Here is a 72,089-nt window from a genome sequence, read left to right on the forward strand (position 1 = left end):
GGTAAGTGTGTATATGAGTGTATGTTTGTGTGCATATAAATTCTAAATGATTGTCTATTGTTTTCGCAAAACCAGAACTCCTAAAAACATTAACTCCAAATGTTTTCTCATATAGTTTTACTTTGATTTTATACATTAATTTCTTCTTGCCTCTAGTGGATTTTTTTTGACTTACAGAAAATATGAATCCTCCATATCAATATATGGAAATAACTTTGATAAAACAAATATTTGTTTTAATATAAGCCATAGATTTGCTAGATATGTGAGCTGTCTGAAAAATTAGGGTGAAGATAGTGTACAAGAATGAGGTAGAGACCAGTGAGGTTGCATAGGGAAATAAGGGAGGGTCTTCCTCAGTTCAAATCTGTCCTCAGACACTTACAAGCTGTGTGATCTGGGCAAGTCACTTAATTCTGTTTCCTTCAGTTGCCACATCTGCACGATGAGCTGAAGAAGGAAATGGCAAACCACTCCAGTATCTTTGACACAGAAATCACAAATGGGGTAAAAAAGGATCTTCACTACTGAAAAATGTCTAAAATAATGTCTAAGCAATAACTGAGCAGGAAAGCACAATACAGTTAAATTTTTTAGAGTTTAATTTTTAAAGTTAAATGATTAGAATTGATCTCTATCAATGTGCTGACATTTCTAGCCTTTCAATTTGACTCAGTTCCATGATTTATCTGGATTGGAAATATTCAACAATTACATAAGGGCAAATGATGACAAGGTTTTCACATACAAAAAAAAGATAATACAAAGCATGGACCAGTGAACATGATGAATTCCTCATAAAATATGAAACAGTATCATTAAAAGGATGTTTTAGAGCATAAATTTTAAAATTTGTTATTCAAAAGCCAACATGTCTTCATGAAGAATGGGTAATCACAATTTAATCTGTTAGAAATGACCAATACATAAGTAAATCAGAGGAATGCTGTTGAGAAAGTTTGCCTAGATTTCAGCAAAGCATTTGAAAAAGTCTAATACTATTTTTAACATGGAGAAAAATGTACAAAATTGTTAGACAATTAAGTGATATTGAAGCTGGTTGAATAACTTGATCCAAAGTGGAAATAGCAATGATTTGGAATCAGTTTGGAGTCAGATTTCAAATAGAATGGACAAAGTTCTGGCCCTTTCTCTTGCTCCATACCTAGACAACATGATGACCTAAATGCTGAAAGGTTATAGACCTTGACATTTGAAGATCTCAGGTTGGAGCCTCTAATTACAGCAGAAAGCAGTCTTACTCATTCTCTTACTTCTCTATTTTCTTGGAAAGCAGGATTACTTCCTATGGCAAGATATTCCCTCCTCATTCTCAACTCATATCATTTTCCTAATTTTTCCCCCATCTTTTTTCCCATTCAATTAAATGACCAAAATTTTTCCTTCATCCTCTACAGCTAATTTTATTAATTTTTATTCATTGAATCTTGTTTTAGGAAGTTTTTCTTTGTTTTACTGTTTCTGCCATCTAGTTTACCTTGATTTTTTTTCTGCTTTGCGTATTATAACCTTTTTTTTCTTTTCTCGGATTCACTGTTAAAATCATAATTTTCTGACACATTTGGTTTGAACTCGCTAGCAAATTTCTATTTTATTACTTTTATATATCTTGCCATGACCTTCATTTTTCTGATGTGCCTCAATGTTAGAAATACCAATTTATGTTGGAAGTTATGTTGGATGGAGACAGTGTTGCAAGGTAGAAATTACTTTCATTCCCAAATCTTGCCACCTAGGTCCCTTTTCTCACCACAGTAAATTTTTTTCTCAAAGAATTTTGTCTCTAGCTCTGTGATTTATTCCTTACATATTCTAGGCAACAGTTGGCTATATGGATCTGCATATCCCTTGTTTTGAAGTAGAATGCTGTTTAAGGGGCAAATGCCTTTTAAAGAAAGTGATCTCCTAAATTAACTTTTAACCCAGGTGGAATCCAATGTGAGGGGCCATCTTTTATACATCTCCTACCTCATGGAAATGCTCTTCAATGAACCCCCCCCCCCACAAAAACAGATCTTCCTCCTTCCAAATATTTCAGTCCAACCCCTCTGGCACTTTTTCCATTCCACCACAGCATTCCTTCTTTCTAAAATACTAATAGAAGTAACCATCCCTTCAGTATTCATCCATGAACTTGGCAGAGATTAATGATTGATTCCCCTATATACACATATTCTCTCTTCCCTTTCATATATCTTTCCACTCTGATTCCTCCTCATACAAGACACCAATCCACTTTTGGGAAATTGGGACATATTGTTCATGGGATTTCAGTTCAGTTCCTGCATCTTTGCTCTTCTTATTCTTTAAGCTTCACTTAATGGTTTACCCCCCATGTCCTTGTTTATCCTTTTATTGTCCCTATCAACTATTTCTTTTACCTCATGGGTCAATATTTCTTTTTAAATGACAATCTCTAGACAAGGAGTATTTGATTTATCTCCCCTACTTCCTTTCTCCGCCTTGAATAAATTTTGGAAAGACAAGACTGGCCTAAATTAAACTTTAGTCTCTTTTTCTTCAGGCTCAACATAACCACTCATGCTCATACCCTACTCAGTTTTTATCTATGTCCTCTTTTATACCTTACTTCATACAGAGTGGAAAGAATGTTAGTGTCACTGAATTCTCAGGGGATGACAAGATTAGGCCTTCTCAACCCCTAGATCAAATCTCAGGGTTTTCTTATAACCTATTGCTATAAGTATGTGTAAACTGAGGATTTGATGACATTTGAGTCTTGTTTTTATAAACTATTCCACTGATCAAACTCTATTTTAAATTAACTTATTAAACCATTGGTATAAGAAACTTCCAGAGAGCAACTTCCTCTACCAATGTAGATCAACATCTCTGCATTTATAGTCTTAGAAAATTGCCTCAGGCATTGGGAGCATGAGACTTTTTGTCAGGTTATGGATACAGAATAAATAAGAAATAGGATTCAAAATTAGATTTTCCTGATTCTTCTACCCTCTTTGCTAGGCTTCCTATTTTTAAACCAGTATTAAATAGAATAACTGTGAAGATTGCAACTTTATAGAATAAGCTGGGTGTCTGGAATTAAGTGATCTTAAGTTCTACTTTTTCAAAATTTTCTTAATTTTTTTTACCCTTTATTCAAATAAATTTTGTTATGATTTTGTCTAATTCTACAAAGGAATAACTTGGTGCTTTGATCAGATTGGCACTAAATCATGAAAGTACTTTAAGCAATATTATCCTTTTTTATTATAGTAGAATGGTCTAACCATGAACAATTAATAACTCCCAAATTATTTTGCCTTTCTTTACTTCTGAAAAAAAAGTGTTTTTCATTGTATTCATAGAAGTACTGAATATGATTTGATAGGTGAGTTGTAGGTTATTTTATGCATTTTGCAGTTATTGTAAATGAAATTTGTTTTTATAAATTATTTTGTAATAATATCCTGAAATCCTGTTGATTTATGTGGATTTATTTTGAATCTTACTTCTTAATGAAATTATTAATAGTCTCAATAAAGTTATAAAGGATCTCTAGGGTTCTCTATGTAAACTATCATATCATCTTAATACTAATAATTTTGTTTCTTTTCATAAGTTGTTCTTGTCTTTTTTTAATTTCTAGAAATATATCAAGTAACAGTGACAATTAACCTAAAAAAGTCTAAGGGAAAATATGTAAAATGTATTCAAATATTTGACAGGTTATAAAGTGACAAAGAGGATAGATTAGCTATGCAGGATCAGGTAATAGAAGATAGATCAATGGACGTAAATTACAATATGGAAGACTTTAGTTTGATATGAGGAATTATTGCCTAATAATTAGAACTGTGCAACAATGAAATGCCTTCCTCATGAGATAGCACACTCTTTATCAAAGAAAGTGTTAATGATCAGAAGATCAATCCAGAAGCCAAAACTAACATTGATGGTTGTGAATAAGAGAGAGGATGTTTTCACCTCAGTATCTGGATGCATTTCTTCCCTCCCTCTATTTTATTGTTTTATTCTATTTCTTTTTTGAATGTTATTTTTGTTTTTTCTCAATTACATACAAAGATTTTTTCAACCTTTAACATTTGTCTTTTAGTAAGCTTTTGAGTTCCACATTTTTCTACCTCCCCTCCTTTCCCTTCCACTCTACATGACAGAAAGTCATCTGATATAAGTTATACATGTGCTATCATGGTTTACATATTTCCATATTAGTCGTGCTGTGAAAGATGAATTAAAATGAAAGGAGAAAAACATGAGAATAAGAAAAAGACAAAAAGTGAGTTTTAAAAAGTGAAAATAGTATGCTATGGCTGCATTCAAATTCCATAGTTTTCACCATTGGATGTGGATGGCAATTTATTTCCATCAAAAGTCTTTAAGAATCATCCTAGATCACTATCTATTCAGGGGAGCTAAGTCAATCGTAGTTGATCATTACACAATGTTGTTAGTAATTTATACAAAGTTCTACTCATTTCACTCAGCATCACTTCATGCAAATTCTTCCAGACTTTTCTGAAGCTGCCCACTCATGTTTTCTTACACAATAGTAGTACTCCATTACATACATTTACCAAAATTTGTTTAGGTATTCCCCAATTGATGGGGAATTTTCCTTTCTTTGCCAGTACCAAAGGAACTCCTAAAATATTTTTGCATGTGTGGGTCTTTTGTGATTACATTGGGATACAAACCTAAAAGTAGTATTGCTACATCAAAGGATAGATTTATTGCCCTTTGGCATAGCTTCAATATGGCAATATTTTTAACAGAATTGTCCAATGATGGAATGTTTGTCTTTGAGACAATGTATTAAGGAATGCCGAAAATGTTTAAATAAACAGTGTTCAAATAGGGCGTTATTGATGATAGGGTGAGAGACTGTATTAGGTTACATCTTAGTTCCCTTTCAACCCTAATTTCTATAATTCCACATGTTTCATCTACACATCAAATTCCTGTTGGCTCCTTTATAAAGAAATAAAAAAGAACATGAACCAGATCAATGAGACCTGGATTATAGAATTTTTCCTTTTGGGTAGTTCTGATGATTCCCAGAACAACTGATGCTCTTTGTAGTGTTCCTGATGGTCTTCTTAGTTACTGTTTTTAGAAATCTGTTCTTTGTCTCCCTGGTTCTGACTGATTCACAGCTTCATACACTCATGTACTTTTTCCTGTGCCACTTGTGTACAGTTGACCTCTTCTTTTCTACCTCTGTTGTTCCCCAAGCCCTATTCAAATTGCTGTACAGGCGGAAGAACATTTCCTTAATAGGATGTGCAGCTCAGCTTCTTCTCTTGTGCACTGCTAGCTGTGATGTCCTATGATAGGTACTTGGCAATCTGTAATCCCATGCACTACCCTCCCATCATGACAGGGAAGGTGTGTACTCACCTATCCTTGGGGTGCTGGGCTAGAGATATGCTAGTGTCCTTGGTGGATAGCACATTTACACTAAGGCTCCCTTATCAAGGAGACAATAAGATTGCTCATTTCTTTTGTGAGCCCCCAGCAATCCTGGCCCTGGCATCTGCAGACATCCACAGTGCAGAGACAGCCATTATGGGTGTATTAATCCTTCTTGCACCTGTATCCCTGATCCTGGTCTCCTATGGCTCTATAATAGTGACTGTGGGCAGGATGAAGACAACCTCAGGGAGACATAAGGCATTCTTTACATGTGGTTCCCACCTTCTTGTAGTCACACTTTTTATGGATCAGGTATAATCTCTTACTTGACACCCAAGTCTGCTAAATTGTTAGGGAAGCTGGTCTCAATGTTTTATACAGTGATAACATCTATGCTTAACCCTCTCATCTACAGCCTGAAGAACAAAGATATAAAGAAAGCACTCAGGAATGAAGCCATCAACAGAGTATTATGCAAGCTCTGATGCTCTAATTATAATTGGAGTTGAAAATATTCCAAAGTTTATTTTATGACATCTTGGGAAGAAATGATCTTTCCCTTATGACTGTGGCATAGAGAAATCATGAGTTGTGCAGCTGTGTCTACACCTGTAATATGTTTCAACCATGTGAAGAGTTGCTTCCTCTATCACACTGAAGAATTGGGTTAAATTATGCTAACCAATAGTTCTATGAGAAATATATTCTTAGGGCATTATCATGGACCATAGAAATTCTTCTTTACATTTCAGGGTATTAAACCAGTTGCATTGTAATGATGCTTGGGCACAAAGAAAGTCAGTCAAGCATTTAGGAAGTGATTAGGAAGCTACAAAAAGACAAACCTGATTTTAGCCAGCTATACATATTGTTATATTATTAAAAATGTACATGGTCCTAGTGATTCCACTTAGATCATTTATGCCTTGATTTATTTTGAACTGAATCCAACATTTAAAGAAAGACACTGCCAAGTTGAAGTATATAGGGAGGAAGATGACCAAAATAATCAACAATCATTTATTAAGTAGACATATTGTTATATATACTGGGGACATAAATGCAAAAAGAGAAATGATCCCTCATCTTATGAATTTTAGTGATAATGAGAATTCCTGAAAATGACTTGAAAGAATCACAGAATAGCTTAGTTGAAATGACATTTCAGGATAGCCTCCTCCTAAGACAGTATCCCTTGTAAAAAATGTAAAAATGTAAAAATGTAAAAAAATCAAGGCATATTTTTGAGATGTCATCAACTACTATTGCTTGAAGTCCACCAGTAATATGAAACCCAATACCTTCTAAAGTATCATATTCCTTAGAAGAAAACTTTAAAAATTATTGGGGGGGGGGTTCCTTAAAACAGGTGTAATTCCTCTTCCATAAGAAAGTGTATGAAATACTTGTAAACAGCTATACTGTCACATCTAAATATTTTTCTCCTGCTGTCTAATTATGTCATAATTCTTAACTTTCCATTTCATACTATTGACATTTATTTTCCTTGAAATTCAGAAAAATCTCCAGGTCTTTTTCATGCAATTTTCTCTAATATGACCATTTCTGCACTTAATTTTCTGAATTCAAAAGTATTTTATTTTAACCTAATTTATTCTTTATTTTATCCTAATTAAAATTCATCCTAACAGAGCTCTTTCTTTTTCTTAAGGAATCTCTTTTGAATTATATCTCTGACATTTAGCATGATATTTTTCCTTCCCAGCTTTATGCCATATACAAAACTGATAAGCATACTTCAATTCAAATAAGTGACTAAAAAAAGTTGAATAGCATTAGACATAACATGAATTATTGTATATAAAAATAAAGTCTTCCCTTTAGGTTAACCATAATAGATTGATTTGAAATCAATCATTCAATCGTACACATATCTGCCAAACTGTTATGCAATTTAGCGCTCTTGTCTGTAGATTCTACTCTTAAGAATAGTGTGAAGGGAGACAGCTAGGTGGTGCAGTGTATAAAGTATCAGCCCTACAATCAGGAGAACTTAGACATTTAATAATTACCTAGTTGTTTGACCTTGGAAAGTTACTTAACCCCATTGCCTTGCAAAAAATGAAATTAAAAAAAAAGAATAATGAGAAACATTTTATCAAAATCTTTTCTAAAAATCTAGATATATTGTGTCTTTAACATTCCACTTATCTTTAAGTTTAGAACCATAAGCAAAGTAAATTAAGGAAAGGAATTTAATGTGGTAGAACTTATTTTTGGTGGTCTGTCTCTTGTTGATCACTATTTTAGTTTCTTGATGCTTATCAATAATCTTTTGGTTATCAAACAATACTGAAAAAATTTCTTTGTTAATAGCTATTTGCACACCTGCATATAGTTTGAAGATGCAGTGTTCACATTCTTCAAAATCACACTTACCTGTCCTTCAGTCTTGTGGAATCTGTAGAACCTCTCTTTTTGTCATGATTTTTTTCAAAGAACACTCAGATTATCAGAGCAATCACATTGACAAATTATTCCATATACTTCAACTGTACATGATGCCCATTAATCATGTTTGTCCACTATTTTATTCATATGAAAATCATTGACTTGGAAAGAAAAAAAATAAAAATAATGAAATGAGTAGTCTTTCATTCTCTTAATTGTCCATTCCCATTGTTCTAAGTCACCCTAAACATGTTGTTCTTGACTTCCAAGTGTACTTCTTTTTTTTTAGTTAGGTTTTTTTTTTTTTTGCAAGGCAATGGGATTAAGTAGCTTGCCCAAGGCCACACAGCTAGGTCATTATTAAGTGTCCGAGGCCGGATTTGAACTCAGGTACTCCTGACTCCAGGGTCAGTGCTCTATCCACTGTGCCACCTAGCCACCCCAGGTGCACTTCTTTTTATAAGAATCATTTGATGCCCTTGGTATTCACCCCTACACAATTCAAAAGCACATTATTCTTACAGAAGGGCCATGCCACTTTTGTTTATTCATACTCAATTGGCAACTTTGATTTCATTTTCTATGCTTGTCTTTTACAAATAAAATTAGGTCAGTGATTAACATATGCATCCACTACGTTCCCTTTATCTGACTTACCCTTTTCTCCCCTCATAGAATCATTTGCCATTATCTTTAGAGTATTCAATTTTTTTAACTTTTCCAATATCTATGGAAAAGGTGAATTGAACTGTTTTACAAAATTTTAGTCAATGTTTTTTTTTTTGTTGTACTTTAAGGGAAGAATTTTAAGGAATACTTTCTTCAACCCCAGGTTATATGCCACATATCCAACTTTCCTATCAGTCTCTGTACTTAATTCTGTGTGGCAACTCTCCCTGTCTCCAAAAGATCCCACCATCTATACTGCAGCAAGTACTTCTTTCTTCTCAGTCAAAATTGAGCAGATAATAGTTATTCCTCATATTGCTATTTTTTTACCTATTACAGAATGAAATGATTATTATAGAAAGTTAATAATTTATTAAGTGATTTGATTTTGGCAGACAACAAGTTGTAGAAGACAGGCAGATATTTCATGTTCTCATTGATAGAGCATAACTCCATGTATCTTTGGTGATATTACATTTACTTCTGTTTCTTCTTTCTTTCTTGTTCTCAATACTCTCTTCCATCTTTTCCCTATAATCTTCCTCTTATTTTTGTTTTTCCACAAATAAATTTATCTATCTTCTTATAGAAATTGTAATATTGTTCCTCTTTTGCAGTCTATTCTTTTTAAATGTGGCTAATAGTAATTCATATAGTACAATTCAGCTCAATCAGCTCAATCAAATAAGCATTTACAATGCAATCACTTTGTGTGAAGCACTGTGATTGGGACTAGGAACACACAATTGTTTCTTCAAGGTGCTTCAATTCTGTTTGAGGAAACAAAATGCTTACAAATAAGTAAATTAAAACTGGATACAAAGAATATCCCAAGTGATTGGTGTTACTAGAGTGGCAAAGTTCAATATCCAAGGAGATAGCACTGTTATTTAGGGAATCACTATAGACTTTCTGGTGGTAGAGACTTGAGATAAGCTTTGATGGAAGACAGGGATGTTATGAGGAGATGATGAAGCAGTATGTTTCATTCTCTCTTCTCTCCAATCTCTTCTCTATATAGCTGCCAAATTAAAGTATTCAAAGGACAGGTCTGACCATGTATTTTCTCTTCTCCTCCTTGGATATTCCTTCTCAGTTTTCTTTGCTAGGTCATCATCCATATCCTGCAACCTAATTGGATAAGCATACTAAGGTTCTATCCTGAACCCTCTTTTACTTTCTTTATATGCAGTCTTAATGATCTTGGCACATTTCACAAATTCAAGCATCTGTAGATGAGTCCGATTTGGCTTGCTCACTGCTAAGGTACAGTCTTGTATTAGCAACTGTTCAGTGGCTCTTGACCTGGATGTCATCTCATACTTAACCTGACTAAATAAGAAATTGTATTTTGACTCAAATACAACATTCTTAATTTTCCTAATTTTGTCAGTAGTACCACCATGTTTCTAGGCAACCAAGTGTTCAATCTCAAAATTGTCTAGAAGCTTCCAAGACATTTCTTTCCTCTATCACATTCTCTGCAAGTATGTGCTTTATTATAAACCTTGTTCAGGCTCTCATTGTTATTTATCTCTTGTATTAAAATAGCTCTCTAAACTGTTCTTTCTCTAGTTTCTCCCCACTCCAATCCATTCCCAATACAGTTGCCAAAGTGAAAGCCCTAAAGCAGAGTTCTGTCACTGTCACTCTCCTCCTCCAGAAGTTTCTATGTTTCACTATTGCCTAAAGGGTCAAATAAAGAACTCTTAATCTGTCATTTAAAACCATTCCCAATCTAATTTCATTCTACCTCTCAAGGCCTGTTATATATCATTCCCTTTTACATTCTCTTTAGTCTACCTAAAATGGTCTACTTGATCCCCACACAAAATATTTATTTTCAGTTTGTACATACATATGCATATAGGCATACATAGATAAGTATATGTAGATATATATATATTTTAATTATATATTAGGTAATATATACATTATGACCAAAAGTGATTAACTTAACTGGTCTTCAAAAAATTGATTTGACCTTTTCATAGGCCTATATTCAAAGTGTGATGGAATTCACCAGAGTTTATGCTCCATTGGTATAGCTCTTGAAATGCCAGGATCACCTCCATGCAAGGAAAATACATCAGAGTAAATACCTGGAGATATTTACAAAAGAATCACCATGAATATAATTGAACTTGCATAAGAACAATGGTTGATGAAGATAAAGGTGGAGATACTTTATGAGAGTCTTGATTTTAAAATGCACCCAAATTAAAGAGAATAAGGAGAAATATATGGGAAAGTATAGTCCAGAAGGTAGAAATGAATGGCCAAATCTTTAGCTAATACCATGCCTCTATATCATAAATACTTTCTTCAAAAAAAAAAAGAATTGACATTTACTGAATATGGCATAGACTAAATAACACCATAAAGAATAAAATAAAAATGAGTACATTTTAAATCACAAAAAAAGACTTACTATTAATGTGGAAACTATTCATAAATTGGAGGAAAATAAAGTTGGTTGAAAACAGGCATCATAAAGTACATATCGGGGCAGCTAGGTGGCACAGTGGATAGAGCACCAGCCCTGGAGTCAGGAATATTTGAGTACAAATCCAACCTCAGACACTTAATAATTACCTAGCTGTGTGGCCTTGGGCAAGTCACTTAACTCCACTGCCTTGTAAAAATCTAAAAAAAAAAATTAGCATAAAATACATATCAAGGAGTAATTCCTGTGGATCATTTGATCTTTTAGATATTCCTCTCTGTAGGTGACATTGCATTGATTTCATTGTTTGCTGACTGCCTAGACACCTTGAAGAGATCTGTAATGCCTATAAAATATTTGACTTGTCCATCTGCAAAGGAAAGAGAAAATGAATTAAAAAAAAATCTATTGCCCAGATTTCAAACTTTATCTGAATAAAACTTTTATAGAGTTGATCCAATAAAATGCTTATCTTGACCATATAGTACAGACAGTACAAATGGACAATAATCTAGTTCTTCTAAAAGGAAGAGTTTGTTAAATTGCTTTTGGGAAATTATAAAATATTTTTGCTGACTTCAAACCTTCCATGACAGCAAAGATTCATCTTCTTAATCCAAACATTTTCCCATGATTGCCATATTACAGTGAAACCTGGAATATCAGTGTCTCTGAAAACAAAAGTTGTGCATCACAATAGAATTGTTCAACTCATAAACAATGAGAATCTCTAAGGTAAGAGTAAGGGATGTTATTAAAAAAATTTGTAGGAAAGAAAGAGAAGTTAAGATGGTCACATGGAATGATTGAAGGTTGAAAGGAAGATGTCCAGAGTGCTTCTCTGACATTCTTGCAATGTAAAGGCTCCTATTATTTTACAGATGTGGCAACATTTTTATAGTAAACTTTTGAAATGAGATGAACTAAAGGAAAATACAATGCATATATATGAGATCAAAGATCCATTTTTATTATTTGGATATACATATATATATATATATATATATATACACATATATATGCTTTATACTCCTATATCTCTATCTATTTATCTATCACTCATCTATCTGTTTCCTACGTATGCAATCTCTTGAAAACAGTAGAAATGGGTGGCTAGGTGGCGTAGTGGATAGAGCACCAGCCCTGGAGTCAGGAGTACCTGGGTTCAAATCCAGTCTCAGGTACTTAATAATTACCTAGCTGTGTGGCCTTGGGCAAGCCACTTAACCCCATTGCCTAGCAAAAACCTAAAAAAAAAGAAAATAGTAAAAACAAGGACTGATGTATTGATTAATTTTTGTCTTTATATGAACATCAAGAAAAGTTCTTAGTACTTAAATTCTTATTGATTGACTGATTAAACAAAGAAGGACTGCTCTTCAGGACAAATGAATTTTTTTCATGGTCTTGAGACTAATATAAATTTGGTTGATGTGACTATTAATTATTCTGTCTGTTTCTCAACTTTCTTCTTGAATTTTATAGTGCATCTTACCATGAAGACACTTGAAATCATTTGCCTATTTTTTAATCTGTCTGACGCTTAGACTGGGATTCCTAAAGGAAGAGTTCCCTAGCAGAAGAAATTCTACCCTCTCTTTCTTCTTTAAACTTCACAACATTTAGTCTAATTCTGAACATAGGGAGGGCTCAGTACATATTGTTGCTGATTGATAAATAAGCATTTTGATTTCCATGTTTCCTAACTTTTGTTTTACAGATAAGAATCATTACTTGATCTCAACAACTTTCATATAAATCTTTTTCCTGAATCTAGACCGCCTCATCTCTCAACCTCACTGATAGAGAAAGAGAAAGAGAGAGGGGGAAAGAGACAACAAAAAGTGCAAGTATTTCCATTGATCTTTTGTGGAGGAGAGAGATTTCAGATTATAAAGGCATTATAGGCCCAATATTCAATTTATATTTTTCCCACTGAAAGATGTTTTTCCTTTCAAGAAATACAGATATTTTCATCTTTAGGCACTTGAGCAAGGATTAAGGTTGATGGTAAAGGGGAGAAAGTTCACATGGAGCCTTCTTTCTAGAGGGATAATGGAGAGTTACCTTCTCATCTTCTTGGGGTTGAGAGAAATCCTTTTTACTTTTGAAATTTGAACACACATTATCTTTGGCCATGAGAAGGATTTGGGCGAACTGAACGTGACTTTGTTTGTCCTTGTAGCACAGAGTCTTCTATTTCTGTATCTACCCACTTAATTTTATAACATTTATGGACAGCATCCTTACCAACCTCGTCTCCACAACTGGCTGCCTTACACAGCTGCATGGACTTTTTCCTCAAGATTTTATCCTTTCAAAATGATAATGAAAATGTGGAAAATTATGACACAAATGTGAAACAATGAGTACAAATACAAGGGTGAAAAAGCAGGAAATGCAAGTAAAAAAATCTACAACCACTGTATAAGATGCTCCCAGTTTTTAGACCCCAAACTTTTTTGGAAAAAGGTACATCTTATACATGAGGAAATACAGTACTTCCCTTTCTAAAATTTCTGTCCACTCAAATGAGTCTTCTTTCTGTTACTTTTACATAACATAATACTAGTTTCCCAATACCTTTTCGCTGGTCATCCCTAAGCTTGGAATGTACTCTTTCTTTTACTGTCCCTTGTAGAATTTCTTTTTTCTTCAAGACACAGTTTGACTACAGGAAACATTTCTTGATCCTAGCACATCGATGTGTGCTCCTAAACAAATTTTCTTGCATTGACTGTTTTGCATTCATTTATGTTTATTTTCATTTTGTTTCATTTTCATTTATTTTCTTTATATTTATTATGTATACGCTTATAGAGCATGTGTTTTTTTCTAATTATGATTTGAGTTCCTCAAATACAAGAATTATTTCAGTCTTTGTAGAAATACAATAGACTGAAATAATTCTTATATTTGAACTTTGGTCAGTATTCAGATCCATAGCAAATACTTAATGAATGCTGATTGATTAATACATTGAAATTCCATTTTTTTTACATTTCCTTTATTCATTGGTAAGTGACTAAACCTTTCTTTGAATCAGTTTTCTCATCTGTACAATGGTGATGTTAATATCTATACCACCTACATCACAATTTTGCTCTAAGGCTCATTTGTAAAGTATGTAAAACATTGGACAAACTTAAAAGCACTATATAAATATAAGTTGTGATCATTATCATTATTAAGGAAAAATGAAGGCTGACCAGTCACTGTGCTTCTGGTCTTCTCTGGGAACATAATCAAAAGGTTGGGTATTTCCTTCATGTGTCCCTAGAAGGAGGGAAGATCATTTCTTCATTGAAGCCATATATGAAGGCATGTGCAATGTCACATTGGAATAGAGCTACTATTCCTTTAGTCCAGAAGGCAACTTGTTAGTGTGATCACCCATCACCGGATGACTGATGCACTCATGATTGTAATAGTAACCCAGGTGATGGAGTAGTTAATTGTGTTCTTTGTCAAGAATTCTTGAATCAGATTGTTTGATTTTATCTTATTGAAATGAAATCTATTATTGTCTTGCTGATGCTTTCTCATCTGCAAAAAAAAAGTATCTTATGAATATTCTCAAACTAACAAAAAGTCAAGAAAGAGATACAGGGTGGAAGATGAGGTAATGTTGAACAAAAGAACACAATAGAGCATTTTCTAGTTTAAAATATCTGGGAGGGATTTCATAAATGATCTCCTTTGCTAGGATGGAAAGGGACTGTGACTCAGTGCAAGGAGCCAGAGTCAAGCACATGGAGCAGAGCTTAGTGTGGGTAGAGTACAAAACAGGCCAACTAGAGGCTCCTGGTTCCTGTCTCAATGGGCTAGTTGGGAGGGTTCCAATTCAGGTGAAGACAGCAGATTGGGAGCCTCAATCCTCCCAATGGAGGTCTGAACTGGATGAACCCAAAGCCACTGAATAAGCCACTAGCATTTCCAAAATGGAAGGTTTGTGAGATGGTCCCTCCCTCCAACACAAGAAGCTCGGGATAGCCCCCTGTGGCCTAGGAACAGAAATCAAAATGAGTAAGAAAAGTCAAAGAAAAGTCATTACTATAGATATCTATTTAGGACATAAGGAAGATCAGAACACCATTTCAGAAGAGAATGTCAGAAAAAATAGTACATTCCCCCAGAGGAGAATATGAATTGGTCTCCAGTTCCAAAAGGCCTCTTAGAAAAACTCAAAAATGATTTTTAAAATGAAGTAGAAAAATTGAGTAAAAAATGCAAAGTAAATATAATTGGGCAAATGGACAAAGAAAACAACTTTAAAAATAAAATTGTACAAATAGAAAAAGACGAGAATTTCTTCAAAAATACTGTTGGACAAATGGAAAAGGAGATGCAAAAGCTAACTTTTTTAAAGAAAATAAATCCTTGAAAAATTGAATTGGTCAAGTAGAAGCTAATAACTATTTAAGCCATCAAGAATCAGTCAAGAAAAATTAGAAAAAGAGAAAAAAAAATGAAAAATGTAAAATACCTCATTGGAAAAACAACTGATCAAGAGAGATAATCATTGGTTTACCTGAAAGCCATGATTAAAAAAAATGTGACAGGACAACATCTTTCCAGAAATCATCAAGAAAAATAGCCCTGACATCCTAGAACAAGAGGGTAAAATGATCATTGAAAGAATTCAGGGGCAGCTAGGTAGCACAGTGGATAGAGTACCAGCCTTGGAGTCAGGAATACCTGAGTTCAATTCCAGCCTCAGACACTTAATAATTACCTAGCTGTGTGGCCTTGGGCAAGCCATTTAATCCCATTGCCTTGCAAAAACCTAAAAAAAAGGATCCATATTACCTACTGAAAGGAATCCCAAAATGAAAATGTCAATAAATATGGTAACAAAATTCTATAATTATCAGATCAAAGAGGAGATATTTTAGGTGGCAAGAAAGAAATATTTCAGGGCTCACAGTCAGTTTATATAGGACTTGATAGTATCAAGCATTAAAGATTCAAAGGACCTGGAATATGATATTCTAGAGGGCAAAGGAGCTGGGATTACAATCAAGAATCAACAACTCAACAAAACTGAACATATTCTTTCTGGGGGTGGAAATGGACATTCAATAAAACATGTGACTTTCAAATTTTCCTGATGAAAAGACCAAAACTAAACAGAGAATTCAATCTTCAAACATAAGACTCAAGAGACACCCATACATAAAAAGGCAAACAAGGGAAAAGAAAAATGTTATTCAATAAGATTAAACTTGTGTATATCTCTATAAGGGAGGAAAATATAACTCTTGAGAACTGTACTTCTATTAAAGGGAGTATACTTAGAAACTATGAATAGAAGTTAACTTTGATGGGATGATTTTAAAAAGTTAAAACATTAAAAAAGATGTTACTCAAAATGGAGGAAATGGAGGTAGAATGGGGAAAATTGCATTACATAAAGAAACACAAAAGATGTATTATAGTAGAGGCAAAGGGGGTTAAGAATTGCTTGAATCTTACTTCAATCTGATTTGGCTCAAAGAGAGAATAACATATACATTCAGCTGGGTTTAGAAATTCATCTTGCCCTACATGAAATTAGGAGGAGGAAAAAAAAGGGAAAGGAATGAGGGACTGATAGAAGGAAGGGCAAAAGGGAGGTTAAAAGTAAAATGTGTAAGAAGGAAAAAAGGGGAGAGGGGGCTGATGAAAGGGGGGGAGTAAATTGATGGTGCCAGTGTCAAAAGTAAAACACTGGTGAAGATGGATAGAATTAAAGAAGGAAAAAAATACAAAGCAAGGGAAGATAGGATTGAAGGTAATACAGAGTTAGCTATCATAGCTGTGAATGTGAATGGAATAAACTCTTCCATAAAAAGAAATTGGATATCAGAGTGAATGAGAAACCAGAATTATGCAATATGCTATTTGCAAGAAACATGTTTAAAGGAAAATGATACACACAGAGTAGAGGTAAAAAGGCTAGAGCAGAACAGATTATGTTTCAGCTAAAGTTAAAAAAAACAGAGGTAGCAATCCTGATCTCAGACAGAGCAAAAGCAAAAATAGACTTATTAAAAGAGATAAGGAAAGGAAGCAACATCTTACAAAATGATATCATAGACAATAAAGTAATATACAAAACATGTACCACATGGTAAAGCATCCAAGTTCTTAGAAGAGAAGTCAAACTGGTTACAGCAAGAAAGAGACAGTAAAACCTATATAGTGGAAGACATTTTCCTCTCAGAAGTAGATAGTCTAACCACAAAATAAACGAGAACAAAGTTAAGGAGGTGAATAGAATTTTAGGAAAGTTAGAAATTATAAACCTCTGGAGAATATTGAATGGAAATAGGAAGGAATATACCTTTGTCTCAGCAATATCTGGCACATACATAAAAACTGACCATGTTTTAGGGCATTACATCCTCACAATCAAAGGCAAAAAGGCAGAAATATTGAATGTTTCCTTTTCAGATCATGATGTAATAAAAATTATATGTAATAAAGGGCCATGGAAAGATATACTAAAAACTAATTGGAAACTACATAAGCTAATCCTCAAGGAGTGGGTCAATCAACAAAATATAGAATCAATCAATACTTTCATCAAAAATATGGCAAATATGAGACAGCATACCAAAAACTTATGGAATACAACCAAAGCAATGCTTAGGGAAAGTTTTTATCTCTATATGCTTATGTGTCTAAAGTAAAGAAAGAGGAAATCAATGAATTGGTAGTGCAACTATAAAGACTAGAAAGAAAAGAATATATTTAAAATATTCTTTTAAATACCAAATTAGAAATTCTGAATATCAAAGGAGAGGTTAATAAAATTGAAAGGAACAAAACTATTGAACTAATAAAACTAAGAGATGGTTTTATGAAAAGGACTGCAAAATATATAAACATTTGATTGATTTTATTTTTTAAAAGAAAAAAGCAAGCTATCAGTATAAAAAATGAAAATGGTGAATTCACCATTAAATGAAGAAATTAAAACAATAATTCAGAGCTATATTGTTCAACTGTGTGACAATAAATTTCACAGTAACTTAAATGGATGTATATACACAAAAATATAAATTGCCTGGATTATCAGTAGAGGAAATAAAATACTTAATCCCATTTTAGAAAAAAATTGAACAAGTCAACAATGAACTTCCTAGGGGAAAAAAAGTCCAGGGCCAGATGGATTTGTAAATGAATTCTGCCAAAACCTTAAATAACAATTCATTCCAAAATTATATAAACTATTTGGAAAAGTGGACAAAGACAGAGTTCTACCAAAAGTCTTTTGAAACAGTATTGTGCTAAACCTAAGCCATGAAGAGCCAAAACAGAAAAAGAAAATCATAGACCAATTTCCCTAATGAATATCAATGCAAAAATAAATGAAATGTTAGCAAGGAGATTATAACAATTTATTACTAGGATAATACACAATGAACTGGTGAGATTTATACTAGAAATGCCAGACTTGTTCAACATGGAGGAAACTATCAGTATAATTGACCATATCAATAGGAAAATTAATAGAAATATATGATTATCTCAAAACATTCAGCATAAGCTTTTGCAAAAGTTTTTTGACAAAATTTAGCATTCAATCTTATTAAAACCTCAGGAAGAATAGGGAATAAATGGAATTTTCCTTGAAAATGATAAGTAGTATCTATATAAATCCACCAGCAAGTATTATTCAATGGCAATAAACTGGATCTCAGACTCAGTCCACATGGTCATTGTTTGGACCCTAACTGATCCAGAGCAAATGTAAATAGCAGTTGTGTCTAGAAACCCTGAGGGTCTTCCTTTCCCAGAAAGATTTTTTTTGACAAGGCTCTCCATGCTCCTTTTCTTTCTTTCTTTCTTTCTTTCTTTCTTTCTTTCTTTCTTTCTTTCTTTCTTTCTTTCTTTCTTTCTTTCTTTTTGTGTTTAATAAATGTTTCTTGATTGATGGGTTGATAGATTGACATAGAACCCTGACCTCTCTAACAAGTTGTCTATAGGACATTTCAAATTGAATGTATAAGAAAACAACTCAAACTCAACATATCCAAAACAATTTTTGTCCAGTCCATACCTCTAACAAATTGCCTGTTCTTTTTTTAATTAATTAATTTATTTATTCTTATTTTGTACAAATAATGTTTTTTATACATTACTAAAATATTCTTGTTTAAGAGTAAACATAATACTCCCTCCCCCCAAGAAAATATAGACCAGCATAAGCGTTAAAGTAAAGGGGAGAGAAAAAATTAAAATTAAAAAAAAAAATAATAATAATAATAATAATAATTGTAGGTATGGCCAGGTGGTGCAGTGGATGGAGCACCGGCCCTGGAGCCAGGAGCACCCGAGCCTAAATCCAACCCCAGACACCCAACAATCACCCAGCTGTGTGACCCAATACAAGCCACCCCAAACCCATTGCCCTACAAAAAACAAAAAAAAAAAGACCCAAAATAAAATAAAATAGTAATAATAATAATAATAATAATAATAGGGGCAGCTTGGTGGCAGACAGATCACTGGCACTTGAGCCAGGAACACCTAGGTCAAAATCCAGCCTCAGACACCCAACAATCACCCAGCTGTGCGGACCCAGGCAGGCCACCCAGTCCCATTTGCTCTGCAACACCCCCCAGAAAATAATAATAATAAAAAAAAATGTACTTCATTCTGTGTTCCAAAACCACCAGCTCTGTCACAGGTAGATCACATTCTTTAGGATAAGTCCATCACAAAAGTTACTTCCATATTTTTCCATTGTTTCCATTGCCTATTGCAACTCCTTCCATTCATACTTTTCTACTACCATGTTCTATATTTTCTCTCTCCTTTCACTCTGACTCTGCTGTAGGGTAGTTGAGTGGTGCAGCAGACAGATCCCCAGCCCTGGAGCCAAGAGTCCCCAAGCCCCCATACCACCCCTTACCCAGCATCCACCTGGCCCTATGGTCCTGGACAGGCCATCCAATCCCAGCCCCGTGCAAGAAGTAAAAAAGAAAATGTGTTATATCTGACCACTCTCCCCCCGTGGTCCATCCTCTCCTCCATCATTCACATCCTCACCCCTTCCCCCTGTCCCCCTTCTCTCCTTCTTACTGAAGATGTCTATACCCCATTGAGTATATATGCTGTGTCCACTCATAGCCACCTCTGATGAGTGCAAAGATTCCCTCATTCCCCCTCACCATCCTCCCTTCCATATCATTGCAATAACTAATTGTAATAAAGAAAAATCTTATTATATGAAATATCTTAGCCTATCCCTCTTCTCCTTTTTCTTTTTCCCATTACATTTCCCTTTTATCTGTTGACTCCATTTTTATACCACAATTTATCTTCAAATTCAATTTTCTACTGTGCTTCATCTATAAAAGCTCCTTCTCCCTGCTCTGTTAAATGAGAAGGTTCATATGAGTATTATCAGTATCATTTTTCTATACAGGAATACATGTAGTTCATCATCATTAAGTCCCTCATATTTTCCTCTTCTCCTCCACTCTCTACGCTTCGCCTGAGGTCTGTATTTGAAGGTAAAACCTTCTGTTCAGCTCTGGCCATTCCAACAGGAACATTTGAAATTCCCCTGGTTCATTGAAAGTCCATCTTTTTCCCTGGAAGAAGATGTTCAATTTTGCTGGACAGTTGATTTTTGGTTGCATTCTAAGCTCTTTTGCCTTCCAGAATATTATATTCCAAGCCCTACAAGTTTTTAATTTATTTGCTGTGATCCTGACTGCACCTCCATGATATTTGAGTTGTGTCATTCTGGCTGCTTGTAATATTTTCTCTTTGACTTGGGAGTTCTGGAACTTGGCTATAATATTCCTGGGGGTTGTATTTTTGGATCTCTTTCTCTGGGAGATTGGTGGATTCTCTCCATTTCTATTTTGCCCTCTGCTTCTAGGATATTAGGGCAATTTTCTTGTCATAATTCTTTGAAAATGATGTCAAGGCTCTTTTCCTGGTCATGACTTTCAGATATTCCAATAATTTTTGAATTATCTTTCCTAAATCTGTTTTCCATATCAGCTATTTTTTCAATGAGATGTTTCACATTTTCTTCTAATTTTTCATTCTTTTGGTTTTGAAGTATGAGTCCTGATTTCTCGTAAAATCAGCAATCTCCCTGAGTTCTAATCTTTGTCTGAAGGATTTGTTTTCCTCAGAGAGCTTTCTTATCTCCTTTTCCATCTGGCCAGTTCTGCTTTTTAAAGCATTCTTCTCCTCAATAACTTTTTGAACTGTTTTATCCATTTGACTTAAGCTGGTTTTTAACATGTTATTTTCTTCAGCATTTTTTTGGATCTTCTTGACTAAGCTGCTGACTTCATTTTCATGTTTTTTTCCTGCATCTCTCTCATTTCTTTTCCTAATTTTTCCTCTATCTCCCTCACTTGATTTTCAAAGTCTTTTTTGAGCTCTGTCATGGCCTAAGTCCAATTTCTGTTTTTCTTGGAGTCTTTAGATGCAGGAGCTTGTACCTCCTCATCTTCAGATTGAGTGTTTTGATCCTTCTTGTGATCACAGGCAAAGTATTTCTCAGTGGTGTTCCTCTTTTTTCTCTGCTTACTCATTTTCGCAGCCTGAGCCTGGTTTGGGGGTGCTTGCTGAGCTTTTGGGACACCCCCTCACAAGGATCTCAGTGTGTGTGAGGCTCTGTCCTCTCTCCTGGTCTGTGAATGACCATAACCGCCCCCCTCTGCAATGGGACTGAGGTGGGGGGGGGCGGGGCCTGCTGTTCTATGTGGGGCCTAGACTGCGATCAGGATCTGAATGTGATCAGAACCCCAAAGTCCCGTTCCAGAGGCAGAGGACAGAGCTTGGCAGTCTCTTTCTTCACTCCCCTCCATAGGCAAAATGGGCTCATGCCCTGGGGGCTCCTGCTTACCGGCTCCACCTGCTTCTGGTTCCGGGATCTGGGCTTCCATGACCATGTTGCTTGCTGTGTGCCCTGAGGTCTGGGCTTCACATGCTCTCTCTGGCAGAGGTTCCCCCTGCTGTTCCCCCAAATTGTGCCTGGTGCTCCCTGGGGTGTAAGTGAGGAAACTGCCCCTGTTGCTGTGAGCCGTAGCTCCCAGTGCCCTGGGGCTGCCTCCGGGAGGCTGAAATTCCTTTGCTCTGACGGGCCACCCCTCTGGTGGGCCGCCCCTTCAACCCTGGGGAGCAGAGCCTTTCTGCTCTTTTGCAGGTTACCTTGGGTTGGAGAATTACCTCACTGGATCCCTCTGTAGATTATATCTCTGGAAAATGTAGTTAGAATCCTTAGTTTATAAGTTTCGCTCCAGAGCAACTGAGAGAAGGTCCTCTCCTGTAGCCATCTTCTCCTTTTCTTTCTTATCTGCCCTAATCACTGAGAAATCCTGGGCATCTTGTTTACCCAGCTTAGAAGTTTTTTTGGAAGTGGCTTGTCTCTATTCTCTTTTCCTTAACTTTAATCTCTGAATGGGCATTGCCTCAGGCACACTATGACCTGGCAAAAACCTAGTTTTAAAATACCAAGGTTTCCCATTGTATACAGGGCCATCTCCAGTCATCCTGACTCATATTGAGACTTTTTGGAATCTGCATGTCACAAGAGGATTCCATGTCAGATTTTTATAGCCTTTTCCATTCTCTAGGTAGAAAAGGATCAGGATACTGTGGGCCAAGGGGAAATCCCTCCCCCGCCCATATAGCTGAAACTACAAATGATTAAAAGTTGGGGTGGGGAGGACAGTTGGAATGAGGAGACTTAAAGAATTTTACATTTAACAGCAATAGAAGTCAATTTACATCACAGCAAATAACATTTTTACAAACATTAACATTATAAAAGATTATAAAATCTGAATCTGTTTCCAATTACAAATTTCCTATCTTTATAATTCCCTGCATCATATTCTTATAATTCCCAGTATCACAATGACAACAATAACTAGAAATATTCTCAATAAGATCCTGGTTAAAACAAGAATGCCCATTATCATCACTCATTCAGTATGCTACTAGAAATGCTAGTTTTAGCAATAAAACAGGAAAAGGTAATGGAAGAAATTAGACTAAAGAATGAGACACAAAAATATCGTTCTTTGCAGATGACATCATGGTTTATTTAGAAAATCATAAAGAATCAACCAAAAAATTGCTTGAAACAACGACCAACTTTGGCAAAGTTGCAGGATATAAAATACACCCACATAAATTATCAGCATTTCCAAATATGGCCAACTAATCTCAGCAAGAAAAAAAAAAAGTAAGACAAATTTTATTTAAAATAACTGTAGAGTGGCGGGTAGGTTGCACAGTGGGTAGAGCACTGGCCCTGGAGTCAGGAGTACCTGAATGCAAACCCAGCCTCAGACATTTAATAATTATCTAGCTGTGTGGCCTTGGACAAGCCACTTAACCCCATTGCCTTGCAAAAAAAAAAATCTAAAAAAAAATTTTAAAAATAAAATACAATAACTAGAAAATATAAAATATTTGGAATCAGTCTGTCAAGACAAAGCCAGGAACTATATGAATACAATTACAAAATCTCTTTTCACTCAAATAAAGTCAGATCTAAACAATAATAAAAATTTCAATTGAGCATAGGCAGACAAAGCTAATATAATAAAATTACAACTCTACCTAAATTAATCTATTAATTTGGTATCATGTTCATCAAACTATCATAAAATTATTTTATAGAGGTAGAAAAATTAATAACAATATTCATTTGAAAGAACAAAAGATCAAGAATATCAAGGGAATAAATGAAAAAGGAAAAAGAAAAATAAAGGAAAATGCAGATCTAAAACTTTTTTATAAAACAACAATTATCAGAAGAACTTGTTCCTTGCAAAGAAATAGAGTGGTAGATCAATGAAATTAGGTCCACAAGACACAGTAGTAAATAACTATATTAATCTTCTATTTGATAAACCCAAAGACTTTAGCTTGTGAGATAAAAACTCACTATTTGACAAAAACTCCTGTGAAACCTGGAAAAATAGTATGGCAGAAACTAGTCATAAATCAGTTTCACACCCTACATCAAGATAAGGCTGAAATGAAAACATAATTTAAAATAAAGGGTGATACCATAAACCAATTAGGAGAGCAAGGAATAGTTTACCTGTCAGATCTATGGAGAGGAGAAGAATTTATGATTAAAGAAGAGATAGAGAACATTAGGAAAGGTAAATTGGATGATATTGATTACATTACATTGAAAGGTTTTTGCCAAAAAAATCAATGCAAAAATATTAAAAAGAAAATATAAAGCTATGAAACAATATTTATAGCCAGTGTTGCTTATAAAGTTCTCATTTATCAAGTATATAAAGAACTGAGTCAAATTTATAGGCATATTAATCATTTTTCAATTAATAAATGCTTGAAGGATATGTATAACTAGCAACTTCAGAAATTAAAACCATCCCTAGTTATATAAAAATGTTTTAAATCACTATTGACTGGAGAAATGAAAATTAAAACAACTCACCATCTATCAGATTAGCTAAAATGACAGAAATGGATAGTGATAAATACTGAAGAAGTCTGAATATTAAAAGACTCCTTCATTATTGGTGGAGTTGTGATATGATCCAATTATTACAGAGAACAATTTGGAACTGCCCCCAAAGGGTTATAAAACTGTGCATACACTTTGATCCAGTAATACCACTACTAGATCTGTTTCTCAAACATATCATTAAACAGGGTATAGGATACACATGTACAAAAATATTTATGACAGTTTTTTATTTGATGAAAAAGAATTGGAATTTGAGGAGATGCCCATCATTTGAGAAATGATTGAACAAGTTGGGATAAGAGTGGGCTGGGATACTTTTGTGTTATAAGAAATACAGAATAGGCAGATTTTAGAAAATTCTGTAAAAATTTACATGAATTGATAGAAAGTGAAGTGATCAGAACCAGGAGAAGATTGTATACAATAATAACAACATTGTGCTATAATCAGCAACAATAGATTTAGCTCTTGATGGAAAATGCTTATCACATCCAGAGAAAGATGATGGAGTCTGAATTCAAATCAAAGTATAATATTTTCAATTTTTGGTTTTTCTTTCTATTGGTATTTCTCTTTTGTTCTTATTCTTCTTTCACAACATGACTACTATGAAAACATATGAAACATGATTATATATCTATAGCCTGTATTCATTTGGAAGCTGTCCTCTAGAGGGAGGGAAAAATATTTGGTACTCAAAATACTACAAAAATGAATGTCAAAAATGATCTTTACATGTAATTGGAAAAAGTAAAATACTATTAAGTTAAAAAAAAAAAAGAAATATTTCACAATAGTACATGATGGGAAGGTTGATCAAGTACAAATCTTTGAGTTTAAAACAAAGAAGTTTCAGTGAATTGCAAGGTTAACATCAAAGAAGACCATGAAATGGTCACTCAAGATAGTGAACAGTGGTTGACAGCTTTTTGATAGTGTTTTACTTGTAATTCCTTTGCAAGTACATGGAGAATCAACTGCTGTCTGAAATCTCGTTCAGCAGTGCAGTTCTGTGATTTGAACTATATATCATGTTTTCAAGTCCTTTTTATCACTATAGCTATTCTGGACACATTCTGACAGAAAAATAAATGTTCTTAAAATATTGCATCCGTTTATAGAACACAGCCCTCCAGAAAAATATCATTTAAGCCTTAAAAATTTTAAATGCCATATTTCTAACAATAGCTGTCTAATATCATTAGTTACATTTTGTGTTTTTAACTTCCCAATCAACTTCCTAAATGCCAGCCTCTTCCTATTCCTATTAATTTTTACACCACAAGTAACTTTGTCCCCAAAAATATGTAGTAGGATTTTCAGTTGATTGAAGGACACTTGAGAAGACATCTAATCCAACTCATTTTACTAATGAGGAAATTGAGATTTAGGGAGATTAAGCAATTTGCCCAAGAAAGCTTAAAAGGGAGGATTTGAATTCATGCTCTTCAACTAAAAAAGTAGTACTCTTTCCACAGAACTGTGTTTGATAATTCCAAATTAGTTATTTTTTCTTAGCTCTACATATTAAAATAACTACCCACCAACCTACTCAGTATTCCATATGCATCACCTCCTGACTCTCCCCACATTTGAGACCTATTATAAATGATAAAGAATATACACATTTTATCCATTACAATTTACATAGGCATACAGAAACTATTTACAGCAATATGAATACAAATTTCCTTCATTCTCTCACTCCTAAGATAAAAGATTTCTCACCCAGTCCCCAAGAAATCTTTGGAGGTAAATTACATTACTAAATTGAACTATATTAACAGGATTAAAGTTTACAAGGTTGTCCTTTGATAATGGTGTTCCTGAATGCCCTCTTCACTTCCCTGTTCCTCAGACTGTAAATGAGTGGGTTAAACATTGGAGCTATCACAGCATAGAAAATAGACACCAGCTTCCCTTGCTCCTTAGAGGATTTAGGGGTTATATAGGTCATAATTGCTGAGACATAAAAAATGGTGACTGCAATGAGATGAGAACCACAAGTGGAGAATGCCCTGATTCTCCCTGAGTTTGTCTTCATTCTGATCACAGTTATTATAATTGAGCTGTAAGAGACCAGGATCAGGGATACTGGTGCAAGAAGAATCACCACACCCATTAAGAAAATGACTGTTTCTGCTCTGTGGGTATCTGCAGATCCTAGAGCCAAGAGGGCTGGGGCCTCACAAAAAAAATGAGCAATCCTATTATCTCCTTGGTAGGGGACTTGCAGTGTGAATGTAGTGTCCACTATTGACACTAGCACACCACTGACCCAGCACCCCAAAGCTAAATGGATACAAATCTTTCTTGTCATAATGAGAGGGTAGTGCATGGGGTCACTAATTGCCAAGTATCGGTCATAGGACATTACAGATAACAATGCACACCCTGCACATCCAAAAATGAGGAAAAGGAAAAGTTGAGCTGCACAACCCATGAAGGAAATTAATTTTCTCTTGGTCAGCATATGGACTAAGGCTTGAGGAACAATGCTGGTAGAGAAGCAGAAATCAGCCACAGATAAGTTGCACAGAAAAAAGTACATGGGCATGTGAAGTTTTGAATCAGCCAGAACCAGGATGATAAGAAGTAGGTTTCCAAGTGCAGTAACCAAGTAGATGATCAGGAACAATATGAAGAGTAGAAGTTGTGTCTGAGGGTCATCAGAAAGTCCCAGGAGTAAGAATTCTGTCACCCAGGTCTGGTTGCCCTGACTCATTTTTTTGTGCTTTTCCCAAAATGATCCAACAGGTATTTGATATAAGGAAGTAACCTATATTATTAGAGAATTTAATGTTGGAAAGGATAGTAGAGGTTTTCTAGTCCAACTCTTCACTACTCTAACACATAATATTGCTTTCATTTCTTTAAGACAACTTGCACATCCTCCCCTAAATCTTCTCTATTCAAGGCTAATACTTCCTATCCATTCATCTTCTTCATAATTAGCATATATTTTCCAAATTCCACATCATTATGTTTACCCTCCTCTAGATGTGTTCTATTTTTTAATTGTCCTTTAAAACATTAATTTTTGAGATTTCATAATTCCTTAAGTTCAATTACTGACTATAATAACTCATATGTGGCCACTCTTTAATGTGTCCTTTAGTTTCTTTGATTTTCAATGATATTATACCTACTATATGGAGACCAAAATTAAGTATTAAGCATTAAGTTTTTCATCAGCCTTGTGACATTTATTTCACATAGAACTCAGAATCCAGCAAAACCTTTTCTTCCTTTCATATGAACAGCTGTAGGACTAGCCTATTCTGTTCTATAATTAGTCAGGCGATCCCCCACCCACTCATATAAATCATCCTTTGTTTTGTAGTGCTGCTCCTGATCACAGCTTAACATCTGAAGGTTCATTATGAGTTTTAAAGATTTTACTTCAAATTTCGTCTTCTTAATTGTAATCTTATTTCATCTGGTGCATGCTTCCCTATAAAAACGTTGAGCTGCATAGAGAGAAACATTGCTTATTTTCTGGTATCTTACTGAAAGATAGACTTGAAGGATTAGCTGGGAAGGCATAGTACTAACTAACCATATATGCTTATTTCTTTGCCCAAACACTTAAACATCTGATTGTTTCTATGGAAGAGTTAAAAAGTATAGGTCATCAGGTGATGCTGATAAGATATTCTCAGGGGTGACTGAGAATAAGAGTAGTGATTGTTAAGAGGAAGAATCATCTCACATAGAACTTAGTCCCAAGTTTGAACCTCTACAATATTAAGAAAAACTCTCATATCTACTAGTTTCTATGTATGAAAATAGCAGCTATAGAAAGATAACAAACTGTATGAAAGACTTTCCTATGTGGATACCTTAGGCAACTCCCCTATGAATTTCCTACAAAGGGAAGGAGGTTTATATTTCAGAATTTCTACTGGAGCACATGGGAAAGTGATCTCAGAAAGGTAATTGCAGTGGATATTATTCCTCCATGTAACTATTTGTTATTAAAATTTACTTTATTGTCTATATCAGTATGAGAATTTGTCATTTTTGTAGTGTCAGACACACACACACATACACACACACACACAAACACACACACACACACACACATATATATATATATGTATATGTATATATATATATATGTTCTTTCAATAACAAACTGCCAATGATTCAATTTTTCCCCATAACTATGGGGGACTTATTTCAAGAGGTTTTACATCTATTTGCTTCCATTAAAGCCATTGGATTATAAAATATATCATCCTTTGTTTTGTAACCCAACATAGTGCTGCTTCTGATCATCATCACAGTTTAACATCTGAAGGTTCATTATGAGTTGTAAAGATTTCACTTCACCTATTGCGTGGACTAGACAAAATTTTAGATCATAGATAAATGATAAATAGATCCTGGATCCCTTACAAAATGAAGAGATAGAGCTTGGGATTTCTGATCTTTATTCTTTTCTGTAATTCAGTCATTCCTTCAGGTGACTATTGTATTGCTTGCATTTTTTTTATCTTTTTTTTGTTTTTCTTTTACATGTACTAGCCTCATCCTCCAGGGCAATCTATATCCAGTTTCTCTTATCCATAAGGTCAGGATTACCCTGTAATGACCCTATGAGCATTTAAGTTGTGTAAGGTCCTGCAGAAGAGCTTTACAAGTGATGTGTCATAGGAACAATATTTCACTTAAAAGGTAATGAAAACAAATTCAGAACTTAATTGCTTTTAGAAGACTGAAGTTGAATCAGTGGCATGGTTTTCTTATCTCCTAAATATAAAAGCCATTGCACTAGATGTCAGGGGCTCCTCCTTCCTCTGACTGATATGTGAAAGCAATGACATTTCACCCAGCCAAATCAATGTACTTGATGAAACTTAAAAGTCATTTCTAGATCTAAATCTATGATACGATGATGATCCTATTTTGGGGACTTGACAAAACAGTTTTGGATTTATCTTGTTAGTAAATTTAGATTTATCTTTTTTTTATAAAAAGGAGCTGAAGTTTATTTGGTATCAACTGCTCATGATGAAACCAATTAACTCTTAGTTATCATAAGCACCTTTCTAACTGCTCACAAACTATGTTTAGATCTATATTAGAAATTAAAATTAAGCACATAATTTAAAAACTTTGCAATATCCATTTTTGAAAATTAGGACATTTGCCTTTCTACAATCCAACCATCTTCTCCATCATGTTAGATCATTGAATTGAGTCAAACAATTGTCAGAAATGGGAATTAACTAATAGACTTCAATTCTAAATCCACCTTTGAAAACATTAACTTTTCTCTCTTCCCCTCGCCACTTTTTATTTTGATGTTTAGTTTACTGGCCAGTTCCTGAGGATGCCCTTTTGTTGATGGGAGATAAGCCCCATAATTAAAATCATCTGAGTATATCCATTGTCTTAGGAAAGGTGCTGGAATATTAAACTTCATGGATGAGGGATTTTGAAACAAAAGGATAAACTCAGCAAGGTATTGAATATGAACTTTGTGTCAGAATAATTGAAACATTAAAGATCAAACTTTTCCTATTTCAACCACCCTTTATCTTTCCTTCATCTGTATCTTAACCCTTGCTTTCTCACCTGAATTGGAGAAAAGACTGGGAAGGGATCTCATAGCCAATGAAAGCAATCCAAATGTGGAACATAGAACAGATGCATGAGAAGTAACGATAAGGTGAATGTCATAGAAAGCACAGGGATCTTTCCTGGAGGTGAGAAAACATCTTTTAAATCCTTATAAAGTAGCAATAAGAAGAGTTGGGGAGAAGGGAAAGAGGAATAAAAAAAACTGTTTGTATGCCCCCTTCCCATAAGGAAGTCTCCTTGTAGTTCAGAAGATGTACCTTTCAAATAAGAGCAAATTATTTGAAGATAGTACAAATTTAAAGGGTTACAATAAGAGATGGTCTCTAGAGAAAATATGCTCTAGAGAGTGTTGTACTCATTAGATTTGTTGATATGTTTCTTCCCTTTATGATTCTCATGAGGTTGTAAAGCCCAAATTTTAGAGCAGTTAATTCATACTACATCTGTAGGGTTGGCTGGGCCTGGGTTCCTGTCCTGATCAACTTGGGGAAGAGGCAGAGAACTGGTCTCAGCTGAGTTTCTTATACTATTTTCACCAGACCCTAACATTCTGTCAAATACTCTGAGTACACTACATGGAAATGTAGGGGGGGGGGGGTTGCTGTGATTGAATTTTTTATCTCCTTTCTTCTCCTTTACATGATCAAGCAGATCATTATTTGCTACTTCTTATGAAACTGGAAGATTTAGGTAGAGACTCTGCCAAGGGAAATCCATATTCCTGAACTTTGAGTCTTGAATTTGAGGACTTTAAAATTCCTACTGCAGAAGCATGTGGAGTCACTTTAGAGTAGGGATGAGAACTCTAAATATTAAAGTACTCCAGTATTATTTGTGTGGAGTTTCTTATTATTTTGTGGGATTATCTGTATTTTATATCACACACACACACACACACACACACACACACACACACATACACATATATATATATATATATATATATATATATATATATATATATACACTTTCTTCTGAAGTTTTAGAATAGGGAAAGTACATAGAAAACAAGCGGTCAACAATCTTGCAATGGCAACTGACATCCATATAGTGCTTTCAATATTGCCAAGTGTTTTACATATTTCATTTGAGCACCACAACAACCTAGTCATGTATGTATCATAGGTATCACTATCCCCATATTTTACATGAGAACAATGAGGAACAAAAGGGCTAAGTGACTAATGCTCACATGGCTTGTCATATATGGGATTTGAACACAGATCTTCTCAACTCCAAGGTCAATTCCTTTATCCATTCAGTCAACTAATATTTGTTAATCTACTACATCATGAATCTCTTTTTCTCCTGTCCCTGATTCCTAGTCAACTCAACTTTTATAATCAACTTGTTAAAAATTTGTGTGTGGAGGAAAAAGGTATTTTAAAAGGTCCAAATGAGTCTAACTTTCACCTCTTTGCTCCAAAGGCTACTCCAAATGGGAGTATGTAGTCCATGATAACTGGACAGTATAGAAGATCACATCACTGCATAGTAATCATATGCCTAGGTAGGTAAAAGATAGCCCTCAACAGTCCCACATAAGAATATGTTACCCACCTGAGATGCTTAACTGAGAAAAGAGACTTGTGTCCTGTAATTCTTCTTGGGGGGAAAAAAATAGGTGGAGATGGGAAAGGCAGAGTAAGCTGTAGTGACCAGTAGTATCCAAGATAATGAGGATATTGCCCTCAAAGGTGACAAAATAAATGGTCAGAAACAGGAGGGAAAAATGGGTTCTTAGCTTGGGGAATACAGTAGAGAAGTTCTCAAGGAGAAAGTCACTACTGTTCTACTCTTTCATACTCTCTTAGTCAGAATTTGTAGTGTTCAAACCTCGGACAAGATTGTTTTTTGGTCTAAAGGAAAAGGAAATTTATCATCCACTGTTTCTACTTCCATCATGCCCTCCAGACAATAATTCTTTAGCAATCCTCTCCTTTGACATTCTTCCCTTACTCTTTCTTCAAGTGTATGAAAATTCAAACATTTACATCTTCCAAAAAAAACCACACTTTATAGGATGAATATAAACTGAATTTTAGACTATCTCTAAAGCTGCAAGTCCTTACTTCTATCTTCCTGGAAAAGAACATCAGAGACATTGGTTTTGGGTTATTTTTTCATTGTCCTCTCTTCCTATTTTCCAGAAACAATTTTTGGTACATGTAAATTGGAAAAGAATTATTTTGCTGAGAGTTATTTGACTCTTTGGATGAGAACTGAGCCATGCTATTCTATGGAAAACTATCTTGTCTTATTTATTTCACAAAATCTACAACTTGAGGTAAAGAGGCTAGTAGTTTTAAACGAGTTTATTTCTCTGGACATATTCCTTCTGTGATTTTTAAGCAAATATGACTGAAATAATTCATCATTGCTAAGGGGAAGCTAGGTTGTGCAGTGAGAAAGACAGGAAGAATCAATCATCTGAAATCTGTCCTCCAATACTTAATAACTATGTGAGCCCGGGCAAATCACTTAAACTTTGCCTCAGTTCCTGATCTGTAAAATGAGCTAGAGAAGGAAATGGCAAATAATTCCAGTATCAATGTTAAGGAAGCTCCAAATGGGGTCATGAAAAGTTAGACATGACTCATCAACAACAGCAGCAATAGTAAATGATTTTCTTTGCTTGACTAATAAATGAACTACTCAGAAACTTATTTTGGCTTCAGCCTCATTTTCATTTATACTTGTCAAGAAATTTTGCTATGATGTATTGCAATTAAAATTTTCTAAATGTTTTTGTCATTGTTTTCCTATCAGTTTGAAATATTGTTATGAGTGGTTAGTCTGAAAATGTTTATGTAGATTGTATTCTTTTGGCACAGCTAAATATGCTGTGCTAAATAAACATAGCAATAAACATAATACTTTACATAATAAACAATACTTTGACATTCAATTGTTAAAAAATAGTCCATGTTCCACTGTGCCATAAAAATATGACATTAGAAATGTACTTTTCTGCTTCTCTTATTTTAACCTGATAGGCATATATTAGTAATATATAGTCATCATACAGTGATAAACATGGTGCTTGAAATGTTGCTGAGTTATAGATATTTCATTGTGATTAGTAGTGTATTGAACAACAAGAAATGAGTCTCACATATATTATTCACCTTAACTACTCAACTCTGCAGTATGAAAATGAATGAGTTAAATGATTGAGCACAGCTGTGTTACAATGAAACTTTATTTATGAACACAATATTTGAGCTTGAAATAATTTTTACATCATGAAATATTATTCCTTTGATATTTTTTAACTATTTAAAAATGCAAAAGTCATTCTTGGCTCATTTAAAAACAGGTGATGGACCAGATTTGGGCTGTGGACCATAGTTTACCAAACACTGATCTAGTCTAGCCCTGTTTATCTTATAGATGAAGAAACTGAGGACTATAGTGCTTAAATGATTTACCTGTTATCAGTGAGGCATTGACAGAGGCAATATTTGAACTTAGGTTCTCTGTGTCTCACTGTCAATTCTGAGGGAACAATTTATACGAACAAACATCTAAACAGGTAGCAGAAAAATGTGTAAGCACAGAAAAAGTGAAAGCAAGGGTATAGATGACATTTTCCAGAAGTTTTGCTTTTCAGGGAGGTAAATATACAGGACAATAAATTGAGACAATGGTAGAGAAGATGCATAGTTTTTGTTTTTTGCTTTGTGATGTTTAAAAAGTTTGAGAAACAAAGTTTCTGAGTACTAAATCATTTTATTAAAAAATGCCAGCATTTTATTAATAAAAGGAATAGTCATTCAGCCATCTCCCTTTTGGACCAAAGACAACTAATGGCAGTGGGGTCAAAATTTATATGCCCTTGGAAGAGTGGGTGTTCCTGAGGCTGGCAATCAACTCTGATTGGCTAACAATTAAGGGAAAGAAGGAATATTACAATGAAATGTGGAACCATTTAACTTTATGATATTTATTTCTAAATTGCACAGGGGTTTGAAGAGAGGAAAAGCCTTCTTTCAAGAGTATGAGAAGGAAATCATTGAACAAAAATTCTGCCAGAAAATTCAGTTCCAGACAAATGAGAAGTTCTAAAAAGTTAGATTTCAAAGATACATTTACAAATGATTCTGATGTGGGAGAAATGAGGAATTCTAAATAAAGAGACTTGGAGGGTGGGGATCATGGATTAGACATTGACTTAATTAAATTTACAAAAGAAAGGTTGTAAAAAAAAAGCAAACACACCTACCTAAGGGTGAATAAGATTTTTGTGGCTTTTCATAAGAATAATGAATTTTAAGTCTCAGAATGAATTAAAGCAAGTGATGAATATTAAAGGAAATAAAGGGTTCTTTTTTAAAATTTACTTTTAAATCAAGAAGTTAAGACATGATAAAAATCATATCTCACAGTGCATGGGAAAATGAAAATGAATTATGTAGATGAGGTAGAACAGCTCTTTTTTCCCCCAGGGACAGTAACTTTCAGGTTAATAAAAATAAGTAAAGATAAATTAATAGAACACTATTGTGAAGAGATTGGGAAGCTTTACTGACAGTGAAAAATGTTAAATTAAGGATCAAAAGATATTTAGCCTGGAGAAGACAATTTAGGGAGGAAAAGATAGTTATATACAAGTAATTTAAAGTTCAGTGAAGAGCATACTAGGTTGGAAGTCAGAAAGGCTTCAGTCAAATCCAGCTTCAGGCACTTCCTAATCCTGTTGAGTAGTTTAGAACAAATCATTTAATCTTTCTACCTCAAGTTTCTCAACTGCTAAATTGAGACAATTATAGTATCTACCTCACGGAGTTGCTATTATGGAATAGGTTCCCTATCACTGGTGATCTTCAAGCAGTGATTGATAATTTCTGTCAACCCCTAGGGAATTCTGGGCTCTTACCCTTCTCTGCTCTGCAGTTTCTAACGCCTTTGTTCCCAGACAGAGTTAGGTTCAAGACTGCAATTTTGTCCTTTTCATTTATTATCATCATTCCCTTCCTATGATGTAACTGTTCTGGTGATCCTAGAGGTAACCCTGGTGTGGGACCAGACCAACAGCCTGCCTCTGTTGGCTAGAAGTCAACTGATCTTGTGGTTTTACTTGTGATTTGGACTATTCCATCTCCCCACCTCCCCAGCCCCTCTGAGTGTATACTATATAGAACTCCTGTTGTAATTCCCCTCCCTCTCTGGACACCTCTGTCTGAAAAGACAGTGCAGTGCCCCAAAATGCAATTCCTTAATTCTAAATAAAATACCTCACTGTTATTTATTTATTTACCACCTAGTTGGACTGGATGTTATATATTTGCCACTTCTAACAAATATTTACAGAGGTCATCTTTTTTCAGGTAGAGAGTGAAAGAGTTAACTTCAGATGTTTTCCAACTCAAAAATTCTATCATTCAACTATTTAGCTATATGACATGTTTTCAGAGTCTTTTCATTATCTTAGTTCCCTTCCTTCCTCTGCACACATTTTAACTTGGAAATGTTTAACTAGGAAATTTCTTAAGATATGGTAGAAGATACAGAACAATCCAGAAGGGATTTTACCACCATAAAAGTTCCACTGTACTTCAGAGTACAATGTAATTGTAAATGTGTGTAACGTAAATTCCTTGCAAATAACTATTTTTTCCTCCCTAAATTGTCTTCTCTGTGCTAAATAGTAGGTAGTAAATCATTAGCTTTATTTTTTCCTCAACCCCTCTACAGTTTTCCAAGTTACCAACTACCTATTATTTCAAAAAATCCTTTCATCATATCTACTTCAATTCAATTCAAAAGTTAAGTAAAGATTTTCAGAGGCCATTACACGATGCTGCATCTATAGTATTTCATTTTGATCCCCTATGCTAGAAAAACTTCTCAGTTCTCCAAAATGACTGATGCATCTACTCACACTTCTCTTCAAGATTGAAGACATAATTCAGATATATAGTATGCAAAAATTGTATGTACATTTGAAAGCAATGCAAATTTTTCTGCAGTGTTCTCTATCCCCATTGAAAAGGAAAAAGCCATTCCTTCCAAAATATGGGATACATGGCAAGCTTTTAAGGTGGTGGATCCTGACAAACAATGAATGGGATATCATAATCTTCCCGGTGCTCCCTTGATAACTGCATTTCTGAGTGCCCTCTTCACATCTTTGTTCTTCAAACTGTAGATGAGCGGGTTAAGCATAGGGGTTATCACTGCATAGAAAACAGACACTAGCTTCCCCTGCTCCTTAGCAGTCCTGGGTGTCATGTAGGAAATTATGGCTGATCCATAAAAAATGATAACCACAAGAAGGTGAGAGCCACAGGTAGAGAATGCCTTGAGTCTCCCTGAGGTTGTCTTCATCCTTATAACAGTCACTATGATACAACTATAGGAGACTAAGATCAGAGACACAGGTGCAAGAAGAATCACCACACCCATAAGGAAAATGGCCATCTGTGAGCTACGGGTGTCTGCAGATGCCAGCTCCAGGAGAACTGGGGGCTCACAAAAGAAATGAGGAATCTTGTTTTCTCCCTGATATGGAGGTCGTAGTGTGAATGTTGTATCCACCATAGACACTAATATGCCACTGACCCAACACCCCAAGGCAAGCTGAATACATACCTTCCATGTCATGATGAGAGGATAGTGCATAGGGTCACAGATAGCTATGTACCTGTCATATGACATCACAGCTAACAATGCGCATTCTGTACATCCAAAAAGGAGGATGAAAAGAAGCTGAGCTGCACAGCCCATAAAAGAAATTAGCTTTCTCTTGGAAATCATATGTACTAGTGCTTGAGGAACAATGGTGGTAGAGAAACAGAGGTCAGCTGTAGACAAGTTACACAAAAAAAAGTACATGGGTGTGTGAAGTTGTGAGTCAGACAGAACCAGGGAGATGAGGAGCAGGTTTCCAAGCACTGTCACCAAGTAGACCACCAGAAACAATACAAAGAGGAGCATCTGGGTCTGAGGGTCATTGGTAAGTCCAAGGAGGAGGAATTCTGTTACCCAGGTCTTGATGGTTTGATTCATATTCTTCCTTTCTCCTTTAGGAAGTAGTCAGCACTTTCTTAATGTAGGAATGTAACCTATAGGTTAGTGTAAGAAGAAACTTTGAAACTTAGTCTAGTCTTTCAACAACCATCAATAGCTACACTGGTTGTGACCATTAAACAATTCTAATAAAAAGTAGTGCATTACTTCATGAATAAGTAATTCCTTTGCTGGACAGTTGAAATACTGAAATGAAATCTTTCATTTTAAAATTTAAAGCCATTAATCTTAATTATGTTGGTTGGAATGATGCCAGCTAACTCCAGCCTTTCAAAATTGGTTCCTTCCTACTTTTTCAGTCTTCTAGACTTCTAGACCCAGTCTTAGACACTAATTAGCAATTCTCCTCCCCTAGTATTTCCTGGTACTGCCATGATACTGACTAAGTCATCCTGGAAGCCCCTGCAGTATATATGATCCTGAGCAACCTATCTGGGCCACAGATGAGAAAAATCTCCCTGCATTGTTGTGAAGATAAAATGAAATATGTATAAAGTACTTTATAAATCATAAAATTACTATTAGTTATTATATTGCTCCTAGTACCAGTATTAGAACTAGTACTATTGCATCTTACTCCCCTTCATATATTCTATGATTCAATGGCACTGGCTTCATTCCTGTTCCTTGCACAAGACACTCCATCTCCTGACTTTGTGCCTTTTCACATGTTGTCTCCAATGCCTTCCATGCTCTCTCTGCTTATCTCTACTTCCTGGCTTCCTTGGCTTCCTTTAAGACTGGGCTCAAATCTGAGCTTTTGCAAGAGTTTTCTACACCAGAACTTATTCCCCCCACTTCTAGTCCCTCTTTTTGACATTGCATTTTATCTACCCTGTACATAGCTTATATGTATATAGTTTGTCTATTATCTCTCCTTTTAGATAGAGGTTCAAAGGTAATCATTTAAGTAATGCCTTTCATCACTCTGCATTTCTTTCTCCCTGTTGTTATTAAATTCTTAGCATATGTAAGGAGTTTTGAAATAAAATCTATTTTCCCCAGATATGAAAAAGTCAATCATCTGTATCTATATAACCTAGACTTTTAAATTTGAAGTTTTTTTAATAAAATAGAATAGACAAGAATCAAGCGGGAAAATTATCAACTGAGAATGAAATGTAAATTTCTGGTTCAAGGAAGAGGAAGAATTTGTCATTGAAACAGTGTCCACCAGTATTCACTGGATATGATTTATATATGCTTACCAAATTGTACCATCCAGAAAGGAATATAATACATAAGAAATGGCCTGAATAAAAAAGTGTGAAAGGGATTATCAACTCCCTAATTCTGGACATTATACCTTTCATAAAGCAGTCTAGAAAAGTAGATTATTTGGCTTCTGGATGACCTCGATGAGTCATTTGAGTTGTAGTCAATAAAATCAAAAAAACCTTCCACACCTACTGTGGAATGCTCTAATGGTGAAGTTAATTTTTTTAGACCCAAATGTAAAACATTATATTTTTTCAGCTAAATACGTTTTCATTCATTTCAGATAATAATTTTAATCTGTTAAAATCTTCATGGATCTTCATTCAGTGTATGTGAAATTTCCTTCCCACTCTTGGTGCCATGTGCAAATTCGAAATAAAATGAGATAGAAAGAGAAACCTGGACCATCAGCATCTAAAAGCCTTGAGGATTCCCTAAAAATTTTCTCAGAAACTCTACAAAAAAAATTTATCTAACTTTCCCATTCTCTTCAAATTAGTTCTTCATTTTTTCAACACTATAATTTCAAGGAAAACAGAATTTCTTATTAAAATTAAGTAAACTATTTAGATTGATTATGGTATTGTTAGGATTACATATTGTTCTCAGATATAATGTATCCTATTTTTAAAAGATTTAAAGATTTAACTGAAACTTTAGTTCCAATTGAAATATTGTTTCTATGGGTAGTGCTTCTAAATTCAAACCACAGACTCACAAATGAACTTTTAAGTACAATATATTTATAGATTAAGAACTTTTGGTATAGAAAATGCCACAAATTTATATAAAGTTAAATACAATTCAGAGTCATTCCAATTGATTTGATCTATGTTCTCTTTGAGTTATCTATGAAGAGTGAAATGAGTTGATAATGTGATCAAGAATATGTTCAATTGCCTTAAGAAATGACACATTTTAGAGATTCTGAAACATTAATTGTTCAAACCAATGCCACCAATTATAACTACATTTTATATGTTTATTAAAGCACAAATGCAGGACTTCTATTTGGAAAGATTCTATCAGCAGTAGGCATTAGTTGTGAGCATTTGAAAATGCTGAATAGATTTCATTTGCATATAGTCTGAAGTTCACATTCAGCTTGGAAGTGTCCTCAATTAACTAAATTTAGTGAGATTTGACTGTTTTAACTCTTTGCCATAATATAAAAACATCATATTTCTTGAAAACTAAGGATATTTCAAACTGAAAATTGCCTGAGTATCAATATTTTTGACTCTAGTTCTAATTCAACTTTATCCATGTTCTATTTTTCTCCATCACCCACCCTCCCTTCTTCCCTCTGAGAATAGGTTGATCATGCTTAGGTTCTACAAGGACAAAAAAAGTAGATCTAGGAAATGATAGTCTCAACTTCTGTTTCTTTCTGGAGATGGTGAGGAAGAACAGTGGGAAAAAAATACTCAGAGAATCAGAGAATTTTAGAGTTGGATAAAATCTCAGATATCAACTAATTCTATCTATATTCCAATAGAAATTCTATTTTATGAAATCTCCAAGTTTTTAATACTATCCAGTGATGGAGGAACTCAGTACCTCCAGAGGCAACTTATTCCACTTATGTGCACTTCATATTGTTATTTTTTTAATTTATATTAAATAAAGTCTGCTTTACAACAATTTTTAACCTTTGATATAAACTGGCCATGTTTATCAAGTAAAAGAAAAATCCTTTCATTTTATATTATTTAAAATACTTGAAAAGAGGTATACTGTCTTCTCCACTACTATGAGTCTTCTCTTCTTCAGTTTATTTATTACCAGATCATTCAAGTTAACCTTATTTGGCATTACTGGTAGTTCTCAATCACAATTTTCTTGTCATGCTCTGGGAAATTATGTCTGTCTTAAAATATAATTCCAAATAGTACACAATTCTCCTTATGTAGTCCAGCCAAAGAATACTACAGTGTGACTACAATACCTGAGTCTTTTTTTCTAGGTTTTTTTGGCAAGACAAATGGGGTTAAGTGGCTTGCCCAAGGCAACAGGGAGAAAGAAATGCAGAGGCACACTTTTTTATTCAGGCCATTTCTTATGTATTATATTCCTTTCTGGATGGTACAATTTGGTAAGCATATATAAATCATATCCAGTGAATACTGGTGGACACTGTTTCAATGACAAATTCTTCCTCTTCCTTGAACCAGAAATTTACATTTCATTCTCAGTTGATCTAATTTTCCCGCTTGATTCTTGTCTATTCTATTTTATTAAAAAAACTTCAAATTTAAAAGTCTAGGTTATATAGATACAGATGATTGACTTTTTCATATCTGGGGAAAAGAGATTTTATTTCAAAACTCCTTACATATGCTAAGAATTTAATAACAACAGGGAGAAAGAAATGCAGAGTGATGAAAGGCATTACTTAAATGATTACCTTTGAACCTCTATCTAAAAGGAGAGATAATAGACAAACTATATACATATAAGCTATGTACAGGGTAGATAAAATGCAATGTCAAAAAGAGGGACTAGAAGTGGGGGGAATAAGTTCTGGTGTAGAAAACTCTTGCAAAAGCTCAGATTTGAGCCCAGTCTTAAAGGAAGCCAAGGAAGCCAGGAAGTAGAGATAAGCAGAAATTCTTTGGACACTTTCTAAGAATGCATTGGATGGCCATTTGACTTTGTTAATTAATTTTCATTTGCAGCATTCTAAAATCCCTAGGTCTTTATTTTCTATTAACAGCCATTATTATTTGTGTCTTCTTTTGACTCCCCAATAAGTTGAATTTTAAAGGGGATTTTGCATATGTTTTTATTCACTTTCATCATTTAAAATGTCCCTCAATGTTTTATTTCTGCTGAGATATATTTGGATCTCAATTATGTCATGTGATGTTATTAATCTCTTTCCATTTCATCTTACCCAAGACTGATAATCATGTCATCTGTACCTTCATTCAAGTAATTGATAGGGTGTTGAATATTTAAGCACAAAGGATCTTAAGATTCAAAAGATCAGGGGCAGCTAGGCGGTGTAGTGGATAAAGCACCGGCCCTGGAGTCAGGAGTACCTGGGTTCAAATCTGGTCTCAGGCACTTAATAATTACCTAGCTGTGTGGCCTTGGGCAAGCCACTTAACCCCGTTTGCCTTGCAAAAACCTAAAAAAAAAGATTCAAAAGATCTTAAACAAAAAAAGGACTCCAATCTTAAATAAATGTTGATTTTGAAACTTTTGTCATCACTATTTGGCAATAAATTTCAACTAATTCTCAATTCATATAATTTTATTAATCTTCATATTTTTTAATTATCCATAAGTATATCATGAAAAATTTTTCAAAGTTCCTTTTTTGAAATTAAAAATGTCTATGACATTCCTCAGATTTAACAGTAGAGCAAAACTTTCACAAATAGTAATGGGATTTTTGGTAAATAGTTTTTAATGCAATTGTGCTGTTCTATCAAACAACTCTTCTTATCTTTCCAAGTGTTCCTTTAAATCATAATTGAAAATATTTGTAATTGTCAAATAGAATCCTAGAAATTGGAAGCAACTTCACGATAGGAATCATTCAGAGCAGCCAACTCCCTACAAGTTTGTTTCTCTTGTACCCTAGCTTTTCTCAGGAAAGAAGCATTGAGAAACCCTTAGAGGCTGTTCTTAAAATTTACCAGAATCTTATTTTATTTCTTCTAAACATGTATTAATCAAATAATCATATAATTATGTTATATGATCAAATGAGATCAGACCAATTCATTATGATAAAGCAATAGAAAAACTTGACTTAAATGCTCTATGGGAAAGCTGTGAGGTCTTTAGCATTTGTAAGACTAAGGGAGCTGAGATGTGAGGACTGAGGAAGAACCAACATTTCCATGATTCTAGGAGCTTTCTAATAGATACTATAAAGACATATAAGGATTCAACCTTAGGTTTTAATTTTCTAGAACAGTGAATAGGTTTATTTGTGACTTCTATAGTTGACATGAAATAAACACAGTTACATCATTTCCCACTGTTCCCTAGATATGTGATTTTGAGAAAGAGCATGGAGGTTTGGAAGCCCATGTATGATCTAAGGTTTGGGACATAGGAAGGACTGTATCAAACTGGCACCATGCAAGTCCAAGGTTCTACCATAATAAACTATGTGACTATCCAGAGTTGGGAGACAAAAGGCTTAATGGCATTACCTCTTCCTTGAATCCCAGCTTTCTAGAATTCCACATTAAAGGTTATGCTGTCAGTTCTTCTTAATATCGTTTCCATATCTGAATGAAGTGAGTATATTTTTCCATAAGAAACAAGAGGATCAACTCCTTCAAAACACAGATCTTACTTTTTCCTTGACCAAAAACTGGGAAATATCAGAGAAATGGTTATTCTTCTCCTGCTATAATCATCTCCATAGCCTATCCCCTATGCAAATATGTGTGAGCATGAAGATAGATAGATGTATAGCTAGATAAAGATACTGATAAATTTTACCTAAACAACATCTGCATGATATAAGACATCACCAAGGATTCAAACTACACTAAAATATGAGGACATGGATAGATAATTGGAGGCAGCTATATGGAAATCATCTGAGAGAATATCAGGGAGAAAACCTGGAGATCAGAGTCCATGAAGAAGAGATCTTTTAATTAAACAACAAAGCTGAATATGAATCCCCTTTAAATATCCAAAATTAAGCTCAACCTCATTCAGTAATACATTTTGTTTCTGCTATCCTTACTTTCTCTTTCTTAGACTGAAGTCAGAAAAGCAACTCACAGTCAGAGAAGATTCTCCAAGTGGGGAACATAGAGCAGAAAAAAAGCATGAGAAGTGCTTAATAGGAAAAGAGAAGGTGGAAATAGCAGCTACCTTGAGTAGAGGCAAAGAGCTTTTTCCAAACCTTTATAAAAAGGGACAGGAACAGGGGATGGAGGAGGAGAAAAAGGGTGGCAAATTTATATAAATCATTCCTTCCTATCATCAAATCTCTGGTGATTCATAAGAACTGATTCTTTGAGGACAGTCCTAGTTAAATGGACTAGAGTATGGAATGGTCTCTGGAGTATCTAATATACTCTGGAGATTTTACTACTAATTAGGGAAGATCTAGAGATGTATGCTTCATTTCAGAGTGATTTTCCAGTGGTAGCAAGTCAAATATTTTAGTGGGGATAATTAAAATTTATATCTGCAGCTCCAAACTCTGAATCTCTTTCCTTCTCCCTCCTCCATATTTATTGGTCTTTGTTCTTGGGTTGCTGCATGAATGGGTTAACTGACCACTTTTTGCTGTATAAAAGAAATTTAAAAATCAATTTATGAGATGAACATGTTAAATAGAGGGGCAAAATTTTAAGATTTCTTTTACTACAAAGAAAAATGTCCTTTGAAAAAGTATGTTAATCATATTGATTGTTAGAATGATCTCATCTAGGGGGCAGCTAAGTGGGGCAGTGGATAGAACACCAAACCTGGATTCAGGAGGATCTGAGTTCAAATTCAGCCAACGAATAATTACCTACCTGTGTGACCTTGAGCAAGTCATTTAACTCCATTACCTTACCAAAAAAAAATTATCTTGTCTAAGTACTTTGATTTTATTTAAATATTTTGCATCATGAAGTAGAATGAGAAGATCCTGGAGTTGTAGCCTAAGGAGTCACCTAGGCAAGGAATCACCAAAATATGAATCTTATCTGCATTGACCTAAATACTTACCTAAGTACTGTTTTATCTCCAAACTCTTTGGTTTATTGTTATTTTTGAAAAGCTATCCCCCATATCCAACTTATTTCCTTCAAGAGACCTTTCCTGATTGCTATAATTGTCAGTTTCTCCTTTTTTCACTGTGAATTTATTTTGTAACACAAAATCTTTCCTGGTCTCCTTTAATGCCAGTTTCTTTCTTCTTAAATGATCTCAAATTTATCTGACACATAATTTTTTTAATCTATTGCCTTCCTCATTAGATTCGCAGTTTGTTGAGAGGAAAAACTATATTTTCTCTTTCTTTTTATTTTCAGAACTTAGTTTAGTAACTAGAATGCAGTTTTTGTTGCTTGTCCTTTGTTCTTGAAGAAGACCTTGACATCAGGGAGTTGATACCAAGACATGCATTTGAATTGGATTTGAGTAAGGAAGTGCTATGCAAAATTATCAGCCTCACTTTCTCCTCTAGAGCCATCTGGGTCCAGTGGCCAGATATGAATCAAAATGATTGGCTATGGCCCTGGTTGTGAGATAACCAGGGCTAAGTGACTTGCCTAAGTTCAAACAGTTAAAAAGTGTTAAATGTCTGAGGTGAGATTTGAATTCAAATACTCCTGGGATTAAAGTTGGTGTACTATCCACTGCCCCACCTAGTTGCCTCAGAACATAGTCTTAATAAATACTTCTTGAAGTAACCAGAATGAAAGATCTTTGAGGTAGGTGATTCTTTCACTTCTTTATTTCTATGTCTACACCTACCTCAGTGTTTTTCATATACATGATGCTGTCTTTCATATACACAATACAAGTAGTTATCCAAAACTTCTTGCACACCTCTACTTCTGAGAAAGTTAATTTTTAGAACAATTCTAATTATTATAAAATGTTTGGAGTCTAACCCCCATAACTTCCACCCTTAGTCTTAGTCCTTCCCTCTAGATTTGAAACTAGTATAAAATGAGACAGCAGCTAAGTGGTGCAGTGGATAGAGCACCAGCCAGCCCTGGAATCAAGTGGACCTGAGTTCACAACTGATCTCAGACACTTAATAATTGCCTAGCTGTGTGACCTTGAGAACTCAACCCCATTGCCTTAAATAAATTAAAAAAAAAAAAAAAACAAAAGCTAGTAGATAATGAAAAGGATTCATCAAGATGGATTTGATTTATCAAGATGAAGATGAGGCATGATTCTTCACAGTCCTCCAAGCTGACAACATTGTACAAATGCCCACAGGCTGCCAACCTTCAGACTTTAATTTCTTTGGAACTCCTTCTGTGGAGTATTCCTTTTCCTCATATTTCTATAGGAATATGGAAGAGAATATCTGTAATATTCCAACTTCACCTATGAGCATTTATATTATAATTTAATATTATCACTTATATCCATTATATAATTTGAGCCTCACAACAACCTTGGGAATGGTATTTTCAGAAATTTTACTACAAGTATTACTTTTCCCATTTTACAGCCAGGGAGATTGCACCACAAAGAGGATATGTGAAATATACATGCTCACATAACTAGGAAGAAGCAAAGGTAGGATAGAACTGAGGACTGACTAATCCCAAGGCTAGGCTTATAGCCTAACCTGCATTTCACTATGCAATCTTTACCTTCTGCCCCTGACTCCTTCCATACTCCTTCAACACTAACTTCCCAGTTTAACCAAATTAATTTTAATATCTGAAACTGAGACCTTTCTGAGAATCTAGTGGCATGCATTCTTCACATTTCTAATCATCAGGCAATATATAATGTGATTTAAGATGGCAGTCTCTACACAGTCTCATTGTGTAGAATAACAGAACGGGGACAACTAGGTGGCATAGTGGCAATCATTAAGTGTATGAAGACAAATTTGAACTCAGGTCCTCCTGATTCCAGGGCCAGTGTACTATCTACTGCACCACCTAGCTGCGTGCCTCCCCACCCCACCCCAGCCAGGGATGACTGTATTTCAATTTTTTTCATTTCCTTAATAATCCTATGTATTTTTTAATGCACTTAAAAACATTATTCCAAAATAGATATTCTAGGCTTCTTTGGATTGCCAAAGGGACCCATGGCACAAAATGGATAAAAGTCTCTTCAAGGATAAAACCTCAAAATAGTTTTTCAGAGGTAAAGAAAGCTTAAATGATTTGGCCATTATAATTTAGCAAGTAAATGACATCATGACATCAATAGGGATTAAACCTATACTTTCTTTCTCTTATAATAATCCTTTATTTGCTCTATGTTATTGAGTCATTTCAATAGTATCCAACTCTTTGTGATCCCATTTGTAGTTTTCTTGGCAAAAATACCAGTTTGGTTTTCCATTTCCTTCTCTGACTCATTTAATAGATGAGGAACTGGGGCAAACAAGGTTAAGTGACTTGTCCAGGGTCATGCAATTGTAAGCTTCTGAGTCCAAATTTAATCCATAAAGATGAGTCTTTCTGATTCCAAGCCCAATGCACTATCCACTGTGCCACTTAGATGCCTTTATTCATGATAATTTGCCTTTTTCCTTCTCTACAAGAATTCAACTCCTCACCCACTTTCCTTTCCAAAAAATTTATTATATCTGCAGGCTGATGATCTTTCATAAAATCTGTTGGCATAAATTGTCTTCATCTTTCTGTTCCTGACTATAATTAATGGGGCTCAACATGGGAATATGCAATGTGTAAAACAATAATATCAACTCATTTTTTCAGCCTTGTTATACCTGACTGTCCTTTTCCACACTGTGTAATTAAGTTTTATGGATTTTCTTTCTATTCCTCACATACAACACTCCATCTTCCTTTCTTCAAGTCATAATGCTAACTTTGCAATCCTCTTCTTGGAATTGTTTTTTCTTCAAGACATAGCTCAAACATTATATTATATAAAGCCTTTTAACATACTTCCTTCCAATCTCTGGTGCTCTTCCTCATTAACTACCTTAGTTTTAGTATTTAGTTACTTTCAGGTCTGGTGCACTTTATTACTGAGTTGTCTAAGAGAAATAATTACTTTTACTCTGATTCAGATAGCTCTTAATTTTTCAACATTGAACTTCATTTAAAATTTTTTGTATTCTAAACTAATGGGGCCAGAGTCAATATGGCAGCAAAAAGCTAGGAAGTTTGGGAGATTTTCCCAAAACAACTTTATTCATTTTATTTTCTCCCCAGTAATTTGCAAAAAACAAGTTTCCACATTTTCTTCTGAAACTCTAAGTTCCAAATTCTCTCACCTCTTCCCACCCCACTCCCTGTTAAAAATGTGTAGCCACGAAAAGTATTACTACAGTAGTCATGCTTTAAAAGTAAACATATCCCCTCCCCATTCACAAAAAAAAAGAAACCTCAAGAAAAATAAATGGATGGTGGATGACATGCTTTATTATAAAGCCTTCAGAGTTCTCTTGGATCACAGAATTGTTGAGTAAAGGTAGTTTTTGTTCTTCATTTTTGAAGAAGACCAAAATTACATCACTATGAATGAGACAAATTACAGTGTGTCTGACTGTAGTTGACCAGACCAATGCAAGATTGGAATATTCCACTACAAGTTACACAATCCATGTGAATACTTGTGGTGCTTACTGTACCTTTACATATGTCACATTTTCTTTGAACTGCTTCATTCTGCCTTCCTCATAGAACACAGCACCCTCATTGATGAGGGTACACCATGCTGGGAGATCCTGTGCCATTGTCTCCCAAGTAGTATAATCAATTCTATAGTTCTTAAGAGAGACCTTCAGGGTGCCCTGATATTGCTTCTTCTGATCCCCACCCCCACCTTGTGAACACTTGCGTGAGTTCCCCATAAAACAGTGTTTTGGGCAAGCATATGTCTGGCATTCTAACAATGTGCCCAGCCCATCATAGTTGCCTTCTCTGTAGTAATGTTGGAATGCTTGGCAGTTTAGCTGGAGAAAGGACTTCAGTGTCTGGTATCTTCTCCTGTCAAGTGATCTTCAGAATCTTCCTAAGACAATTTAAATAGGAACTATTCAGTTTCCTGACATGGCACTAGTAGACTATCCAGGTTTCAGAGCAATGACATCAGCACAACAGCTCTGTAGACCTTCAGCTTAATATTCAGCCTAATACCTCTTCTCTCCCACACTTTCTTTCAGAGTCTCCCAAATACTGAGCTAGCTCTGGCAATGCAAGTATCAACCTCATTATCAATATGTACCTCCTTGGAAAGGACACTGCCAAGGTCAGTGAACTTGTCCACAGTACTTAAAACTTCTCCATTTTCTATAATCAATAGTTCCATATATGGATGGTGTGGTGTTGGCTGATGGAGCACCTGGATTTTCTCAGTGTTAACTGTAAGACCAAAATTGGTACAATCAACAGAAAATCAATCCATACTTGTTCCATCTCAGCTTAAGAAGCTGCATTGAGTCCACATTCATCTGAAAACAGATCATGCACCAACACTCCTCCACTTTGGTCTTGGCTTGCAGCCAAGTTAAATAATTTGCCATCAGTTCAGTGGCTGACCTTGAGGCCATATTCATCCTCAATGAAGGCATTTAATAACATGACTGAAAACATCATACTAAAAAAGCATGGTTGGAAACAGTGGAGTAGGAAAAGCATAGACAGTTTTCAGAGATCTGGTGTACAGAAATGCATTTGCTCATCTGAATCAGGACACTGGTAAACACCAAGACTGGTTTGATGAAAATGATGGGGGAATACAGAAGCTGCTAAATGAACAAGAATTCCACACAGTTTACCAGCAGGATAGTTCATTCATTTCTAAGAAGGCAGCATTTAATTTCATCAAAAGTAAAGCACAGGGGCAGCTAGGTGGTGCAGTGGATAAGCACCGGCCCTGGAGTCAGGAGTACCTGGGTTCAAATCCAGTCTCAGACACTTCATAATTACCTAGCTGTGTAGCCTTGGGCAAACCACTTAACCCCATTTGCCTTGCAAAAAAACCTAAAAAAAAGTAAAGCACAAACAAAGCTTAGAGAGATGCATGATTCTTGGCTCAGAAAGGAGGCAGATGAAATTCAGTTTTATGCAGATGGTAACAAAACAAAGTTTATGTATGATACTCTGAAGTCTATTTATGAGTCAAAGACCTATAGTGCATCTCAACTACTCATTGATTAATTGATTAATGATAGGGCATGATCCTAGAAAGAGAGCCTAAACTCTTCCATAGTGTTCTTAACAGATCGTCATCAATCGATGCTGAGAAAAGGTAAGTCATTTATAGCTGACCATCCTGCATTATTGCTGTTACTTTGTATAAGGCACATTTCCCACTGCATCTGCTCCTGTCAATTTTTTACTGAGAGCATCCTGTTCATCATTTCCCATAATAGAACAGCATTTCATCTCAATACACATACCACAATTTGTTCAACCATTCTCCAACCACTGAGCATCCCCTCCATCTCCAGCTCCTTGCTACCAGAAGATAGCTGCTAGAATTATCCCTGTGTGTGTATGTATGTATATATATATATATATATATATATATATATATATATATATATATATATATAGTTTCTTTTCTTCCCATATTTCATCTCTTCTGGAATACAGACTTTGCAGTGACACTACTAGATGAAAGGGTAGGCATGATTTTATAGCCCTTTGGGCATAATTCCAAATTGCTCTACAGTGCCTCAGTATCTCATTTTCCCTCCATTCCTTCCAATATATGTCCTTTTCTCATTCTATCATATATAATCAATAGGAATAAGGTAGTACTTCAGAATTGTTCCAAACCACATTTCTCCCATCAATAATGAGGTGTGGGGGGGCGGCTAGGTGGCACAGTGGATAAAGTACCGGCCTTGGAGTCAGGAATACCTGGGTTCAAATTCAATCTCAGACACTTAATAATTACCCAGCTGTGTAGCCTTTGGCAAGCCACTTAACCCCATTGCCTTGCAAAAATAAAAAATAAAAATAATGAGGTGGGACATTTTAAAAAATATTTAAATAGATTGTATTGACAACCTCATCTGAAAACTGTTCATATCTCTTGATCATTCATCATTTGGGCAATGGTTCTTATTTTTTGTAAATTTGACTCAGTTATCTATGTTTGATAAGAAGTCTTTATCAGAAAAACTTTTTTCAATATGTTTCCCATAGCCTCCATTACTAACTGTATTTCCCTCCATCCTATTCCTCTCAACCTCATCTATTCTTGCTCTCTCTCTCTCTCTCTCTCTCTCCTTTCACCCTGTCCCTTCTCAAAAGCGTATTGCATCTTATTATCCTCTCTTATGATCTTCCTCCCTTCTATCACCTACACCCACCCTTTTCTCCCCATATTCTCTTTATCCCATCCCTTTCTTCTATTTTCTTCTAGGGTAAGATAGATTTCTATATCCAATTGAGTGTGTATGCTATTCCCTTTCTGAGTCAATTCCAATGAGAGTAAGGCTCACTCACTCTCCTTCACCTCTCCTCTCTTGCATTCCACTGCAAAAGCATTTTCTTGCCTCTTTTATGGAAAATAACTTATCCGATCCCATTTCTTCTTTCAGTTTCTCTCAATTCATTCCTGTCTCACTTATTAAATACATCATATATTATTCACACTCAACTTCCTCATGTACCTTATCTGTATATGTTCCTTCTAACTGTCCTAATAAATGAGAAGGTTCAATTGAGTTATCAATATTGTCTTCCCATGCAGGAGGAATACAAGCAGTTCAACATCATTAAGTCCCTCATAACTTGCCCTTCCCGTCAACCCTCTCTGTTTCATCTGAACCCTGTATCTGAAGATCAAACTTTCTATTCAGTTCTGGTTGTTGCAGCAAGAAAGTTTGAAAGTTGCCCATTTTTTTGATTGTCCATCTTTTCCCCTGAAAAAGTATGTTCAGTTTTCCTGAGGAGCTGATTCTTACTTGTAATTCTACTCTTTTGCCTTCCAAAATATCATATTGAAAGCTCCATGATCCCTTAATGTAGAAGCTGCTAAATCTTGTGTTATCTTGATATTGTAATTGTGTCTTTCTGTTTGCAATATTTCTACTTGACTTGGGAGTTCTGAAATTTGACCCTCATATTCTTGGAAGTTTTCATTTTGAGATTTCTTTCAGGAGGTGATTGGTTCAATTTCTATTTTATCTTCTCCTTCCAGGATATCAGGGTAATTTTCCTGGATAATTCTTTTAAAATGACAACTAAGGGGCAGCTATTGGTACAGTGGATAGAGCACCAGCCCTGGAGTCAGGAGGACCTAAGTTCAAATCCAGCCTCAGAAACTTAATAATTACCTAGGTGATACTTAATAATTAGCTGGGTGACCTTGGGAAAGTCACTTAACCACATGGCCTTGCAAAAAAACCCCAAAAAATGACAACTAAGCTCATTTTTCTTGGTCATGACTTTCAGGAAATCCAATAATTTTAAAATTATCTCTCCTGCATTTGTTTTCCAGTTAATAAAAAATTTCACATTTTCTTCTAGTTTTTCATTCTTTTTTGTTTTGTTTTGTTTCTTGATGTCTCTCCAAATCATCAGGTTCCTTGGCTCCATTATACATTTAAAGGAATTATTTTCTTCAGAAAATGGTCAATTTGGGGCAACTAGGTGGCACCATAGATAGAGCACTGGCCCTGGAGTCAGGAGTACCTGAGTTCAAATCTGACCTCAGACACTTAATAATTACCTAGCTGTGTGGCCTTGGGCAAGCTACTTTATCCCATTGCCTTGAAAAAAACCTAAAAAAATGGTCAATTCTGCTTTTTAAGGCATTCTTCTCCTCATTGGACTTTTGGAATGCTTTTTCCATTTGACCCAAACTGGTTTTTTAAGATGTTATTTTCTTCATTTTTTTGTATCTCCTTCACCAAGTTACTGACTCTGTTTTCATGATTTTCCCACATTGCTTTCATTTCTCTTCCCAATTTTTCCTCTTCCTCCTTTAATTGAGTTTCAATTTTTTTATCTCTTCCATAGCCTGAGACTAATTCATATTTTTCTTTGAGGTTTTGGATACCAAAGCTTGAACTTTGTTTTTTTCTGAGTGTTTATTTTGATCCTTAGGATCAAAGTAACTGTCTGTGGTATGATTTTTTCCTTCTTTTTTTTGCTTATTTCCCCAGTCTATGACTTTATTTTTACCTTCATTAAGTTGGGGCTATACTTCCAAAGTGAAGGACATACTGTCCCAAACTTTTAAGGGTGTTTGAAACTGTTTTTTAAGAGTACCTCCCAGGGACCTACAAGTTCTCAATTCCTCCAAAGTCTTATGAGAGGTTATAACTGCACTTCTGGCCTGTGCTCTAGTCTGTGAATGACCACAAGCACTCCTTTCTGTCTTGGAATTGTGAGGAGAGTCCCTGCTCTGCTACAGGCAGTAAGCTCTGTTGTGGTTCTGCTCCTTTTCCTAAGACTAAGACCCCCACCCACTTACCTGGATCTGAGTAAGAGCAAAGCCACAGAGTCCTGTCTCAGGGACAGCAAAGAGATCTCTGCAATCCCCCCAAGCCCCTTACCACAGTAGACTGAGCACCCTTGGACTGGGTCTGCACTGAGATCTGTGCTGGACTGGGTTCCACTCTCACTCTAGTGTGGCAGAATTTTTGTACTGGCATTCCCAATTGTTCTTGGCAATCCCTGGGCTGAGAGGTCTGGAAATTGACATCATAGTCTGTTCCTGGATGGCTAAAGTCAGTTCCCACATTCACGTCTGGGCTGTGGCCCTCTGCCCTACTACAACAGACCCTTCCCATGAATCTTGCAAGTTGTCTTGGGCTGGAAAATTGTTTCACTCAGTCTTTTTGTGGGTTCTGCCACTATAGAATTTGTTTGGAATCATTATTTAAAGGTATTTGGAGTAATTTAGGGGAGAACTTTTGAGAGTTCCCTGCTTTTACCCCATTATCTTGGCTTCACTCTGAAGCCTGAAAAAAAAAAACTTTAAATAAACCTCCCTGAAAAAAACGTTATATAAACTTCTAAACAGACCACAAAAAAACAGAGTGAAATAAATTCTCAACTGAAAGAGGACAGTCCAACATAGGAGGGAAAGCTGACTCCTAGTCACAGTACAACTCACACCTAGGCTCAGCAAGCCAACCAGCAGTAAAGGTCCAATATCAACCCAGAAGATATAGATTTGAGTCCCAGGAACACTGGAGCAACAGACAGGACTGGGTTAGGCAAACAATGTAGGGAACAAACTACTAACATCTGAAACCAAAGGCAATGCCATATACAGGTAGGAAGCCAGAGACCAGACCCCAGCCCCAGTTCCAGCACCAAAAAAAAAACCTTTTTGTGTCCTCTTTGCCCCAGGATCAGAGCTCAACTACAACTATCAAAATGACAAAAAAAAACATGAAGCATAAAAATCTACTATTATGAGAAGAATGATAAAATTGCTGTCTCAGAAGAGGAAAGCAATGGCAAAATGCCTACATGTGAAGCCTCAAAGGAGTTTTCTAAATGATCCAAAATCCAAAAGAGCTCAAAAAGGATTTAAAAACCCAAAGATGAGAGGAAGAAGAAAAATGGATAAAAGAAATGAAGTTATGAAAAGAATTATGAAAAATTAATTGAAGAAATAATACCTTTAAAAGTAAAATTGATCAAATGGGAAAAAAATCAACTCTTTTAAAGGTAAAAATTACCAACAGGAATTAATTCATCAAAAAGTAAAACTGATCAATTGGAAAAAGTAAATACAAAAGCTAGCTGAAGAAAATAAAATTCTAAAAATTAGAATTGGCCAAATGAAAACTAATGACTCTAAGAGACATCAAGATCCATCAAACAAAACCAAAAAGCTAAAAAAATATAAGAAAATGTAAAGTACCTCTTGCAGAAAGTGACCAACCTGGGAAGAGAGATAATTGCTGATTATTGGTCTACCTGAAAGCCATAATCAGAAAAGGAACCTGAACAATATCATGTAGGAAATTATCATGGAAAACTCCCCTAATAACCTAGAACAAGAAGACAAAAATAGTTCTTGAAAGAATCTATCAATCACTCTCAGAAAGACATTCCAAAATAAAAATTCCAAGGAATATTATAGCCAAATTCCATAATTCTCAGCTAAAGAAAAAAATACTGCAAACTGCCAAAAAGAAGTAGTTTAAATGCCAGGAAGCCACAGTCATGATGAACAGAACTTATCAGATTCAATATTAAAGAAACAGAGGACTTGGAATATGATATTCTGGAGGATAAAAGAGTTTGATAACAACAAAGAATGAACAACTCTGCAAAATTCATCATATTCTTTCAGGGGAAATGATGGATTTTTCAGGGAAATAGAGGACTTTCAAACTTATTGAACTGAACAGAAAATGATGTTTAAAAAGGTACATGGAAAGAAAAAACATAATAAAACTAAGGGGGGAATGTTAATAAGACTAAAAAGGAAGAAAATACTTATAACTTTTGAGAATTAAAGGAACATAATTAGAGAGAGTTTATGGGCATTTCTATTGGGACAGTTGGAGGGAGTATACTTGAATAAATGCTTTGGATATAAATTGATTATGATGTGATGATGTTTATGACTTGAAAATTTTACTTCTATTAAGACAGTTGAGATAAATATACATTGACAAAAGGTATGGGTATAAGACAAGGTATAAAATAATGAAGACTTGAAAAAAGGATTATACTAGGAAAATAAGATGAAGTCATTAGAGGATAATTAGCACCTCATGAAGAAGCACAAAGGATCTATTATAGTAAAGGGAAAGAAGGGAAAGTAAAAAGTAAATCTTTTCTTAATTGATTTGCCTCAAGGAGGGAATGATATACATTCCCAATTGAGTTTAAAAATGTATCCTACCCTACAGAAAAAACAGGAGGGAACAGGAAGGACAGTGTAGGGCAGGAAGCAATCAAAAGCAAAGTAATGGTGAAGGAGGGATAAGGGAAGATAGTTTTCTACATTCATTTTTGTAAAATGATCTCCCTCCCACCCTTCCTTCCCCTGCTTTAAGAAAGTAGGTAATCTGATATTGGTTTTACATGTACAATCATGCTATGTGTATTTTAATTTTAATTATCCTGTGAAAGAGGAATGAGAACAAAAGGAATAATCACAAGAAGAAAAAAAAACAAAAACAAATTTCAAAAGGTAAAAATGGTATGCTTTGATGTATATTCAGATTCCTTACTCTTTTTCTGGATATGGATGACATTTTCCATTACAAGTCTTTTAGAATTCTCTTTTATTACTGTATTTCTAAGAAGGATTAGGTCTGTCAGATTTGATTATCACATAATATTGCTGTTAATATATTCAATGTTCTCCTGGTTCTGCTCACTTCACTCAGCATCAGTTCACATATATCCAGGGTTTTCTTCTCCTCTCCAAAGATCTAACAGGTAGACAATTCCTTGCTCTTCTCATTGACTTACAGCATCAACCTTTATGTCTAAATCATATACCCGTTTTAACCTTATCTTGATAATAAGAGTGAGATGTTGGTGTGTGCTTTGTTTCTGCCATGCTATTTTTAGTTTTCCTAACAATTTTTGTCAAATAGTGAGTTCTTTTCTCAGAAGCTGGAATTGTTGACTTTATCAAATAATAGATAATTATAGTGTTTTTCTATGGTGTCTTGTGAGCCTAACCTATTGCACTGATCCATCACTCTATTTCTTAGACAGTACCAAACAGTTTTGATAATTGTCACTTTATATTATAGTTTTAAGTCTAGTATGGCTAGACCACCTCATATAGTTCATGTCACACCTCTCCCTAAATAAAATACATGCTACAAGTATACAACACATAAACATTCTAGGTATCACTACAGGGAAATATAAAGATGTATTCACATATACTAGTCATAATGGAAAGGTCATTTTTTTCATGGTGGAGGAAGGGATATCAAAATCTCTGGAGTAAAGAACAATGCTATATTTTATGACAGTGAGAATATCAAGATCTAAAAAGTTTCCTTCTGTTGGCTACATTCTCCAATGCCCTCTTCACATCCTTGTTCCTCAGGCTGTAGATGAGGGGATTAAGCATGGGATTTATCACAGTATAGAACACAGACACCAGTTTCCCCTGCTCCTTGGAGGATTTAGGTGCCATATAATTTATAATTGCTGACCCATAAAAAATAATGACCACAAGAAGGTGGGAACCACACGTGGAGAATGCCTTGATTCTTCCTGAGGTTGTCTTCATCCTGACAACAGTCACTATGATGGAGCCATAGGATGCTAGGATCAGAGAAACAGGTGCAAGAAGAATCACCACCCCCATAATGAAAATGGCCATCTCTGAGATATGAGTGTTTGCAGATGCCAAGGCCAAAAGGGCTGGGGGTTCACAGAAAAAATGAGCCATCCTATTATCTCCTTGGTAGGGAAGTTGTAATGTGAATGAACTGTCAATCACTGTCACTAGAAGACCACTGACCCAACAAGCCAAGGCCAAGTGACCACACAGTCTCCATGTCATGATGAGAGGATAGTGCATAGGATCACAGATTGCTACGTACCGATCATAAGACATCACAGCTAACAGTGCACACTCTGTACATCCTAAAAAGAGGGAGAAAAGAAGCTGAACTGCACAGCCTATGAAGGAAATGATCTTCTTCCTGGATAACATGTGAGCAAGAGCTTGGGGAACAATACAGGTAGAGAAGCACAAGTCAGCCAAAGATAAGTTGCAAAGGAAAAAGTACATAGAAGTATGTAGCTGGGAGTCAATCAGAACCAGGGAGATAAGGAGCAGGTTTCCAAGTGCAGTAACCAAGTAGACAATCAAAAAAAATATGAAGAGTAGAAGCTGGGTTTGAAAGTCATCAGAAAGTCCTAGAAGGAAGAATTCTGTCACCCAGGTCTTGTTGGTGTCCCTCATATTGTTATTTGGTTCTTTTGAAGAATATCAAGTTATTGGGTACACAAATGTATCCTATAGAATCATAGAATCCCAGTATTAGAAGGGATCTTCAAAGTCCAATCTCCTACCCAGCTTTTAAAAGCTGTATTGATAAGTGGTCATTGAAATAATCCAATGATAAGCAATATATTATTACACCAGCAAGCCATTCTATTTATGAGCATTTCTAAATGTTAGAAAATGCTTCCTTATGTTGAATTAAATTCTTCCTCAGTTTGACTACCTATGTCACTTTGCGCTTCTTTTTTTCCTCTACATATGGATAAATATAACTACACAATATTATAGATCTATATGTGAATATATTTATGCATATATATGGGGGTTACATGTTCTTTTTATGTATGTATGGCAAGGCAGCATTATACAGTTACTAAAAAGCTAGTCTTGAACCAGGAAGACCTGCCTTCAAAGAATTGAGTTCAATTTGGGCTTTTGATATATACTGTGACTCAACCTCTCAGAGCTCTAAATAAATCCATAAAACTATATAAAATAGAAAGGTTGAAGAGATGGCTCCAACTTTCATCAGCAATGAGTTTCTTTGCTTAGAAATCACGTTTAGTCTTTATCCATACATATATATATATATATATATATATATATATATATATATATATGATTGTGAGTTTGCAGTTGCATTTATTGAATTAGATAATGTGTATGTAGATAAATTCCTATTTAGCATTAGCAAAACGTAATGATTTCTGAGTGCTCCCACCTAGTAATCTAGAACAAAGAGGGAAAGAAGCCACCCCTCTTAATGATCTAGAAATCATTTTAAGTATGAGACACAGTTCTTAAAAGGAAATAACAAAGAACTTCCAATCAAAATTTACTATCTTAACCAGAGGTAGGCATCCAAGTTTTTATCAAAATCCTCCAGAAAAACCCTAAACTTCACAGCAAAAATAAATAAAAAGCAATAAGGAAGGAAGGAAGGAAGGAAGCGAGGAAGGGAGGGAAGAAGGGGAAAGAGAAAGAAAGAAAGAAAGAAAGAAAGAAAGAAAGAAAGAAAGAAAGAAAGAAAGAAAGAAAGAAAGAAAGAAAAGAAAAGAAAAGAAAAGAAAAGAAAAGAAGAAAAGAAAAGAAAAGAAAAGAAAAGAAAAGAAAAGAAAAGAAAAGAAAAGAAAAGAAAAGAAAAGAAAAGAAAAGAAAAGAAAAGAAAAGAAAAGAAAAGAAAGACTGGACTCTAACAAGTAAGTCAGGGTCACCTCAAAGTAGCTGCTCAGAATCATTTATATATATTTGTATATATGCATTGCATATGTTTGTGTATATATATATATACATATATATATTTATTAAACATGAGAAATTCTATAAGAACTTTTAAAGAAATAGAGTAATGCCAAATGGAAATTGCTGAAATCATATTGAATACATTTCTGCGTTCTGTTGAGTATAAGAAAATGCTCTTATTTTGAGTTTCAGTTTTCAAATAATTTTTTAAAAAAGAAATAGTTGAGTACAAATACTACATGGACATTACCTAAAATGAGACCTTGGATACTATCCAATTGGACAAGTATGTTATAAATACAAAGTTGTGCATTCTGGAACCTAAGGGTAGCTATTTGGTTAATTATAATTCTCTCCCCATACTGGCTATTCTGCTGAAAATGGTTGATATCTTTCCTAAAATGTGGCACAATGCTCTGACCTGAATGGGAAAATGTTCAGTTGGAATATCAACCCTATCATTCTGATAATAAAGAACTTTCTTAAGGTCATTTAGAATAGTATTAACTACTAAGTTTACTGAATGGTTTTGCCAATTTTGAATTTATAGACAATTCAACATCTAGATCTTTATCCAATATACTTGTAGAATCAAACCCTCCCCCCATCCAGGGCTTTTTAAGTTGATATTTTGAATCCAAATAAAGAATTTTGCACTTCTTCCTTTTAAATTTACTCTCAATATTTTTAATCTATAATTCTAGTCAATAAACACATTTGTTTCCTATTTCTGTCATTCATGTGTTAGCTTTTTTGATGTTGTTCTGTGTCATCTGCAAATCTGATAACAATAAAATTAAATGTATATCATCTTCCAAGTCACCAATAAAATGTTGAGAAGTATAAACTACCCAGTCTCATTCACTTAATAGCCATGTGACCTTCAACAAGTCACTTAACACCATTGCCTTAAATAAATAAAAAAGAAAGGTATAAACTAGAGATATCAAATTCAAATAGAAACGGGGTTGGGCATTAAGCTATAACAAAAGATACTTGAGACTATTATTGGCTTAGGAAACCAAATTTTAACATTCATGTTCTATTATAGTTTTATTTATTTTGTTAAGTACTTGCCAATACATTTTAATCTGATTTTTGCTTTATTAAGTAGTATTATGGGTTATGTGTATTACCCAGGGTCTGACATCTCTGGTACAGTACAAGGACAGATCCCTGGCCACTCCACTTAAATCCTCCTTTCAAATTAGTAGCAAGTTCATTATTAACTATGTTTCATGTCATTTAATCAGTTCCAGATTTGTCTAATCATCTCTCATTTTCATATTCCAAAGATTACAGAATTTTTCAAATGCTTTGTTCAAATATCAGGAGATTTTATCTTCAGAATTCCTCTGATATACCAGACTAGCTACCTTTTCCAAAAAGCAAATAAATTTAATGTTATGTTTTCTGCTCTCAATAAAACCAGGTTTGCTCTAACATGAACACAAGTTTGAATAATTTTATTAATAATATATAGTATATAGGTGTTTGATCCCATTTATTTATCTATGATAACCTTACAAGTATTGTTACATTAAACTATATATGATATATATACAAAATATATATATAAATATAATATAGAGATGTATATTATATTTGTGTATACATATATACATATGCATACATACACAATACCTAAATATGCACATGTTTTAGTCAGCTCTTACCAGTTAATAAGTGTCAATTGCTAAATTTTCAATGTAACCAGTTACATCTTAGAAATCAGCAATGTTATAAATCAGGGCTTAATTTATAATTTTGTTGATTGTCTAGACAAGAAGTGATGAGGAAACTTAAAAACACAGATTAGATTTAAAGTGTGTCGTGACTACGTATTTTAGAAAAACAGTTCTTAAATACTTTTAATTTTAATTTTATATAAAGTTATTTAAGTTTAAACTGTAAACATGTATATTTTTTCTCCTGTGTTAAAACTTAATAGTTTGTGAATCTATACACCTAGAATTAATAAAATGCTCTAGAATTTTATTAGAAAATTGTCATTTGTCACTGACCTAGGATAGATTTCATTTCCTACTATCTATCTTTTTTTGAAAATCAGTACATTTACCCTTCAGCAGTCCTTCAGCACTTCTGCCATCAAATTAGGTTATGATTTCAAGTCAAATAAAATGGAAATGCCAGCATACTAACAGAACTGAATTCTAAATAATCCTTCAAAAAACTTTAGCCTAATTATGCAGTCTCATCAGTGGCAAGATTCAACTAAATTAACAATTAGTTCTCAGACCTCAACATAAAATTAGGTATTGGTTCTGCTGAACTGGTGCAAACCAACTGAATTCCACACTGAGTCTCATACATGATGCTTTATAGTTTCTGAGATGCTATATAAGTTCTTTGAAAAACTTTGCATGTTATGCAAGTGAAATCAATCAATCAGTAAATATTTATCAAGTGCCTACTATAACCAGACACAGTGCTAAGCAAAGAATGCAGAAACATACATGGATTGCTTGAAATTCCACACAGGAAGCTCACAAATACCTTTTACGTACAAATGCCTAGTTGTTCCCAGTCTTCTCTGCTTACCACCTATTCTAATACTTTCCTATCTCTTCAAGTAGTCACGATGGAACTACTTTAGAGCCAGTAAGGAGAGCTATTTGACTCCATTCTTTTCCTTCTCATTTCCTTTGTAGCTGCACAGGAAGATCGTGTACACTCAAGGTTCCCCAATTTTAACAAAACCATAAATTTCAATAAAAACATTATCTTTTTCAAATAAATATACACTTCAGAGATTTCTTCTTGCTTTTCTTACTGAACTCTTATTTAGCTATCTCAGAAAATCCATCTTTTTGTATATCTGCCTGTCTCTCCCCATCTCCCTTTCTCTGCAAATCTTTTATCTTTATCTTTGTCCCTCTGTCTCTTTTTTCCCTTCTCTCCCTCTCATTTTCCCCTTATATTTGTGAGACCAGAATTATAACTAATAAGCTTATGAATAATATAGGTGGGTCAAGGAAAAGGGAAGCTATCATATTTTGATATAAAATTAGATAGAGAAATCAATGCCAACTTACATCCGAAACTCTAGAGACTTCTTGGAAAAATCTCTTCAGAACTTCTACAAACATCTCCATTTGCCTCCCTATCCTCCTCTAATTAATTTTTATTTCTCATTCACCAGCACACTAGGAAAAACTTCTTATTCAGATTTAATATGCAGTTTAATCTTTTAAGTACTGTTTGTAATAGTGTACATATATATATATATATATATATATATATATTCAGTGCAAAAATACAATATTTAAACACTTTTGAGTATCTGTCTGAGAACCTACCAAATTATAATTGTGTTTCTAATGAAACATTTGGTGACACATTGGAGAGAGTTCTGGGACTGGAGTCAGGAAAACATTTTTTTCTGAGTTCAAATCAAACTTAGGAACTTCTTAGTTGCATGGTCTTGAACAAGTCACTTAAACCTGTTTGCCTCAATTTCTCATCTGTAAAACAAACTAGAGAAGGAAATGGTTAATTACTATCATTGCCAAGAAAACCCCAAATGGAGTAAAAAAAGTTAAACACAACTGAAAAACAAAAACAAGAAATAAAATATTTACTGACTATTAGGTAATGAGGTTTAAATTCTAAACCACTAACATAAAAATTAATTTGAATCATAAAACAGTTATAAACTGAAGAAAGGGTGAAATAAATGTATAACATGTAGAGGATAAGGAATAGCAGAATCATGTTTTAGTCCCTTAAGAGATGAGATTTTTAAGGATATTAGAACATTAATTATTCAAGTATATGCTGCAAATTGTTACTATTTAGTAAAGCCAATCTCCCAGGAAATCTATTTGGAAAGATATTTACAGTAAACAAAAGTAGTTAACATTTGAAAATAATAAACTTTACCCTAAAGAGATTAGTGACTAAAAAAGGCCTTGTGTACACCAAAATATTATAGCTTTTTATGGTGGCATAGATAGGAAACAAATGATTTGGAGAATCTCCATGATTTGGAGAATGTCCAAATAAGTTGTCATACACAAGCACAATAAAATACCTATATTTTAAGAAATAATGCTTATGATAAATACAAAGAAGTGTGGAAATATATCTCCTGCTACAAAATAAAGTAAACAGAACCAGGAAAATCTCTCTCTCTCTCTCTCTCTCTCTCTCTCTCTCTCTCTCTCTCTCTCTCTCTCTCTCTCTCTCTTTCTCTCTCTCTCTATCTATATATATATATATATATATATTTATATATATTCATTTATCATATACATACATATACATATGGATAGATAAATCACCTATATATGACAACAATGATGTAAAAAGAATGAACAATAAGACAATTGAAACTTTATATAGCTAAATAATAATGGTCAAGTTGAACTCAAAGATGAGATAAGAGAACAGTTATCTCTGCTCTTTTGTAGATGCTGGGGACTTAGGATGTGAAACATTGAATATTTCTGAATTTCTTGTCTATATTGGTTAGTTTTGTTGGACTATTATTCTCCCTTATGTTTTATTTTCCATTTTCATTTTTCATTCCATTTATTTTTCATTATTTTTCACTCCATTTTAAGGGATAGTTCTCTGGGCAAAGGAAAGGAATGGTAGGATGCAATGGGAAATTGGAGTGATATAAAAGCTATCAATAGCAATTAAAAATAAATTTATGAAATAAGTAAAAAAATTAATAAATTGATTTTCTTGAAAAATATTCTTGGACTCATTCACTCAGGTGAAAGTAGCCCCCCCCAGTTAATTCTGTTTGATGGGAGCTAACTATGCTGACTCTGCCCATATTATGAAAAGTAAGTCTTCTTGGTGGCTAAGTAGGATGGAGAAAGGATGGGATACTAAAGAAAAAGTTCATGAAAAATTAGAAATCCTGGGTTTTGGTCTGTCTTGGATTTGTTCCCTCTATGAAATAGTTCTCAAAATTCCTTTTCCAACTTCTTCCTACTACCAATCTAAACTTAGCTTGATCAGAATCAAGGTTCTATATTATCAAAAAGGTAGTTTCAGGAAGAAATAAATATCTAACTTGCCCTATCTCTCTAATATGATGTGAAGAAAAAAGAACAGAATAAATTTATAGAATCATAGGTTCTCACAGTTTGGTAGTACTTCATAGCACAATCTAAGTCTGGAAAGAAATATTCTTTACAAAATCCCCAAGGAATTATTAAACTCATGCAATTATGGAGGGCTTGCTATCTCATTAAACAATTAATTGCACTTTTAGGTACTATAGAAATTCATTACCAATATTGAACAAAATTTTTTTCCTTCTGTAACTTTTGTTTGTTGATCCTAGTTCTGCTCAAGGTTGAGTTTGAAGAAACATAATCTCTCTTCTATATAATATCCCTTCAAATACTTGATTTCCTCTCTATTTTCCAGATCTCTTCTCCAGTCTAAATATTCTCAGATCCATCAGATTGTCCATTGATACAAGCCCATACCCCATCATAGTTAATTTCTTCTGAACATGTTGCACCCCATCAATATAATTCCTAAATGTAGCCCACTCAAGGTGTATAAAAGGCTATAGATATAGTCAACCCAAGAAACAGTAAAATGAGAGTATATGCTCTCTTGCTTTGGGATTGTTCATATTTCTCATATCACATTATTAAATAATACTGAGGTTTCAGGACACTGAAACTCAGTCTTTTTTCATGAAAAATTTTTCCACTTGTATACTTATTTCTCCAACTGTTTTAACCCAAAAGTTAGACTTTAGATTTGTCCATATGAAAGTTCATATGAAAGTCATCTGTGGGTATCCACTACCACGAGAAGAAAACTGGAACGTCAGTCTTGGAAGGCATAAAATCTCACAACAAAGGACAAAACTGAAGATGCCAAATCCATATCCCATGATCAAACTCATCCTCTTTTAGCAATCCCTTTTTCTTTTGCTCCCCACTTTCCTATATCTAGTTTTCTCACCTGGAAAGCATTTCAAAAGTAGTGAAGAGAATTCAAATGAGAAACATAGAAAAAATGTTTGAGAAGTAGTCAATTGTTGAGTTGGTTGACATAGAAAGAGTAGGGATCTTGTAGACAAAGTAGAATGCCTAATTCAAAGTCTTATGAAAGTACCACTAACAGAGAAAGAAGAATTGGGAAAAATGGAGAAATAATTCAGATTATCCCTTCCTACCAATAAGTTTCTTTGGTTCTTCTCAAATAAGACCTTATTCTTTGAAGATAATCTTGATTTAATGGGCTGTTGCAAGAGAGTGTCTCTAGAGCATATTGGATGCTCTAGAGAAGATTCCTCCTCATTAGTATAGACCTAGTACTTTATGCTTTTTTCGGGATGATTCACAAGTGGTATCAAGGGGGACGTTTTAGTGCAGCTGTTTCAACTCTACTTCAACTCTAAGCTCTCAGTCTCCTCTCTTTTCTCATTCTTGTAGTCTCTGTGGGCACATGGCATACATTTTGACTTTGATTTATCACTTTGAAAAGAACATGTGAAATCTAGATTCCAAGTTACAGATTTGTTTTAGTAAGAAAAACGGTCGATTTCCAGATCATAATAACTGATGTAATTTTATTACCATAATGTGGTGATAATTGGATATTTTTTAAAATGAATTAGATTCAGAAAATCTCAGTTTTGAGGCCATTCTAATCCAAAGTATGAATCCTGTACTATTCAGTAATTTAATCATTGGCTTGGAGGTCTACAACATTCTTGACAAGGAATCATCTACCTTCTGGTTAGTTTTCCAGTTTGGGGGAACTTATACCTGATGAATAGTTTTCTAACTTACTAATTTCTAGGGAAATTAGACAGTTATAATTTATCTCACTGCAATCTCCATTCATTAGTTCTAATTCTACCTTTTGTTTGAAAAATCTGTTAAAGGCTGAATAGTGCTTTGTTACAGGCAACATAGGAAAGATGTGTACTTTATTCGTAAAGTGTCCACAATTCACTTTACAATTCTCTGGTAGCCTCCATGGTAGCACAACCACTTCTAGAATTCTAGCCCCATGATCTCATTCCATGAACTCCTTTCCTCCAAATCAGTCTTCTGTCCCAATTCTAACAGAAGCTTAGGTCTAACTCTCTGAGGAATGGATCATCCACATTCCTGTAGTAATGTCAATCTATTTGCTGTGTTCTCCGTTTTCTAACTGAAGTCTCCATAAACATGCAAGTAATGAGTTATAGTTCCATCCTCCGGTACCACTGACACGTCCTTTTCTTCCTTCTATATGATAATCATTCAAATATTTGAAAATTAATCATGTCATCTGGGGATCTAGATGGCACAGTATATAGAGGGCCATGCCTGGAGTCAAGACTGTATTAACAGACCTTCATTTATTCAGAATAGAAAATAGAAGAAAAGTCAGATAATCAACTATTACTGATCTAACTGGTCAAAATAGATCTTTTCAGGAAAGACCTGAGTTGTACAATTTTTATACTGAATTCCAGGGAATAAACAGAGCATGGCTGTGTTCGATTATTTATTAAACTTGTTGAACTTGTTGCTCCAGAGGGAACTCAGAGATTGGGTTAGATTTCTCCTAGTCCTATTCCATGAACTCCACAAATTGCCCAAAAATGATTACTTTTTCTCAGGGAGTTTTCAAATGAAGTGTCTTTTTTCTCTTTGTTCTTTTTTTTTTTTTTAGGTTTTTGCAAAGCAGTGGGGTTAAGTGGCTTGCCCAAGGCCACACAGCTAGGTAATTTTTAAGTGTCTGAGACTGGATTTGAACCCAGGTACTCTTGACTACAGAGCTGGTGCTTTATCCACTATGACACCTAGTCGCCCCTTCTTTGTTCCTTTTTAAAGAAATATATTTATTTTTTCAACGACAAAGAAAGATAGCTTTCAACATTAATTTTTCTAAGATTTCGAGTTCACACTTTCCCTTTCCCTCCTTTCTCTCCCTCCTTATCCTTGCAAGTAAGTTATCTGATTTATGTTATGCCTATTTAACCATGTTAAACATAGTTTCATATTAATCATGCTATAAAGAAGAATCAGAACAAAAGGAAAAATACAATGAGAAGGGAAAAAACCACAAAGCTAAAACCAAATTTGAAAAATTTGAAAACAGTATGTTTTGGTATGCATTCAGAAACATAGTTCTTTCTCTGGATGTGGATAATATTTTCCATCACAGGTGTTTTAGAATTGTCTTTGATTGTTGTACTGCTGAGAACAGCTAAGTCTATTATAGTTTATCATCACACAATGTTGCTATTAATGTGTACAATGTTCTCCTGGCTCTACACTCTTCCTTAGTATCAGTTCATGTGGGTCTTTCCAGACTTTTCTTTTCCAGAATTTTCCATCCATTCATTATATCTTATGGAACAACAGTATTCCATTGCATTCATAAAACACAATTTGTTGGGGAGTGAAGCCAAGATGGTAACAAGAACGGATTGTGTCTTAGGCGCTCTCTCATAAAACTCATAAGCTAAGGACTCTAACTAAATTTTCGAGAGACAGAACAAACAGAGGGACCCAGTGAAGCAGTTCTCCTACTCAAGGTAACCTGGAAAAGAGCAGAAAGGCTCTACTCCCCAGGGGTGGAGGGGTGGACCGCCAGAGGGGTGGCCTGCCAGGGCGAAAGAACTTCAGAACTTCAGTCTCCCGGAGGCAGTCCCAGGGCACTGGGAGCCGAGGCTCACAGCAGTGGGAGAGTTTCCTGACCTGCGCCCCAGGGAGCACTGGCACAAATTGGGGGAACAGAAGGGGGACCTCTGCCCAGCCCTCAGGGCACACAGCAAGCAGTGTGGCCAGAACAGCCAAGCAGGAGCCCCCAGGGCATGAGCCCATTGAACCTAGGGAGGGGAGTGAAGAGAGAGAGAGACTGCAGAGCTCTGCCCCCAGAACAGGACTCTGGGGCTCTGAACACATTCAGATCCTGATCCCAGTCTAGGCACCCCCTCCAATAGAACAGCAGGGCCCCACCCACCTCAGCCCTGTAGCAGAGGGGGATGCATATGGCATTCACAGACCAGGAGGGAGGACAGAGCCTCACACACTGAGACCCTTGTGGGTCTCAAAAGCTCAGGAAACATCCCAAAACCAGGCTCAAGCTGGAAAAATGAGAAAGCAGAGAAACAAGAGGAACACCATTGAGAAGTATTTTGCATGTGAGCCCAAGAAGGATCAAAATATTCAGTGTGAAGATGAGGAAGCACAAGCTCCTGCATCTAAAGACTCCAAGAAAAATAGAAATTAGGCACAGGCTATGACAGAGATCAAAAAAGACTTTGAAAATCAAATGAGGGAGTTAGAAGAAAAACTGGGAAAAGAAAGGAGAGAGATGCAGGAAAAACATGAAAATGAAGTCAGCAGCCTAGTCAAGGAAATCCAAAAAAAAAAATGCTGAAGAAAATAGCATGCTAAAAACCAGCTTAGGTCAAATAGATAAAACAGTTCAAAAATTTATTGAGGAGAAGAATGCTTTAAAAAGCAGAATTGGCCACATGGAAAAAAGAGATAAGAAAACTCTCTGAGGAAAACAAATCCTTCAGACAAAGAATAGAACTCAGGGAAATTGATGAATTTACAAGAAACCAGGACTCAATACTTCAAAACTAAAAGAAATGAAAAATTATAAGAAAATGTGAAGCATCTCGTTGAAAAAACAACTGATATGGAAAACAGATTTAGGAAAGATAATTTAAAAATTATTGGAATACCTGAAAGTCATGATCAGGAAAAGAGCCTTGACATCATTTTCAAAGGATTATTACAGGAAAATTGCCCTGATATTCTAGAAGCAGAGGGCAAAATAGAAATGGAGAGAATCCACCAATCCCCTCAAGAAAGAGATCCCAAAAAACCAACCCCTAGGAATATTATAGCCAAATTCCAGAACTCCCAAGTCAAAGAGAAAATATTACAAGTGGCCAGAAGGACACAGTTCAAATATCATGGAGCTGCAATCAGGATCACACAGGACTCAGCAGCAACTACACTAAAAGCTCATAGGGCTTGGAATATACCGGAAGGCAAAAGAGCATAGAATGCAGCCAAGAATCAACTACCCAGCAAAACTTAATGTCCTCTTCCAGGGAAAAAGATGGACTTTCAATAAACCAGGGAAATTTCAAATGTTCCTGTTGGAATGGCCAGAGCTGAACAGGTGGTTTGATCTTCAGATACAGGACTGAGGTGAAGCATGGAGATTGGAGGAGAAGGGGAAAATATGATGGACTTAATGATGATGAACTGCATGTATTACTGCATAGAAAAATGACACTGATAATACTCATATGAAACTTCTCAGTTAATAGAGCAGGTAGAGGGAGCTTTTATAATTGAAGCACAGGGGAAAGCTGAAATTGAAGATAAAATACGGTATAAAGATGAAGTCAATGGAAAAAAGGGAAATGTAATGGGGGAAAGAAAAAGGAGAGGGGGAATAGGCCAAGATATTTCATATAATAAGATTTTTCTTTATTACAATGAGCTATTGCAATGATATGGAAGGGGAAAAGGCAAGGGGGGAATGAGGGAATCTTTGCTCTCATCAGTCGTGGTTAGCAGAGGAAACAGCATATATATTCAATGGGGTATAAGCAACTGTAGTAAGAAGGGGGGACAGGGGAAGGGGGTGATGTGAGTGATGGAGGAAAGGATGGACCATGGCGGGAGAGTGGTCAGATATAACACATTTTCTTTTTTACTTCTTGCAAGGGGCTGGGATTGGATGGCCTGTCTGGGACCATAGGGCCAGGTGGATGCTGGGCCTAAGGGGTGGTATGGGGGCTCGGGGCCTCTTGACCCCAGAGCTGGGGATCTGTCTGCTGCACCACTCAACTACCCTACAGCAGAGTCAGAGTGAAAGGAGAGAGAAAATATAGTACATGGTAGTGGAGAAATATGAAAGGAGGGAGTTATAATCAGCAATGGCAACGGTAGAAAAATATGGAAGTAACTTTTATGATGGACTTATCATAAAGAATGTGATCCACCAGCAACAGAGCTGGTGATGTTGGAACAAAGACTGAAGCACATTTTTTATTATTATTATTATTATTTTGGGGTGTGTGCAGGGCAAATGGGGCTGGGTGGCCTGCCTGGGGCTGCATAGCAGGGTGATCGTTGGGTGTCTGAGGCCAGATTTGGACCCGGGTGCTTCTGGCTCAAGGGCCAATGCTCTGTCCACCACCAAGCCACCCCTACTATTATTACTATTTTATTTTATTTTGGGTCTTTTTTTTTTCTTTTTTTTTTTTTTTGGTTTTTGCAGGGCAGTGGGGTTCGGGTGGCTTTCATGTCACATGGCTGGGTGATTGTTGGGTGTATGAGGCTGGATGTGGGCTCAGGTGCTCATGGCTCCAGGGCTGGTGCTCTGTCCATTGTGCCACCTGGTCATACCTACAATTATTACTATTTTTTCATTTTAATTTTTTTCTCTCCCCTTTATCGCTCAAGCGAGTCTATATTTATGGGGGAGGGGTATTTCATTGACTCTTAAACAAGAATATTTTATTAATGTATAAAAAAATTATTTGTACAAAATGAGAATAAATATTAAACAAATAAATAAATAGATAAAGAAAAAGAAAAAGGAAACTTACCAAAAAAACCAAAACAAAACACATTTTGTTTAGTCATCACTCAATTGATGGGCACCCCTCAATTCCCTCTTCTTTGTCAGTACAAAAAGAACTGCTATAAATATATTGTTCATGTGGGTCTTTTTTCCTTTTTTAATGATCTCTTTAGGACACAAACCTAGTGATAGGATTACTGAATCAAAGCACAATCATAGTTTTATTGGCATTTGAGCATAGTTCCAAGTTCCTTAGCTGTGCACTATATAATGCTTTAGTGTGCCAGCTTTCCCATATGCCCTCCAACATTTATCATTTTCCTTTTCTGACATATTGGCCAATCTGAACGGTGTGAAATAGTACCTCAGAGTTGTTTTAGTTTTCATTTCTCTAATCAATAATTTTTAGAGAATTTTTATATGACTATAGATACCTTTAATTCCTTCATCTGAAAATTGTTTCTTCATATCCTTTGACCACTTATCAATTGCAAGACGACATGTATTCTTATAAATCTGATGTCATTCTCTATATATTTTAGAAATGGTCCTTGTTCAGAAATGCTATCTATAAAAATTATTTCACAATTTGCTGTATTCCTTCTAATCCTAGTTGTTTGTTTTATTTGTGAAAACCTTTTCAATTTAATGTAATCAAAATTATCTATTTTGCATTTTAAAATATTCTCTATCTTTTATTTGGACATAAACTCCTGCCTTTTTCATAGATCTCACAAATATACTATTCCTTGTTCTCCTAACTTGACTTATGGTATCACCCTTTATGTCTAAAACATATACCCATTTTTTACCTTCTCTTGATGTAGCCTAGTTTCTACTATATTATTTTCCAATTTTCCCAGGAGCTTTTATCACATAGTGAATTCCTAGACCAGAAAGTGGAGTCTTTGGCTCTATAAAACACTAGATTATTATAGTCATTTTTTTTAGGATTTTGCAAGACAAATGGGGTTAAGTGACTTGCACGAGGCCATATAGCTAGGTAATTATTAAATGTCTGAGGTCAAATTTGAATTCAGGTTCTCCTGACTCCAAGGCCTGTGCTCTATCCATTGTGCCACCTAGCCGCCCCTAGATTATTAATCATTTACTACTGTTTCTTTTGTACTCAATCTGTTCCCCTGATCCATCATTCTATTTGTAGCCAATAACAAATAGTTTTGATGACTGGTGAATTATAATTTTAGATCTGGTATGGCTAAGCCACCTTTCTTTGCATCTTTTTTCATTATTTCCCTTGATATTCTTGATCTTTTGTTCCTTCAGATGAATTTTGCTAATATTTTTTCTAGCTCTATAAGATAATATCTGGTAATTTGATTAGTATGGCACTGAATAAGTAATTTAATTTAGGTAGAATTGTCATTTTTACTATATTAGCTCTGCCTCCCCATAAGCAATTGGCATTTTCCAGTTATTTAGAACTAATTTGATTTGTGTGAAAAGTGTTTTATAATTGTTTTCATATAGTTTTTTGTTTTGTCTTGGCATGTAGTCCTCCAAGTATCTTATGTTGTTTCTAACTACCTTAAATGAAATTTCTCTTTCTATCTCCTACTGCTGTGCTTTCTTGGTAATATATAGAAATGCTGATGATTTTGTGGATTTATTTTATATCCTGCAACTCTGCTCAAGGTGCTAATTGTTTCAAGTAGGTACTTCATTGATTGACTAGGATTTTCTAAGTATACCATAATTTCATCTGCAAAGAATAAGAATTTTGTTTACTTTTCTGATTCCTTCCATTTCTTTTTCATCTTTTATTGCTAAAGCTATTTTATCAGAATATTAAATAATTTCAATATAAAGGGTGTCCTTGCTTCACCTCTGATCTCTTTGGAAATGCTTCAAGTTCATCCCCATTACATATAATGCTTGATGATGGTTTTAATTAAATATTACTTAACATTTTAAGGAAAACTCTATTTCTTTCCCATATTCTCTAGTGTTTTAATAGGAATGGGTGCTATATTTTGTCAAAAACTTTTTCAGCATTTATTGATATAATCATATGATGCATATTAGTTTTGTTATTGATATGGTCAACAATGCTGAGAGTTTTCCTAATCTTGACTCACCCGTATATTCCTGGTATAAATCCTACCTGATCTTAGTGTATTATCGTGGTGATATCTTACTATAATTTCTTTGCTATTGTATTATTAAAAATTATTGTATCACTTTTCATTCGGGAAATTGGTTTATAATTTTTTCCACTGTTTTGACTCTTACTGGTTTAGGTATCAGCAGCATATTAGTGTCATAAAAGGAATTTGGCAGAACTCCTTCTTTGCCTATTTTTTAAAATAGTTTATATAGAATTGGAATTAATTGTTCTTTAAAAATTTGATAGAATTCACTTGTAAATCAATCTGATCTTGGAGATTTTTTTCTTAAGGAATTCATTGGAGACTTGATCAATTTCTTTTCTGAAATAGTGTAATT

At 34.8% G+C, this 72,089-nt stretch overlaps 3 protein-coding genes and 1 pseudogene across 3 annotated transcripts; 1 reads left to right on the plus strand and 3 right to left on the minus strand.

Annotated features, from left to right (window-relative positions):
* Positions 1-4,998: 4,998 nt before the first annotated feature.
* Positions 4,999-5,903, plus strand: LOC141517338 (olfactory receptor 2D2-like; annotated as a pseudogene).
* Positions 5,904-26,211: 20,308 nt separating this feature from the next.
* LOC141517345 (olfactory receptor 2D2-like) lies at positions 26,212-27,147 on the minus strand. The gene has a single exon (XM_074228262.1). It carries the CDS (start codon positions 27,145-27,147, stop codon positions 26,212-26,214), a length of 936 nt encoding a protein of 311 aa, XP_074084363.1.
* Positions 27,148-36,086: 8,939 nt separating this feature from the next.
* Positions 36,087-37,022, minus strand: LOC141496284 (olfactory receptor 2D2-like). Its single transcript, XM_074198714.1, has one exon. The coding sequence runs from the start codon at positions 37,020-37,022 to the stop codon at positions 36,087-36,089; it is 936 nt and encodes a 311-aa protein (XP_074054815.1).
* Positions 37,023-55,844: 18,822 nt separating this feature from the next.
* Positions 55,845-56,780, minus strand: LOC141517348 (olfactory receptor 2D2-like). Its single transcript, XM_074228275.1, has one exon. The coding sequence runs from the start codon at positions 56,778-56,780 to the stop codon at positions 55,845-55,847; it is 936 nt and encodes a 311-aa protein (XP_074084376.1).
* Positions 56,781-72,089: the final 15,309 nt, after the last annotated feature.

Source organism: Macrotis lagotis, chromosome 1 (genome assembly GCF_037893015.1).
Source record: "Macrotis lagotis isolate mMagLag1 chromosome 1, bilby.v1.9.chrom.fasta, whole genome shotgun sequence".
Lineage (NCBI taxonomy): Eukaryota > Metazoa > Chordata > Mammalia > Peramelemorphia > Peramelidae > Macrotis > Macrotis lagotis.

Bases quoted from the DNA above. Each gene is read 5' to 3' on its own strand.
- LOC141496284 (XM_074198714.1), bottom strand. From the start codon at position 37,022: ATGAATCAAACCATCAAGACCTGGGTAACAGAATTCCTCCTCCTTGGA.
- LOC141517345 (XM_074228262.1), bottom strand. From the start codon at position 27,147: ATGAGTCAGGGCAACCAGACCTGGGTGACAGAATTCTTACTCCTGGGA.
- LOC141517348 (XM_074228275.1), bottom strand. From the start codon at position 56,780: ATGAGGGACACCAACAAGACCTGGGTGACAGAATTCTTCCTTCTAGGA.